Raw genomic sequence first — 72,089 nt, forward strand, 5'->3', positions numbered from 1 at the left:
AGGCCAATTATAATAGTTGAGCGACCGTGCTAGAACCACGGAATCCGGGAATGCCTAACACCTTCTCGTGGGTTAACAGAATTCCTTACCCGGATTTCTATGTTCGCGGACTGTAATACAGAGTCAATCTTTTCCTCGATTCGAAATTTTAACCGGTGACTTGGGACACCATAAAACTATCTCAAGTGGCGACTCTGAACTTGTAATAAAATAAGTCGCATTTCGATTGTCACTTTAAGTTGGAAAAAACTCCCTTATACCTCTCGGGGTGTTGTGAAAAGGGAGGTGTGACATCAATTTCAGCATTTTTACAATTTTGTTAATTTAATAAATTAAATAATTAATTATTGAATTGGCTGAGTAATTATTTATGAGTTCCAGTTACTACATACTTAAACTACAGAGACTCTACGCTGAAAGGCTCTATATTTTACTACGCTAAAAGGCTATATATTTTGCTATGCTAAAAGGCTCTATATTTTACTACGCTAAAAGGCTCTATATTCTACTACTCTAAAAGGCCACTATTACATATAAAAACAACAAACATAACATACATATGAACAACAAACTAAATAAATAATATTTATTTATTATTTAAGCAAATAAAAACATAACATTAACAATAAAAATTATTTATCAAGTTTTAACTATTTTTTGTCCCAAAGTTAATAAATCAATCCGGGTAAAAATAAGATACAAATTTAAACACAAACATAACACAAATTAACATGGAAACACATTCAACAATACAAATATGCATGTACTATACGAGTTTCTACATAAACAAAATCGAAATACCACGATTTAAGTTTTTTGAAATAGATTCAAATCGAATTTTTGAACCCGAAAGAAGGAATCTAAAGCTTGTGTTGTGTGCGGGACCTACACTCTTTGCTTTTTGGGTGACGGGTGGGGCCCAATTTTTTTTTTTAATTTGACCGGGGGGGGCAGCAGTGAGGAGGGGGGGAGTTTTTCTAATGGAGTCGTTGTCTTAGAGAAGAAGAAGATGCACTATATTTTATTAAAGGAAAACGCAGTACAATACTGCGTTTCCCTTAAACACAGTATTGTACTGCGTTTTTCTTTAATTAAATATAGTCATTTATGACAGAGTTATAAGGTGGGTCCAAGTTTAATAGGGAAACGCAGTACAATACTGCGTTTAAGGGAAACGCAGTATTGTACTGTATTTTCCTTAAAAAAATTATTTTTTTTAATAAATCGCAGTATAGTACTGCGTTTAACTTTAACGACTAACTTTCCGTTAAACTAAAACACAGTATAATACTACACTTTATGTATTTATGTAACCTTTTTTAATAGTAAAAAAATATTTTTTGTCCAAAAGGGCATTATTTAAGTTTCGGACTCGTCGCTTTATCTTATCCAACAGGACAACAAAATGGTACTTTGACTTTTCGTAGACAATGTGAACCCAATATTTTTACTTTTTGTAATCCTTATAGTTAATACATGACTTTCGGTCTAGTCAAATTAAAATTTTGCAATCGCCTTTTTCATAGGCAAAAAATGAGTTTTCTTTTTCTCTGTTTGAAATAGAATTGCAAATTGTTATGTGTTCAAGTGATATTTTCTTTTGGCTTCATACACAAATTGACACGTCAAACTTGCTTAGTTTGTGAAATCGTTTTTTCTACTAAGACTTCTTTCTTTTAACAAAGCACCTTTATATGGTAATATAAACTCATTTAATTGTTGTGTTTACGTATCGTATGGGTCAAAATCGGACTTAGGAAATCATGCGTGGAAAGGTCGTTAAGTGAGAAGACTGTGTTTTGATTTGGTAGGCAAAGTCGAGGTCGACTGAAGCCCAACAACGAGCAGTCGTTGAGCAAGCCGTTGAAGCTGAGGTCGAATAGCGAGAAGTAGGAATAACGGCTAGTGTAGTCTCGGGACTAGAGATGGGGATATTCTCTTGAATATTCCTTTTGTTGTACTTTTATAGGGTTTTTAGAGAATATCACATATAAATAGAAAAAGAGAGAGAGGAAAGAGGCACATGAGATTCATTCCGAAAAAATTATTATAAGAAGTTGACCCTAGAGAGAAAATACAAAGTTCACCTTTCCATAATGATTGATTTTATCGATTATTCTTCCTTTCCACTCACATGATCCAAGAAAGCATTGTTTATTTTCTTGTTTACTGTCATATTTCGTTGTCAGGAGGAAGAATCTTCTACATCATTTGATATTTGGGTGAATTATTCTTCCTATTTACATTTATTGTCACTTTCCATATTTATTGCTTATCATTCATTTTTCATTTATTCTCCAAAGTGCACATTTAATGATTGAATATACGACTCTGAGCATTAAGTAAACGGTATCACTTAAACTCTTAGCTAGATCTAAGAATTATTATGCTTGACTAGGATTTATCTTTTACCTCAGTTATCTTTGAATTAGTTTAACAAAGAGTACTATACTTTTTGGTCAAACAATTTGGAGTCGTCTGTGGGAACTTTCTAGTCAAAATTATAGTCTTTCTAGATCTACAAAATACACCAATAGCAAAGTACAAAATTTTCTCTACCCTACTTGCATAATCTAACATGGCAGAAAATGGAGAAGAAAGACTAAAAGCAGTGGCATGCCATACTACTAATCTCCTAAATACCATCAATGAAGCTCACGAAAAAGACGAGGAGAACGTGACATCGAGTGCCTCATCCAGGCGAAGTGATTCACCCCCCTTCATGGCAGCTTTATCGCTTCTCATGGACAGGGAGCCTCTACGTCCACTACGGAAGAAGCACCACCAGCAGAAAAGCTACTAGAAGCATGGCTGACGAGTAAACTGAATAGTATACTTGACAAACCCGCTCAGATGGCAAGCAGAGAAGGCGTGCGAGTTGATATCGCCACAACAACCAATAAGAAACACATCCAGCCTCCCTTGACGGGTATCACTCATTCTGTTAATGATGTAGGTGACGACGCCCTCGCTGCCATCCTTAGAAAAATGGAGGAGATGGAACGAGAACAAATCACTCCACGACCAAATGAGAGAGCATCAAGAAAGGGTAGATAAGATACCGGACGCCCCAAAACTCCTACCAAAGAGGGACGCCAGCCGGTTTGTGGAACAACTGTATAGTGACAAAGCCGCACCACATGCTACACCAAAAACATTCAAAATGCCACCATACTTGAAAATATATGACCGTACAACGGACCCGGAGGATCATGTGACCCACTATGTTACTGCAGTGAAAGGTAATGACCTCGTAAAAAAACAAGTATCTTCCATATTGTTGAAGAAGTTTGGAGAGACCCTAATGGCAGGGCCCTAACTTGGTACTCGTAATTACCTGCGCTCCATAGAAACATTCAAGGAAATGGTCGACAAGTTCGTCACTGCACATGCCCGGGCCAAGAAAGCGGAGGCAAGGGAGAACAACATATTCGCCATTAAACAATCACCTAGCGAAGGATTCAAGGACTTCCTCGCCCGGTTCAACCATGTAAGAATGACCCTTCCGAATGAATCTGAAGGAATAGCAGTGGCCGCTTTCCAGAATGGGCTGAGAAGAATTGGGTCGCGGGCGACCAAAAGTTGCTAAGACGACTCATGAAATACCCTCCAATCACTTGAGATGAAATACATAACGCCTAATGTTCCAAGTGTGAGCAGCTTATTTTTGACCATGTTTGAATTTATTCCTACTTTTCTCTACTCACTACCCACTTTCCCCACTTTCTCCACTCACTACCCACTTTCCCCATTTTCCCCACTCATGTTTGCCACTCTCCCCACTTTCCCCACTCATGTTCCCCACTCTCCCCAAAATATTTCCTCCACTCACACCATTCACAATCTTAAGACACCCATCAGCTCTCTCTCCTTGAAAAAGGAAGCAGAAATACCAGCTTCATTCTCTCCATTAAAAATACAACTGAAAGCAACCCCAACGGACCCCTATTTTGCACCAAAAACGAGCTCGAATCCACCCTATAAATGACCTCAAAACAGCTCCAAAAATGAGTTGAAAAACTGTCCAAAAACCAGCATTAAATTACAACCAAATCAGCCCCAGAAACGCCCCAAAATCCAGCTCCAAACTGACCCAAAACAGTCACTAAATCTGCTCAAAATAACTTCAAAACGAGCTAAAAATACTCGTCAAAATAGTTTCAAAAACAACTTGAAAAACCGGCCCAAACCCAGCTGAAATTCTGCCACCAAACAACCATGAAACGAGCTGGAGTTCACACCAAAATCCAGCTCCAAAACTTCAGCACAACAGCTTCGAAAACCAGTCCAAAAATCCATAAAAATCAGCAAATCGTCCTCACAATGTTCGTGCTATGGGTCCGTGAAAGGGTCGAGTCCGTCGAGGTCGGCGTGGAAGTTCTCTTGTCGATGGTTCTTGTTGTTTGAGTTCATTTGCTGCTCATTTTTGGTCGTTGTCTCTGTTCTGTTGAGTTGCAAACTCTCAACCTCAAATTCATTAATAAAGGTCCATTTTTATTCTTACTCTAGTTTCAAATCCTGTTTTGTTTGTTTTCTAAGATGATTAATTTTTCTTTGGTCTATTTAATTTTTAGAGATAAATTCATGTAGTATTTCTTCCACTCTTTAGTATGTTGATTCTTTGAGTTTAATTCCCAACATGTGTTTTACTTCGCGTTAGTTATTGAATGTTCTTTCCATTGTGATTGATCAAAGAAGATTTTGTTAGTTTTTTTTTAATTTGTCTGTCATTTCCAAGTTATATTCATTTGAAGGACTATTTTTCAGTTGAATTCTAGCAGAGACATGTGTTCTTTTAGAATGAATGAGCTAACATAATATTCATGTGAATAGGGAATAAGAAGCGTTGTCTTCCGCCACTGAAAGAACCTAGCTTTATTTACTCATTATGCCTTGAATTTGGTAGTAATTCATAAGTTTTATGTTAGAATTGTTTAGCTAAAATATTTCTTGAATTCTACATCAATTCCATTTCCATAATTCTGCTTCACAAATAATCTCAAAATTAGCCTAGAATATTAATTTATAAATACATCGTAACTTGCTTTAGGCGCGATTAATTAACTATCGTGACTATGGGTATGGTTCCCGTAGCATAGTCATGATACCTAATTCCCAAATTCGGGGGTGCATTTCATGTAACCCGATCATAACAACATCGAATATTAATAAAATAAAAAATATTGTGAATCGCGGGTGCATTTCATGTAGCGTGGTTTTCGATGTGTTCCAAAACGGCAAATGTACGACAATCGTAACTTGTTCATGAAATATTTCCATAAAACCTAAAAGGGGTTAAAATAATTAAAAGCAGTTATAAGGGAAAAATGCACAATAGGTTTAACACATGTAATAAATCAGATAATAGGCCAATTATAATATGTTTAAGCGACCGTGCTAGAACCACGGAACCCGGGAATGACTAACACCTTCTTCCGGGTTAACAGAGTTCCTTATTCATAATTTCTGGTTCGCAGACTTCAAAAAGGAAAGTCGAAATTTTCCTCGATTTGGGATTTAAAATAAATCGGTGACTTGGGACACCAAATAAACTATCCCAAGTGGCGACTCTGAACAAAATTGAATAAATTAATCTCATTTCGAATAATGTCACTTTAATTGGAAAAACTCTCTTGTACTACCTTCGGGTGTGTAAAAAGGAGGTGTGACAGCTCTGGCGACTCCGCTGGGGACCAAACCTAGAATCTCTGGTTCAGGGTTCAAGAATTCGAGCTTAGAATAACTGTTATAGTTGGCTTGTTTGATTTGTTTTTTACATGTTGAGCCTAATGTGCTAAATGCCGCTTTTACTGCTTTGATATTGTTTGGACTGTATATAAATTGCTACGAAACTCTCCTCTCTCTGAGTCTTCTAAATCATCTGGGAAGTGTGCACTTCGTGTGACTTCTTTTCTGTTAGAGTCTTATCCTAATTTTAGAACGAGGTTCGGACAAGTTGCAAAGACGGTGAAGCTTCTGTATTCCCAGTACGATGGCCCCCCTCGGCTCGAGCTGTCCGCTCGGGTAAACCAGGTCTAGAACAATAAACCCAGGTTTTTAAACCTAGTATAACAAGCTTCATGTCGGATCCCTAGTAGGAACGTTTGTTTGCATCACGTACATTTGACCTTGGAGACTCAACACAGGGGTTGGGTCTGTCTAGAACAGGTGTACCCAAATGAAAAAGATCATCCTGATGCATCTTACGTGCTACTTGCGCGTCTGTTTGTTTCGGCTTGCATGTTGACCGGCTTCTAGAACAGAGGAAGAAAATCAAAAAAAAATCAACAAAAAAAATCAAAAAAAAAATCAAAAAAATAATAATAATAATAATAATATAGGAGTGAGAGGTAGGTGTTTAGAAAATTCTGAAACTCTGCCGAAATTCCGAAAAAAAAGTAGTCATCTCCAAATGAGCCAAAGTTTTCAACTGTCATGTTTCCCCTGTTCTGTCAAAACTGGCGAACTACGCGGGTATGATTCTCACCGGATGTTAGATACGTAGGCAAACCTCATCGGTTCCGGCCCATAATTTTCAAAAAAAAAATCCAAAAATATTTTCCTTTATTTCCTCTCTAGAAAAGTCTTTTTTTAGACTCCAATTTTCAAAACTAATTGTTTATTTAAAAACAATATATACAAAAATATTTTCGTTTACTGCTTCTTTAGACCCTAATTTTATATATATATATATATATATATATATATATATATATATATATATATATATATATATATATATATATATACAAAAATATTTTCTTTTAATTTCTTCCAAAAATCCAAAAATATTTTCATTCTTCTTTCAAAATTGAAAAGAAAATTCAAAATTCAAAAATATTTCATTTTTTAGAAACATTTCTTTCATAAATTCAAAATAAAATTCCAAAAATATTTTTCTTTCTTCTTTAGAAGTTTTTTCTATCGAAATTCCAAAAAAAAACAATAAAAGTCTAAATTAAAAAAAAAACTTTCTTCTTTCGAAACTTCCAAAAAAAAATTGAAATAAAAAATATTTTCTTTCTTCTGGTCTTCCCGAACTACGCCAGTTTGATTCTTACCGGATGTGGGATACGTAGGCAATCCCCATCGGGTCCAACTTCATTTTTGTAAAAATAGGCCTAAAAGAACAAAAAAAATTTGTTTTGATTGTAAATAAGTAAGGTGATGTCATTCTTGTCTAAAATAGTTGAATGTCCCCAAAAGGGCGCCGGAAGGCCGTTTTTGCAAGGACAACCACCTTTAGTAGTTTTTTTTAAGGTTTTGGTTGTTTAGCAAACACAGCGTTAAAATCTTCTTCCCCGAAGTACTGAAAGGCCGTATTTGCAAAGCCGGATTTTTTATGAAAATTTTAAAAAAAATAGTGATAACCTTTTCTTGAGTCAAAATGAGTCATAACCTTTTAAATTAAATCACTCTAATAAATGTGCAGGATGAGCACAGATGAAAACGAACCTTTCGCAACTCTTGAAGAGATCCCCTTACAGCTCCACATGTGGTGGAATGAACTAGGAAAAGGTAGCCGAGGAACTGTGATAAAAGTTTTGGGTGGTCTAGTCGGACTTTTGAACATCAAGCCAAGATTGGACGTGATTGAAGCCTTGATACCTTTTTGGGATCCGACTCACAATGTGTTTCGCTTTTTTGATTTTGAGCTCACACCCACGCTAGAGGAAATTGCGGGTTACGCCGGCCTTAGCGGAAACTTTAGAAGTCGGTACCCGGTGTCACCGAGACCAGTATCTCTTCACAAGTTTCTGGATATGTTGAGTATTAGCCGGGATATTCAGGATGGGAATTTATCTAAAGGGTTTTGCACTTTCCAGTTCCTGTACCAACGCTATGGAAATCCCCAAGGTTTCGAAGCACCGAATACTGGTCTGACCCATGCCGGAAATAAAGATAAATGGGAGGCAAGGCGGGGTTTGGTTTTTATAGTATCATTCTTAGGTGTTATAATATGTCCGCGAAAAGACGGCAACATAGAATTGGGCCTCGTGGGAATGGTTGATGTCGCAATCAAGAAAGCAAATAGCACTTTGGTTCCCCCGATCTTATCTGAGATTTACCGAGCTTTGACCATCTGTCGAGAAGGGGGAAAATTCTTCCAAGGGTGCAACTTACTACTACAATTGTGGATACTGGAACATCTCTGTGACCGTGCCGGGTATATGAACTACGACATGACCGGTTTGGATTGCATCAAAGAATTTGAAAGTCGAGTGGTAGGGGTTGAATTTCCAGAGGGTACCGAAGCTTGGTTTGCACACTTGAGTTTTTTAACTTTGGATAAAATTGAGTGGACGTTCGGATGGCTCCCTGCCACTGAAGTCGTATACATGTCAGCTAAAGTGTGCTACTTTCTCCTAATAGGCATCCGGAGCATCCAGCCATATACTCCTCACAGGGTTTTGCGCCAACTGGGAAGATTTCAAACCGTCCCCCATGATGAAGATTTGAGTATACATGTCGTCGAATTGGGCCCAAAGGCTGTATTTCCAGAAGGAAGAGTTCGCCAAGTTTGGAATAAGTGCAGATTTCTCGAACCCAAGACTATGGTGCGGGATCTAGCTAGAGGTGAGGTGGACCCCAATTATATGGTTTGGTTTGGCAAAAGGTTTCAAATTCCTCGAGAGCCCGAGAGACCTACTAAGAGACCTCATGTCCAACAATTCATTAACGACTCGCAGGAACAGTGGGGCTGGTTGGCAAAAGAAGAAAGCTATAGGGCCAAGATAAGTAAATTAGAGGGACCTCAAATTTGGCCACAGTATCCAAGCTGCCGCAGATGAAGGGGAAAAGAAAAAGCTAACTCAGGAAAACGAAGCTCTCAAAGCTCAAATCCATAAAATGAGAATAGTTGCTAGAAACCTGGAAAGAAGCCGAGCAGATGAAATGCTTATAAGCGGTATGAGAAAGAAAGTACTTGAGTGTCAAGATGACCTAGAAAAATCTGAGGCTAGTCTAGCAAAAGTCCGAGCACAATTGGCAAAGAATGCAGAAGGGCGGGCAGAGTTTGTGCGACAAATGAAAAGAAAATATGAGGGGACAATCGCCAATTTAAAGAGAAAGCTAACCACCCTTGAAAATGAGGCGGACAAACAGGCCAGGAATTTTAAAGCCGATAGGGAACATTGTTATGCTCTGATGGCCCAAATGGACGAAGATATGCAACAATTGCGGAATCAAAATCATCATGACACTCAAGTGTTGGAAGCTCGGAATCAGCAAATCGGGCGTTTACTTCAGGAAAAGGGTATTGTCCGAGAGAGGGTTAGAGCCATTGCCTACTATATCGTCATGAAATGCCACGCATGTGAGGATATGACTCAGACCACTTTCTTCGCTGTTGTAATGACATTTATCCGCCAGATAATGAGTGATTTGGAGCGGCTTCAAGGGTATCTAGCACGTAGGCCCGTGAGGCCGGATGATGTCCCATGGGCCCCAGGAGTCGAAGCATTGATTTATTCATAATTTTTCATTTATTTAGTCTGTATTTTGGAAATTATTTTTGAGTCTGTTGGTAGTTTTTAAAATTCCAAGAAAATGAGTAGTTGGAAGTCTTTTGTAATAAGAAGTTTAGGAGTTTTATTAATGAAAATTTGAAAATTCCCAAAAATTGTTTCTTTATTTTTCGCATTTGTTTTTCTTGAACTACGTAATGATCTGATTCACGCGGCATCGTGATACGTAGGCAATCCTCATCGGATCCGATCACATTTTTGTAAATAACTCAAATAAGAGAGGGATGTGAAAAAGAGAACCAAAAGAAAAACGAAAAAAAAAGCAAGGAAAGAGAGGAAAGAAAAGAGTGGAAAATAGGAATAAGAGGAGAAGTACAAAAGCCAAAAGTGGAAAGAAAAAGAAAATTGGGGAAAATAAGCAGAGCCGGGATGAAACATGCAACCGTTGCGAAACATGTAGAAACACATTTAACTGTATAGGTGCATCACACCCCAATGTGCGATTACCTATGTGTTAATTGCTTCAAACTGACCAGTTTGTTGTTTACTGTTAAGTTTAGGTTCTATAGTAAGGTGGTTGGTTTTGTGGTAGTCTGGCTTCACATTCATACTTCACAAGGTCAAAAGGAAGCATTGAAATATCTTCGGAAATTCCTCTGCCAACAGTTCCTATTCCAGAGGATAGTCCGATCTCGACCATCCTAACTTCTGAGTCAGCAACTGCTGAGGAAAATAGAATTCTGCGTCTTCGCATGATGGAAATGTGGGACGCCTGGGCCAATGGAAAAGAACCACTAAGTGCGATCCCTGGATTCCCTGAGCTTTTTCCCAGGACAAGTGGGACCTCCAACATCCCCATGAGTTATCCAAATACCCCACTGGGATATCCTACCATTTCAGCCCACTTTGCTGGAACACCTTCTGAGTCTCGCCCCCAGGTGTTAGCTTCAGGTGCAGCTTCAAACATATTCACCGCTCCAGCTTGTTCAGCTATGGCACAACCTGCTTTACCCGGGCCTAACTTCGATTCATCTTCCTTCACATTTCAAGCACCATCTTTCCCACTAGAACCTACCCAGTTTACTACCAATGCTTACCCTCAGCCACCCCGGTACGAGTTTACCGCAGGGCAGGAAAAAGCCGAAAAAACACCTGAACAAGAGGAAATTACCAGAAAGATGAGAAGCATGGAGCAAAGTCTCAAAAATATACAGGGTTTGAGTGGGCAAAAGAGCGTATCTTACGCTGACCTGTGCAGGTTCCCGCACGTACATCTACCCTTGGGTTTCAAAACCCCAAAGTTTGAAAAATATGACGGGCATGGGGATCCCATTGCCCACCTCAAAAGGTATTGTAACCAGTTGCGGAGAGCGGGCGGAAAAGAAGAGTTTCTTATGGCCTACTTTGGAGAGACTTTGGTCGGCATTGCTTCTGAATGGTATATGGATCAGGATATATCTTGTTGGCATATCTGGGACGACTTGTCTCAGGATTTTGTCAGGCAGTTTCAATATAACATAGACATTGCCCCTGACAGGAATTCATTATCAAATCTAAAGAAGAAGTCCTCGGAGAGCTTTCGAGAGTATGATGTCAAATGGCGCGAACAAGCGGCCAGAGTCAAGCCTCCAATGGACGAAACAGAAATGGTCAGTGTCTTTCTTCAAGCCCAAGAGGCTGATTATTATCAAAACATGATGTATGCTATGGGAAAGTCATTTGCCGAAGCCATCAAAATCGGTGAAATGGTTGAGAATGGGTTGAAAACAGGGCGAATCTTGAGTCATTCTGCAATAAGCTCTACCTCCCAAGCAATCCAAGGTGGGTCTGGAGGAGTAGCAAACCGAAAGAAGAAGGAAGAAGCAACAATGGCAACTTCGAGTGTAAGAAAACCCCGTTCGGCCAGACTTCATTTCTCTGAAAGAACCCCACAACACTACTACCCCCATCAAGATGCGGCCTATGCTATGGATCTTCAGCCATATGCAGTAATGAATGCACAACCATACGCTAGGCCACAACAACAATTTCACCAAAACCGAGCTCAATTTCCCAGAAATCAACTTCCTCACCAAGCTCAGTATAATCCCCGACCTCCACAAAATAATTTCCCCTACAATGCCCGTGCTCGGGAGTGGCTTAGGAAGACGAACTTCACACCTATTGGTGAGTCATATTCTAGCCTTTTCCCTAAATTGGTCCAAATGGATTTGTTACAACCTGTACCCCCAAATAGGCAAAACCCAGAGTCACCCTCTTACCAACCTGGCGCCCGATGTGCCTATCATTCTGGGGTGGAAGGGCATGACACTGAGAGCTGTTGGACTTTGAAAAGGGTTGTCGAAAATCTCATAGAACAAAAGCGGATAGTGTTAAAGGATGAAGATATTCCTAATGTAACCAACAACCCGTTACCGGCTCACAACAATGGACCGGTTATTGGAATGATCTGCGAAGATAAAGAGTTTGATCCTACCTTGAAAGCCATCATTGCAATCGCTGACGTCGAGAAAAAGCCAAAGGCTGATGCAAAGCAAGAAAAAGGGGAGAAGAAGAGTAAACCCACCCCTCAAAACACAGAAAAAACAGTGGAAATCAAAACTGAGGTAGTACCCTCGAAAGATGCCATCCTTTATGTGCCCCGGGGTCCTAGGAAAGGACAAGTGACATTGAGCCCTCCAAGAAGGTTTGAGCTGAACAAAGGATCTAAAATGTATGTGCCAAAAGGGACCTATGTGGTACGGGCACCAAGGCTGAATGAGCCCGTGGTTATTGGCTGCACACCGCAGAGGCCCATGACAGATCCTACTGCCATCCCATGGAATTATAACGAGGCAGTAGTAACCTACAAAGGAAAAGAAGTCCTGGGAGAAGTAAATGAAACTAACCCGGCTGAGAAATACCTCAATCTGGAGAAAGTGAATAATGCCACGAAGAAGCGTTTCCCACTTAAGAAGTCAGTTAGTGCCGAAGAAGCAGAAGAGTTCTTCAGGAAAATGAAAACTGCGGACTACGAGATAATTGACCAACTCCGAAAGTCTCCTGCTCAGGTCTTTTTGCTGTCTCTATTAATGAATTCAACTAAACATCAGAAAGTGTTGATCAAAACCCTCAATGAAGCTTATGTTCCGATTGAAACTACTGTGGAACAACTGGAGAGGATGGCAGAAAGATTCTTCACAATCAATCAGATCTCCTTTAGCAAGAATGACCTGCCCCCATAAGGGGCCACCCACAATAAAGCCCTCCACCTAACAGTTAAATGTGAGGGGTACTATATGAAGAGAGTCATGCTGGATGGCGGTTCCGAAGTAGATATCTGCCCTCTCTCAACTCTGCAAAGAATAGAGATCGAGACTGAGAGAATCAGGCCCAACAATGTCTGTGTTCGTGCCTTTGATGGTATCAAAAGAGACACCATAGGTGAGATCGATTTGATTTTGACTATTGGACCTGTGGATTTTGAGGTGACCTTTCAAGTCCTAGACATGGATACTTCTTATAATTTCCTCTTGGGAAGGCCTTGGATTCACGCGGCAGGAGCCGTACCTTCCACTCTCCACCAGATGGTGAAATTGGAATATGAAGATCAGGAGATCATAGTCCACTGAGAGGATGAGCAATCGATCTATCGGGACCCGTCGGTCCCATGCCTCGAAGCTAGGGAAGGTAGTGAACATATAGTCTATCAAGTTTTCGAGGTTGTGGTCGCAGACCAATATGAAGAAGGAAGCCCTTGCCCTCAACCTTTTCTCTCAAAAGCGTCAGTTATGGTTGCCAAGGAAATGATCAGGCATGGTTATAAACCCGGGAAGGGGCTCGGGGCATCATTGCAAGGTATCACCAAACCTATCACCTTACTTGCCACCAAGAAGTTCTTCGGTGTGGGTTTTCACGCCACAGAAGCTGATATGACGTGGGCAAATCAATGAAAGAGCAATGGTTGGGTTTTATCTCAGCCAATTCCGCATCTCTACAGAACATTTGTCAGGCCCAAGTACAATGAAGAAGAAGAAGAAGATAGGGCCTTCACGGCCGAGGAAATTGAAGAAATCTGTGGGGCTATGAGGCAAATGTTGTATGAAACCCACATGGTTTAGCCGGGAGAAGGCTCGAGCACCGCTGAGGTGCTGTATATGGGGCCCAATGCCAAGTTGCAAAACTGGAAGGCTACTCCGTTTCCAATTAAGAGGGAATCCCGGTAGTCCAGTCCTGCCACCTTTTCTGCATCACGAGTTATTTCAGGGTGTAACTCGGATGTTTTTTTTTTAGTTTCCTGTCTTTAAATGCTAATGTAAACCCTGTTATCTTCAAAATTCAATGAAATGAAATTAATATTTCATCGTTCATCTCTCTTTATTCTTTCTGATTTTGTTACTTTTTCTTATTTCTTCTTTCAGTTCTAATAATGCGGCTTTAAATAATATGACATTCTTGCGCACTTCATGCCCAGATCCAAATATGCTGTCTAATTGTGAAATAATGAATCAAGAAATGGAATATGATAAAGAAGAGGCTTTTAAGGAAATAAATTGAGAATTGGAACAATTTGAGAATAAACCTAAGCCGAACTTAAATGAAACCGAGCCGGTTAATCTAGGTAGCTCTAAATAAGTCAAAGAAACCAAGATAAGCATTCACACAGATGAAAGAACCAGGGACGCATTGATCCAACTTTTGTTTGAATTCAAAGATGTTTTTGTTTGGTCATACGATGACATGCCAGGATTAAGTGTCGATTTAGTGGTCCATAAGTTGCCAACCTACCCCGATTATTCCCCTGTCCAGCAAAAATAGAGGAAGTTCAAAATTGATATTAGTGACAAGATTAAAGAAGAGGTCACAAAACAGTTAAAGGCGGGAGTGATCCGAGTGGTCCGATATACCACATGACTGGCTAACATAGTTCCCGTGCCAAAGAAAGATGGGAAAATTCGGGTGTGCGTTGACTACCGAGATTTGAACAAAGCAAGCCCCAAGGACAATTTCCCTCTGCCAAACATCCACATCCTTGTTGATAACTGCGCCAAACATGAAATATAGTCTTTTGTGGATTGTTATGCAGGATATCACCAGGTGTTGATGGATGAAGAAGATGCGGAAAAGACAGCTTTCACCACACCCTAGGGCACCTACTGTTACAGGGTCATGCCTTCTGGTTTGAAAAATGTCGGGGCAACTTACATGAGGGCCATGACTGCCATATTTCATGACATGATGCATCAAGAGATAGAGGTGTATGTGGATGATGTGATCATCAAATCCAGAACCCAGGACGACCATGTTCTGGACCTAAGAAAATTCTTTGAGCAGCTACGTAAATATGATTTGAAGCTAAATCCGGAGAAATGTGCATTCAGAGTTCCGTCTGGAAAACTCTTGGGATTTATAGTCAGTCGGAGAGGCATCGAGCTAGACCCAACAAAGATAAATTCTATTCGGGATTTGCCTTCTCCAAGAACCAAGAAATAGGTTATGAGCCTGCTGGGAAGGTTGAATTACATTAGCCGATTCATTGCTTAGTTGACTTCAACATGTGAACCCATCTTCAAGATGTTAAAGAAAGATGCAGCGATTAAATGGACGGATGAGTGTCAAGAAGCCTTTGACAAAATCAAAGAATATTTGTCGAACCCGCCAGTCTTGGTCCCACCTGAACCGGGAAGGCCTCTGTTCTTGTATCTGACAGTCTTGGAAAATTCCTTTGACTGCGTCCTCGGGCAACATGATGTGACCGGAAAGAGAGAGCAGGTCATCTACTATCTAAGCAAGAAGTTTACCAGCTATGAAGCCAAATACACTTTGTTGGAAAAAACTTGTTGCACTCTAACTTGGGTCGCTCAGAAGCTTAGGCATTACTTATTGGCCTATACCACTTACCTCATTACCAGGTTGGACCCTTTGAAGTACATATTCCAGAAGCTGATGCCCACAAGGAGGTTAGCAAAATGGCAGATCCTGCTCACTGAGTTTGACATAGTTTATGTCACCCGCACGGCAATAAAGGCCCAGACTTTAGCATATCACCTAGCTGAAAACCTTGTGGATGATGAATATCAACCTCTGAGTACTTACTTTCCAGATGAGGAGGTGAATTCAATTGAGATGACATCAGAAGACACCAGTGCTTGGAAAATGTTCTTCGATGGAGCTATGAACGCAAAAGGCATTGGAATTGGGGCAATCTTGATCTCACCCACTGGTCAGCACTATCCAGCCACAGCCCGACTTCGGTTTTTCTACACAAACAATACTGCCGAGTATGAAGCCTGCATTATGGGTATGAACATTGCAATCGACCAAGATGTTGAAGAATTGTTAATCATGGGATATTTAGATCTGATTATCCGACAAGCTCAGGGAGAATGGGAGACTCGAGATGTCAAACTTATTCCCTACAGGCAATATGTGGAAGATCTTAGCAGGCGATTCAAGTCAATAGAGTTCAGGTACATCCCTCGTTGTCACAATGAACTGGCCGATGCACTTGCTACTTTGGCGTCGATGCTGCCATACCCAGGAAATGCCCACATTGATCCCTTGGAAATTCAAATCCGGGAAAGTCACGGTTACTGTAATACGGCTGAGGCAGAACCAAGTATTCAGCCATGGTATCATGATATCAAAAGATTTTTGAAAACTAAAGAGTACCCCGAGCAAGCCAGTGGGGACCAAAAGAGAACCATCAGCCGGTACGCAAGTGGTTTCTTCCTGAGCGGTGATATTTTATACAAAAGGACTCCGGACCTCAACTTGTTAAGATGTGTTAATATCAAAGAAGCCGGAAGAATCATGTATGATGTACACGCAGGAGTGTGCGGACCCCACATGAACGGGTATGTTTTGACAAAGAAAATCCTGCGAGCAGGCTATTACTGGATGACTATGGAAAAGGACTGCTTCAGTTTCGTCCGAAAATGTCACCAATGTCAGGTGCACGGTGATTTGATTCATGCACCGCCTACAGAACTGCATCCCATGTCAGCACCTTGGCCTTTGTTGCCTGGGGTATGGACGTCATTGGGCCGATTGAGCCGAAAGCTTCAAATGGGCATAGATTCATATTGGTCGCTATCGACTACTTCACAAAGTGGGTTGAAGCAATTACCCTCAAATCTGTCACCAAGAAAACTGTAGTAGACTTCGTGCATTCCAACCTCATATGCCGTTTTGGTATTCCTGCAACTATCATTACGGATAATGCTCCAAATTTGAATAGTCATTTGATGAGAGAGATATGTGAACAATTCATGATAACGCATCGGAACTCTACTCCTTATCGTCCCAAAGCCAATGGTGTCGTCGAAACAACAAACAAGAACATCAAAAAGAATTTGAGAAAGATGATTCAAAGTTCCAGGCAGCATTATTGGGGTATCGCACTACTGTGCGCACATCGGTCGGAGCAACCCCGTACCTTTTGGTTTATGGCACGGAAGCCGTAATACCCGCGGAAGTTGAAATCCCTTCTCTCCGGATCATTGTTGAAGCTGAAATTGAAGACTGTGAGTGGGTCAAAACCCGTTTGGAACAGTTAACCCTGATCGATGAAAAGCGAATGGTTGTAGTCTGTCACGGGCAGTTGTATCAATAAAGAATGGCTCATGCCTACAACAAGAAAGTGCGGCCTAGAAACTTTGAAGTGGGGCAACTCGTCTTAAGGCATATTCTCCCCCATCATCAAGAAGCCAAAGGAAAATTTGCTCCTAACTGGAAAGGCCCATACATCATCAGAAAATTGTTGCCAAAAGGGGCATTGTATCTGGGAGACATTGAAGGAAATGACTCTGAAACAGCTGTAAATGCAGATGCGGTCAAAAGGTACTATGTCTAATCCTTCTGCAGCAATAACATTATCCGATTGGGATGACAAAGGCTTTCATTCTCGCTACCCCAAACACTTCAATCCTTTGCTAACCCTTTGATCTGTTTACCTTTCTTTCATTACCCTTTTTGGAACCTGAAAGTGTCATTAAAAAAAAAGAAGAGAAAACAAAACAAAATAGAAAAACAAAAGAAAAATCAAAAACAAAGTTTCCTGAACTACGTTCGACTTGATTCCGAAAGGATACGTAGGCAGCCTCTCCCTGGGGTTCAGTCACACCAAAACAAAAATCCAAATTTCCCCAAAGGTGAAACTGGGGCAGACGTTATAATAATTCGGCGATGATCCCGCCCGAACGGTTCCAAATTTGTAATTCGATCCAAGTTCTTTTTACCCAAACCTGTTTCAAGTCTTTTCGATCAATCGGCAAAAGGTTTTTCAAAATCAAAGAACCCAGTTGCTTGGATCTGATGCAATCAAGATGAGAGAAATAAAATGAGAGAGTCTTATTGGTGAAAACCTACGGGCACCATAAGGCAATGGCGAGTAGAGAAATCGAAAATGAGAGAGTGTTGTTAGTGAAAACTCGTAACGAGCACTATAAGGCGATGGTAAGAAGAGAAATGAGAGAGAGCGATTGGTGAAAACCCACAAAGGGCGTCATCGATCGAAAAGAAGAACCCCTCACCACCATTTGTATTGAAAGAGTCCTGGTAAGGTTTCTCGGTTTTGAAACACGGGTCGCAATGGGTTTATGAGAAGATAGGATATTTGTGCGGATCGGTTGTCTAGTCCAAGAAGTATGTCATGTCTATTTGAAGTCTGCATGCACCTCAGATAAGTCCGTCCTTCCTCCCCGAAAGGGATGCTTCTCTTTTAAATTCATTTTCTTGTCCTTTGTTTACTTTTCCTTGAACCTCTTTCGGTCTAACTCTGTTCCGTAACTAATACAAAGAAAAAGTGGCAAGATTGGTTTTACAGAGTTCTGCTTGATAAAAACCAAGTCCAAAGAAAAGTACCCCAGCCTCAGCGGGTGCATCAAGTCGATCCCGACTGGCCATAATAGCCGATGCTCTAAAACCAGAGTTATTGAAAATGGAAAGAAATTCGAAGTCAAAGCCCTAGAGGTGGATTAAAGTGAAAGGGCCAAAGCCCCGTACGGTTGAACCGCCGTTTGGAAAGTTTGAAAAGTTGAGTTCCTCGGTTTTAGGAGAGAGATCAATCTTCAGCAAGCAGCAGAGGTTCTCACCAAAAGAGCTAGGCCGAGATTAAGTGATCAAAAACAATGAAGGCCATAAAACCGATCACCATTTCAAACTAACAGTTGTTCTTTGTTTAAAAAATTGAAACAGATGCAATCCAAAGCAACCATGCAAAAAGCAGGTGCAACCAAAAGGAAATGCGCAAGGGTTAGAAATAGCTATGCTGCAATAATCAACCCAAAAGGGAAGTCTCCTCCCAATTCTTTCCTGCATTTTTTACTCATTTTCTTAAACTCAAAAATAAATAAAAAATAAAAATAAAATGAAGATTGATAAAAAATAAAAATAAAAAGAAGAAGAAGAAGAAGAGAAATTCAAAATCATGGTAGCATAGGGTCTCCAATCTCTAGCTACGTCCTTTCCAACATAGGATACCATTCCTTAGTCGATGCCAGCATAACCTGGTAATCTTTTCCCACCTAAGGTCTCATTCCCTAGTCACTGCCAGCATAACCTAGTAGTCTCTTTTAGTATTGAGTTCCACTCTCTAGTTGATCTCCGGCATAACCCGAGGACCTTTTCCTTTCTCCGGCATAACCCAATGACTTTCCCGACATAACCCGTGGATCTCCCCGGCATAACTCGAGGACCCTTTTTCTTTTCTGGCATAACCCGAGGAACTTTTCCGGTATAACCCGTGGACCTCCCCGGCATAACCCGAGGACCTTATTCTTTTCCGGCATAACCAAATGACTCTCCCGGCATAACCTGTGGACCTCCCTGGCATAACCCAAGGACCTTTTTCTTTTCCTCCCGGCATAACCCGTAGACTTCCCTAGCATAACCCAGGGACCTTTTTCTTTTTCTCCCGGCATAACCCGTGGACCTCCTTGGCATCATCCAGGGACCTTTTTTTTCTCTTTTCTCCCGGCATAACTCGTGGACCTCCCCGGCATAACCCGAGGACCTTTTTCTTTTCCAGCATAACCCGATAAATTTTCCGGCATAACCCGAGGACCTTTCCTTTTTCCGGCATAACCCGATGAATTTTCCGGCATAAACCGTGGACCTCCCCGGCATAACCTGAGGACCTTTTTTATTTCCGGCATAATCCGATGGTTTTCCCGGCATAACTCGATGACTTTCCCGGCATAACCCGTGGTCTTCCCCGGCATAACCCGAGGACCTTTTTCTTTTCCGGTATAACCCGAGGACCTTTCCAGCATAACCCGATCATTTTTCCAGCATAACCTGGTAATCTTTCCAACTTGGGGCCTCCGATCCCCATTTGATTTCATTTTAGATATAGGGTCTCCATTCCCTAATCTCTTTTTCTCTAGGATACATAATCCCGATTTTATTGCTTTCAATAAAGAAATAATTTAGATTTTGTTGCAATAACTCACAAAATTTTCCTAGTAAAAACTGGGGCAGAAAAATTTCGTTCGTTTGTTTGTTTTGGTGCCTAAGCAGGTTTTTACCTTGAGGGACAAGTTTCGAGGCGACCAAAAGAAGAAGTCTCTTTTCAAATAAAAGAAAAGAAAAACAAGAAAAAAGAAGTGAGCTCTAAAGTGCAGAAGCGGAGAAAAGATGCGGACTGCTCAAGATGGGATTGAAGTCAAAGCTTCGCATGTCCTGCCTTGATCCAAAAGCTGAAGAATAAACCAGCGATTGCAGCTAACGAGCATCAAGATTCAGATCGAAGTCCAACAGCAAGAACCATCTAAGACTCAAGATCAAGCTTCAAGAGACTTATAGATGGGAATCTTGTAACTCATAGTTGATAGGCTTAGCTAGTTTAGCTTTTTATTTTTTTATTTTTTTTTGTGTGTAATAAGGAGATCAGCAAGCAGAAACAACAGCAAAAGCAGTGAAACCACAGTTTCCCGGTAATCCCAGCTACCAAAACTTTCAGAACTACACCGACCTGATTCCTTTATAGCCAAGGATATGTAGGCAACCTCCGAAGCAAGGTTCGGTCAAACTTTTTCAAAATGCTTCCAAATGGAGTTTCAAACGGGCAAAAATTGCTTGTAGTTGCTCACTTTATCTTTGCCCGAAAACTATTCATGTTTTCGAGCAAAGAGGGGCAGCTGTGAGCAGCTTATTTTTGACCATGTTTGAATTTATTCCTACTTTTATCTACTCACTACCCACTTTCCCCACTTTCTCCACTCACTACCCACTTTCCCCATTTTCCCCACTCATGTTCCCCACTCTCCCCACTCATGTTCCCCACTCTCCCCAAAATATTTCCTCCACTCACACCATTCACAACCTTAAGACACCCATCATCTCTCTCTCCTTGAAAAAGGAAGCAGAAATACCAGCTCCATTCTCTCCATTAAAAACACAACTGAAAGCAGCCCCAACGGACCCCTATTTTGCACCAAAAACGAGCTCGAATCTACCCTAGAAATGAACTCAAAACAACTCCAAAAATGAGTTGAAAAACTGTCCAAAAACCAGCATTAAACTACAACCAAATCAGCCCCAGAAATGCCCCAAAATCCAGCTCCAAACTGACCCGAAACAGACACTAAATCTGCTCAAAATAACTTCAAAACGAGCTAAAAATACTCCTCAAAATAGTTTCAAAAACAACCTGAAAAACCGGCCCAAACCCAGCTAAAATTCTGCCACCAAACAACCATGAAACGAGTTGGAGTTCACACCAAAATCCAGCCCCAAAACTTCAGCACAACGGCTTCAAAAACCAGTCCAAAAATCCATAAAAAACCAGCAAATCGTCCTCACAATGTTCGTGCTATGGGTCCGTGAAAGGGTCGAGTCCGTCGAGGTCGGCATGGAAGTTCTCTGGTCGATGGTTCCTGTTGTTTGAGTTCATTTGCTGCTCATTTTTGGTCGATGTCTCTGTTCTGTTGAGTTGCAAACTCTCAACCTCAAATTCATTAATAAAGGTCCATTTTTATTCTTACTCTAGTTTCTAATCCTGCTTTGTTTGTTTTCTAAGATGGTTAATTTTGCTTTGGTCTATTTAATTTTTAGAGATAAATTCATGTAGTATTTCTTCCACTCTTTAGTATGTTGATTCTTTGAGTTTAATTCCCAACATGTGTTTTACTTCGCGTTAGTTATTGAATGTTCTTTCCTTTGTGATTGATCAAAGAAGATTTTGTTAGCTTTTTTTTTTTAATTTCTCTGTCATTTCCAAGTTATATGCATTTGAAGGACTATTTTTCAGTTGAATTCTAGCAGATACATGTGTTCTTTTAGAATGAATGAGCTAACATAATATTCATGTGAATAGGGAATAAGAAGCGTTGTTTTCCGCCACTGAAAGAACCTAGCTTTATTTACTCATTATGCCTTGAATTTGGTAGTAATTCATAAGTTTTATGTTAGAATTGTTTAGCTAAAATATTTCTTGAATTCTACATCAATTCCATTTCCATAATTCTGCTTCACAAATAATCTCAAAGTTAGCCTAGAATATTAATTTATAAATACATCGTAACTTGCTTTAGGCGCGATTAATTAACTAACGTGACTATGGGTACGGTTCCCGTAGCATAGTCATGATACCTAATTCCCAAATTTGGGGGTGTATTTCATGTAAGTCGATCATAACAACTTCGAATATTAATAAAATAAAAAATATTGTGAATCGCGGGTGCATTTCATGTAGCGTGGTTTTCGATGTGTTCCAAAACGGTAAGTGTACGACAATCGTAACTTGTTCAAGAAATAATTCCATAAAACCTAAAAGGGGTTAAAATAATTAAAAGCAGTTATAAGGGAAAAATGCACAATAGGTTTAACACATGTAATAAATCAGATAATAGGTCAATTATAATATGTTTAAGTGACCATGCTAGAACCACTGAACCCGGGAATGCCTAACACCTTATTCCGGGTTAACAGAGTTCCTTATTCAGAATTTCTGGTTCACAGACTTCAAAAAGGAAAGTCGAAATTTTCCTCGATTTAGGATTTAAAATAAATCGGTGACTTGGGACACCAAATAAACTATCCCAAGTGGCGACTCTGAACAAAATTGAATAAATTAATCCCATTTCGAATAATGTCACTTTAATTGGAAAAACTCCCTTGTACTACCTTCGCGTGTGTAAAAAGGAGGTGTGACACCAAGGTAAGAGCTGATAAGGATGATCTCAACGGACCTACTCAACGTCTGACCTCGGTCCAAATGGAGTCTAGAAAAGATCGAAGAAATGAAAGTGTCACGACCCAAACCGATGGGCCGCAACAGGCACCCGGTACCTTACCTAACCGAGTACCAACGTAAGGTAACTTTAATATAATTCTATCATAGGTAAAAGAACCGAAGTAAAGCATAATGGAAAACGAACTTATACATAGGCATACCGGCCTATAAGATCAAAATGATCACTCGTACACTGAACATAGGCCGACAAGGCCGTACAATCTTTCGCGTACAGGACATATGTCTACAAGCCTCTAGGAATACATAAATATCATAAAGGTCGAGACAGGGCCCCGCCGTACCAATCAATACATGACCAAATCATACTAACTAAATAAGCAACTCTGGAGCAAATGGAGCGCATCAACACCTTCCGTTGAGCTGATAGCCTACTTGGATGACTCTCGACCTGTCTATCGGGACCTGCAGGCATGAAACGCAGCGTCTCCGAGCAAAAGGGATGTCAATACAAATAAAGCACCGAGTATGTCAGGAATGAACATCAGTAAATAAAAGTCATGATAGAAACATGGAGTAAAGGACTCGACATGTAAGTTAGAATAGCTCTGTGAATCATTTAATATTTAAAATATCATGCATATGTGTATAAATGCCATACAATGCATGGGTATATGCGTTCATAACATCATCAAGCCTCTGAGGGCATCCCATCATATCATCTCGGCCACTGTGGGCAAATCATCAACGTATACCAGCTGATCAGGTGGTGGTGCGTATATAACGCCATAACCTTTTCCCATATCCCATATACATATATATACATATATACGCGTATATAACGTCATCTGGTCATGGGTCAATGTACATGTATAAATGAATGCAATGCATGAGAAGTACGACAATAAAATCTTTCGGAATGACATAGGACCATTATGTCGTTGATTAATATCATAAAGTAAACTTTATCACCTTACGTATTTTCTGAGACCCTTGAACAGGTGATAGAATAGTAGGACACATGGGAAATCAAGAACATAAGCATCTCTAGCACTTCTATGAATAGAGTCATTTATAGAAGTTGTGCATTTGCTCGCTTTGTTTGTGTCGTATAGATCATGCCAAAAAGAAAGAAGGGATAACCTTTACATACTTGAGCCGATTCTCTTGACAATCCCTCTAACACACGTCAATTGCGACAAATCACATAATGGCGGATCGAAGTAGGGGAAATTCGTATGATATTCTTGATAAAGATTGCACCGTGCTCCCTTAGAATTTGTAATTCACGTTGCAATAGCTTTGTAAAGGTTCACATGAATTCTTTGTAAAGCTTTGTAATTCACGTTGCAATAGCTCTCTTTGGAGTCATCACCTTAATGCAAACATTTCCATTCTCTTTAATTATGTAGGGAGTTATTTTGCTTAATTAGAAAAGTCGTATACCTTAGTGGGTGTAGGCCCCAGTAAGGTGATGACTTAGCCTCCAAATAACACACCTTATCAAATGAAATTAAGAGTCATTACTTTGATCAAGGTGTGTGCCACGTGGGTCATCAACCCTTATCCAAACATCTGAATTAATTATTCACCAATCTCTTGATTAACTTGTTAATCTTTTATTAACCAATAATTAACCAAATATCCACATAATTAAGAATTATCTCAAATTACTTAAATACTACTCACTTTTAACACACTTTATACATCCTATTATCATGGTCATGTAGTACCTTGTATGATACTAGTCCATAAATTTGGTCAAGCTTTAAAAAACTGCTTCTAAGTGTATTTTTCTCAAAAGTACCTCTCAAAAAAGTGCTTTTGGAGAGAAGCTACTTTTTTCTGCTTCTAAAAAACTGCGTATGCTTCTCCTCAAAAGCACTTTTTTTCTTTCCAAAAGCTTGGCCAAACACCTCAATTTTTGGCCAAAATCACTTTTGGCCAAAAACAACACTTTTGGCCAAAAGAAGCTTGGCCAAACAGGCTATACATGTCCTTAACTTTTGAACTTAACTTCAGGACTACATGTCCTTAACTTTTGAACTTATAACTGTAAGTTCAGGACCAAGTGTCTTTAACTTTTGAGCTCGTTAGTCTAAGTTCAGGACCTATTGTCCTTAACTTTTGGGCTTCTTAGCCTAAGTTCAGGACCTATTGTCCTTAACTTTTGAACTTGTAACTGTAAGTTCCAGACCTATTGTCCTTAACTTTTGGGCTTCTTAGCCTAATTTCAGGACCAATTGTCCTTAACTTTTGAGCTTGTTAGTCTAAGTTCAGAACTTCAGGACCTATTGTCCTTAACTTTTGAACTTGTAACTGTAAGTTCATGACCTATTGTCCTTAACTTTTGAGCTTGTTAGTCTAACTTCAAGACCAAGTGTCCTTAACTTTTGAACTTGTAATTCTAAGTTCTGGACCAAGTGTTATTAACTTTTGAACTTGGAACTCGAAGTTCAGAACCAAGTATCCTTAACTTTTGAACTTGTAACTTTTGAAATTGTTGAAAAATCCTCTTTTAGTAACCACGTGTGAATACTTAACCTCTGCTCTAAATCTCTTCCTTTTCCTATAGTAAGTCTTAAATATACACTCACTCTCTCATCTTATCCGGAGATCTTGAAACTCCAGCTGAGGCACGTAAGCCGGAGACACATTCACATTAGCAAAAAATTTAACGGTTGATACAAATCCTAATTGAGAAAAAGTGACGAAGTAATTGCTCGTCAAATGGAGAGGAGAATTAGGGATGAAACAGAGAAATTCGATGAATTTCGAGGAAGTAGAAAATAAGATGCATTTGGAGGAAAGCTCCGACGACCGAACTGGTCGTCCTGTTGATAATAGAAGAGCGAATATATGCCATGCTTTTCGTGGTTAATGGATGTTGTTGATCCAGGCCCAGGTACTATTGTATTTCCGTTTGGGAAGGAAAGGGTAACAATGTCCTTTCATATTAATTTTAAAAAACTAGTAGCTACTTTTGCTCAGTATTAAAAATGCTGGATAAAAAGTAAATACCACTTTAAATAGTGGTTGCCCTATAAATTTTTTTACGTAGTTTGTTATGTATTAGTTATGCATATGATAATATCAAATAGGTTGAGAAATATTTCCAAATAAGGAATTAATAATACCAAGTTAATACATATATTATACATACACACTATGTATAAAAGAAATACTGAATTCATTCAAACCCATTGCTAAAAAGACCATCCGCCATTTTGGCTTTGTGGGGGTGCAATGGCCTCGGGTGTAACTAGTACAATAACAATACACATGTAGTGTATTCTCACAATACGGAATCTAGTTGAGGTATAACTAGTGACTAATAAAAAAAGATGATAATATGAAATGAAACCTGGTATATTACATTTCTTCTTTGTTAATTAACAAATTTTATTAAAGGTCCCGTCCGGTACATAAAGTATCCCGTATTTATGCAGGAATCGGAAAAGAGTCGCAATCCAAGGGATGGGATATAAACAGTCTACCCCGATACAAGTATTAGTGATTGCTTTAATGGCTCTAACTCGTGACCTATATGTTTGACTCAAAAGATCTCGAACTCTTTTTGAACAAATCAATCAAAGATGAAGGAGTAAATCTTAGTTAAAGATAATTAACTCTAGATCTGAGATGAATAATATGAATAGAAAAACATAGTAGAGTATAAGTATTGGCCGTGATTATGGCCAGATTTAACAGCATAGAGAAAGATGCATTAAGTAACATTGAATGACAATAAAATGTAGATAAAGGAGAAGATTCACCAAATCTTGAGTAGAGCGGATCCTCTTTTATTTGATAAAGACGAATGATAATAGATACAAGAACCTTAAGACCCTTTTTGGATCTGATGAAGGTCTGGGATCACAGATTCTCTAATCTCTTTAAAGAGGTATGTTTATATATTTTCTAAAGAAAGAGACAGGGAGAGAAAGCACGCCCTTTGGGAATTTCCTTTTGCTTGTATATGTAGTCGAAATAACCCTCTTACCCCTGCCACGACTTGACGTGTTTGGGTAAGTGGGGTTTCCTTGTCGTGGGAAGGCATTGCCCTCGTTGCTCGACTATGTTTTTCTATTCATATTATTCATCTCAGATTTAACAACATAGAGAAAGATGCATTAAGTAACATTGAATGACAATAAAATGTAGATAAAGGAGAAGATTCACCAAATCTTGAGTAGAGAGGATCCTCTTTTATTTGATAAAGACGAATGATAATAGATATAAGAACCTTAAGACCCTTTTTGGATTTGATGAAGGTCTGGGATCACAGATCCTCTAATCTCTTTAAAAAGGTATGTTTACATATTTTCTAGAGAAAGGAAAAGGGAGAGAAAGCCCGCCCTTTGGGAATTTCCTTTTGCTTGTATATGTAGTCGAAATAACCCTCTTACTCCTGCCACGACTTGACGTGTTTGGGTAAGTGGGGTTTCTTTGTCGTGTGAAGGCATTACCCTCGTTGTTGTGTCAAATGCCTTAAAGGAAGGATGAGGTTAACTCTATTGACCTCTTCTATCCGGTGGCAAAAATGGGGTCGTGAACCAATAACTATAGGTCTCACAATGATAAAAATATATACAAATATAACTAATGCCACATCTTCAATTAGTCAATTTCTATTTTTTGCCGTCTTTTTTATTTAATCAAATAGTATGAGAATAAGGACAGACGTAATACAAGGCATGGTGGAGTAATGAACAAATATCTTCGAATTTATTTTGTAAATTCGAAAAAAAGAGAGGACTAATTAGGAGTAGTAGATTGACAGGTACAACATCACGGCGTTGATTGATGAGCGATTGCCATTGCAGTGACGGCAACTACAACAATCCTTAATAGTATATTAAATTAAATTAAATATTTTAAATTAAATAAAAGAAAAGGTAGAAGAAGTAGGTAGGGGACCATCCTCGTATAATTGGACACATGTTAATAGGTCAGCCCCACAATTCCCCCTACTATGAATAGCCAAAAAGCAGCTCCTCCTCCTGCCCCATTGCTGCCGCGTGTGATTACTATTTTTTTAAAAATAAATTATTATTATTATTATTATTATTGTTCATCTTGTATTTTTGATACGCGAAATAAAATTATCTAAAAAGGGTTATATATACCCATGTACTATCAAAAAAGATTTACATATATCCCTTATTATACTTTGAGTCAATATGTACCTTATTTGAACTAATAGTATTATGGGTGGGATATATTTGGACCTAAAATATACAAAGGGTATACTTAAAAAAAATTTTTTCATAGTACATGGGTATATTTGACCATTTATCGTAAAATTATACTCCCCCGTTCCAAATAACACACTTTCCTTTTTTGACGGTCCTAAAAATAATACTTCTTTCGTTTTAAAAACATTATATTAGTTTGACTTAACACAAATTTTAATAAAGAAAGGAAGATAGCATTTGTATAAAAAATTTAAAATTTGTGGTTTGAAATCTGTTATAGCATTTGTGTGACTAAATATACTTCTCATTAAGTAAATATTGAAAGGTGCTAATTTTTTTTGGAACAGACTAATAAAGAAATAATGACAATCTTTTTTAAAGAGAGGAAATACCACATTTGCTTATTTGAAATAATATATTTTTAAAAGCACTTTGGTCGACGATATGATGAATATATTTTAAGCTAACTTTATACTTTTATTCTTAATGAATTGATTTATAGTCATACATTATCTGTAGTTTATTATAATTCATAAGTTTTATAAGTTTTTATTTCTTTTTTAAACTACGTGTCGAGTTTCAATACTGCCAAATAATTTGAGACGAAATTTTTCGTCCTAATGTTTATTCCATTTACAAAATTTTAATTTTTTTAATATAAAGTATATGTTCAAATATAATTTTAACTTCTAAAAACTATTTTTTGACACCCCATCAAATGTTCAAAAAACATTTCTTCAAAGTTTCAATTAATTTATTCAAATGGTTGCTAAAAATCAAAAGTTTCGTTGTTGCGATAGGGTGGGCCAAAACGGATCTTTTGCCTGGCTGTTTCGGACTTGGTTATATGCATTACGGCGCGTGCTCCCGACATTGGTCCCAAAAAAATTTAAGAGGAGGGCGCGACGCGTGGGAAACAGTACGGAATTTTAAGACCACTGACTCTCTCTATTATGCATATCTCTGTTTCTGGCAACAGCAAAAGTCTATTCCCTACTCCTACGCCTGTCCCTACTCTTCTTTTCATTTTCTGCTGTTTTTCGCGCGCGCTCTTTTTCTACTCCTACTGCTACTATTACTAATACTACTTCCTTTTATCCTGTTTTCTCGTTCCATAATAATTTCTTTACGGCGCTGTGTTTGGAAACCTCTATCTTTAACGAAAGAATGAGCTTTATAGTCCCTTGTAATCTTGAAATTAAGAAACTGTAGAAAAGTGTGAAAGTATAGAATTAAGATTGTGGGTTGATAGGTAATCGAGAGTTTCTCCTTGTCCTACTATATTATTAGCACTAGTCTTGTACTTTTCTATTCCTAGTTCATTGTTGCTACCGGTGCATCGTCACTATTATCAGTAGTTGACACTAGTCTTGTATTCTCGTAGTCTATGTTCGTGTTATTACAAGTTTTGCCGTTTGCTTCTTGTTGTTGCTATTAATTGGTTATTGCTTCCTTTCATTGTTCTTGAGCCGAGAGTCTATCGGAAACACTTTCTTCACCTTCATAAGGTAAAGGTAAGGTCTGCGTACACATTACCTTCTCCAAAACTGACTTGTGAGATTACGCTAGATTTTTGTTGTTGTTGTTGTTGTTATATGTAAAAGTAAATCTTCTATGTATAAAATAAATAAATAAAAAAGAAAGATAGGGTCATAATTTTATTTTTTATTTTTTCATCTTGAATTTGAGACCCCTAATTAGTTGTGGAAGGATACTATTCATCCAACTAAAGTTCTTGAGGATGACTATATGCAATTAGTCTTTTCGTTCCATTTAATGTGATATGATTAATAATAGAGGGTCAACCTGACTAATTTTGTTGTGATATAGAATTTTTTAAAAAAAAATCAATAAAAAATTATATATTTAGAGATTATGTAAATAATTCTATACGTTATAACAATTAGCAACTCAAAATATTTATTCTTAACCTGGTCAAGAAAATTTTTATTTGACTATCTAAATATTAACTATGTCGTAAAAAGTGAAATAGAGGGAGTACAAAACTCTGTCTATTTCACATAACATAATTACAATTTAATTTCTGTATAGGTCGAAATCTGACCACAGTAACCGACCTCGTTAGAACCCCGCTTAAGGAGCGGGGTAGCAAGGACCACCACGACTTACGTCGGTCTAAGTATCCACATCGTAAAGGCAGACCGACCGGAGAAGGTGGTCATGATCTCAGAACTATATATAGGGTATGAATTCCCCAAATGAAGAGGGGGCTTTTAGATTCTCTCCTTCTATTTTCTTCCTTAAGAAAGATGTAAAATCGATGACCTCTGGGGCATCATGAAAGAGGAAACAACAATTTATGAATGAATGGCTTGCTCTTATTCCATTTTGTTCATTATTTTCCGATTCATTTCTAGATCTGGAGTTTATTATGTTTGACTAAGATTGACCTCATCATTATTATTAATTATTTTAATCCGAAAGGTTTTGACATCTTTTAGTCAAATAATTTGGCGCTGTCTGTGGAGATTTCTTAGTGAAATTTCCTAGTCTTTTCTAGATCAAAAACCGAAAATATGATCACCCACTAAAAAGAGCAGTAAGTAAACCTACTCGCTAATTTAGATCATGATGCTATGTACAAGCAGAAGTTACAACCAACATCCTCCCCCGTACATCGGGCGTTCCGCGAACCAGCTAAGGCAAGCCCAACCCACGCAAGGCAAAAGCACAACATAGAAGGGGAAATAGAGTTGAATACGGCCACCGAATTTGGAAACCACCGCCCCATCATCCATTGAAACGCTAGGCAAAGCGAGCAACGGTATAAATCCACACTCATTCACCGACTCGTCGGATGGGGGTAAAGAAAATATCATTTTGGCTCACCTTCAGTTGTTTGCTCAAACAGGAACAAAAGTGTCGTGCCGGAGAATGGGAAACTACTACAAAACCACCGAAATATCGCCCACCTGACAATCCAACTTCTAGAAAATGACGCCCCTTAACCTGCACTCGCTCTCCCTCACCTAGGGGTTGTCCCAATAGGGTTTTCCTGAGGTCTTAGGGATCGAGTCAACGAGGGAGACATCCCCAAGTTCAAAATATAATTCATCGTCTCACCAACCAAGGACATATCCAGACCAGAGAGCAAAAAGGTTAGACAAGGAAACTCCAATGTGTGCACGAAATGAACGTGACCAAAACAACAATGTTTCATGCTCTCCGGCACTACACTCTCTAATGCAAACAAAGTCAAGAGAACTGGGGCTCACTTAGGAAGCGCAAAGGTTGAGCAGAACTGGGACTCCCCCAGAAGATACCCGACTCTCCAAAAACTAGGACCAACGATGGGTTAATATATCGACAAAAGTTCGAAATAACACCCTTAAGGCCAAGAGCCTTCACCAAAGGGAAGAGTTCGACCTCGATAGAACAACGGCGGGTTAATATTTCGATGAAAGTTCTAAAGAATACCCTCAAGGCCAAGAGCCTTCGTCAAAGGGAAGAATTCGATCTCGATCGAACAATGACGGGTTAATATTCGACGAAAGTTCGAAATAACACCCTCATGGCCAAGGGAAGAGTTCGACCTCGATCGAAAAATGACAGGTTAATATTTCGATGAAAAGTTCAAAATAACACCCTCAAGGCCAAGAGCCTTCGCTAAAGAGAAGAGTTCAACCTCGATTGAACAATGACGGGTTAATATTTTGACGAAAGTTCGAAATAACACCCTCAAGGCGAAGGGCCTTTGCCAAAGGGAAGAGTTCGACCTCGATCGAACAGTAATGGGTTAATATTTCGACGAAAGTTCAAAATAACACTCTCAAGGCCAAGGGCCTTCGCCAAAGGGAAGAGTTCGACCTAGATCGAACAACGACGGGTTAATATTTTGACAAAAGTTCGAAATAACACCCTCAAGGGCCTTCGCCAAATAGAAGAGTTCGACCTCGATTGAATAACGACGGGTTAATATTTCGACAAAAAATCGAAATAACACCCTTAAGGCCAAGAGCCATCGCCAAAGGGAAGAGTTCGACCTCGATCGAACAACGACGAGTTAATATTTCGATGAAAGTTCGAAATAACACCCTGAAGGCTAAGAGCCTTCTCCAAAAAAAAAGAGTTCGACATTGATCGAACAATGACGGGTTAATATTTCCATGAAAGTTCAAAATAACACCCTTAAGGCCAAGAGCCTTCGCCAAAGAGAAGAGTTCTACCTCGATCGAACCACGACGGGCTAATATTTCGATGAAAGTTCGAAATAACACCCTTAAGGCTAAAGGCCATCACCAACGGTAGTTTGATCCAACCCGGACGACCCAAGTTATGATTGGCTTCGTCCGAAAAAACGGTTATGTTACAAAATCCCGTTTCAGGTCAAGAGCGGATCCGCTCAAAGCAAATAGTCACCTGTTGACCTCGCCCAAATAGGCAGTTCAACGACTCCATTCAGACTTACACGACAAAGTCTAATTCAGCTCGGCTGAGATCAAACTCCTTGAAAATCAGGAATAAACCATACAAAAATCCGAAATTTCATGCCAAAATTATGCAAAGGAAAAGAAAGGGAAGCGCAAAAGACATACACCAATGAAAACTTCTTTTTATTCAAAGCAGTTGCGCAAATAGTCACCACTTACATATGGCTAAAAGCCAGGCAAGTCAAAAAAAAAAAGCAACACAAAGACAACAAACAAAAAGAATAGCACAAAGATAAACCATTCTTTTACTTGGCGTCATCACTGCCGCCTTCCTCACCACCGTCTCCAGGAAGTATCTCTTCATCATCAGCATCCTCATCGGCCCCCAGCGTCGCATGATCATATCTGTAGTTAACACAAGCCTCTCGTGCCTTTGCTCATACTTCTTCATATGTAGCCTCAGAAATATCGCCCGCTTCCCACAAACCCTTATATATGTCCCGCTGGGCCTCAGCATGTACCCAAATCTCATGTATATGACGGGGAATGGTGGCGGAGACAGACTCGACTTGGGCCAACAATTGCGCTTTCTTGACTTCAAGAGCAGCAACCCAGTCCCCCAAAGCCGACGTTTCCTGGTCAATGTCACCAATACGCTCTTCAAGCCTCGACTCCTTAAGCATCGTCGTCACCCTCTCGGATTACTGCTCGGATTGAAAAACACAGATAGTGTCCTCTAAAGCCGCCACCCTCGCTGAAGCCACGCCCAAGCACTCTCAATATTCTCCAGCCCGGAAACCTTTCTCTTCAGTTCAGCTAACTTTCCCACCCACTCCGCACTCATCACCTCGATCCTTATGGCATTCTGATCCATCTCGGACCGCACCTTTGCATGAAGATGCTCACACTTAGCGGCAACCCCTTTGCCCAACTCAAGTTCTTCGTCCTTTGCACGAAATTGCTCCTCGAGCACATTGCTCCTGCGAATAGCCTACATCAATTCCTGATACCTCTTCTCCAGTTTTTCACCAAGGGACCGATCACCGGTATTCTCCTTCAGCCGCTCGTGCATCTCACGACATTTGTTGCGGTAGCATCGATATTTCTCCAACATCATTAGGAAAATATTAGCCCGAGTGTCGGCCCTACGAGCACTTTCAATCTCCACCATGTACTTCTGAAAAATGAGAAGATGGGTTAAGGCCATGTTGCCAAAAATGAAGAGCATAAAAGAAAACAGAAACTTACCCTCAGGACCATAGCGGCCACTTCATGCATCAAATCAATATCACGAACGTCCCATAGAGCCTCACTCTCGTCGGTGGAGCACAAAAGGTCAAACTGCGGCACCAGGTCTTCCGTATCTTCCAGGAGGTTAATCTCCGATGGGATTTCAAGTATACGGGAAGGCCTCCCGCATGAACCACCAAACGGGTAAGGCCCTCTTCAAACATCCTGATGTCATAAGGATCAAGATCAGACTCAGATTTATAGTCATCAACCACGACGCATTTTCCCCTCTTTGCGGCCGAAGTAGGAGCATGACCCAGTCTAGAAGATGAAGGACCACCCAAGTAACAGTAGCTGCCTCAGGACTCCAACTCTTCGTCGCAGTAGTCTGTTGGTCATTCATAATAGCCGAAATCTCTATCAACGGGTTGATCACATTGATCGACTCCACCTCTATAGATGGGTTAGCATCATTCCCGCTCTTTGACTCCATTAAGGGGGGCGTCCTCTAAGCATATCATGGTTGACGGAGCCGTTTCGGACTTCACTCGTCGTCTCTTTGATAACCCCTAGCCATGCTCAGCACGGGAAGGCTCCCCCGTTGGGCAGCTAGCAGAAGTGGTGGTCCAGAGTAAGGAACAATTTCTGCATACACAGCCACGGCCGCAAACTCAACTTGAGCAGCCCTTGCCGTAGGTCGGGCAGCAGGCCTCGAAACTGGCCGAGCAGAGGATGTCGGCTGACGAAATGCAAGTGAAGGAGCCCTTACCCTTCGTACTCTACCTGCTAGAGATAGAATGCCATATAAATAATAAAGCCAAATTGCAAAACGGAAAAAGATATTGCGGTAAAACTACTTACCAATAAGGGATTTACACTCATATTTCTCGAAGAAGGACGACCACGCGCGAACTCCCACCGTATGAGGAAGAATGGCGTTCACCCAGTCGTGAATGTCGTTGACAGGAGCATGGGGTAGTCTTATAGCTGCAAAAGTAAAAACAATTCAAATACCACCTAAAGAGAAGCGGTCGACTATCATTCCGACCGAAAAATATGAAAACTTACGTGCAAAGTTCCATCTCTCAGTGAATCCTACAGGATCCGCCACAAGGTGCTCGGTTCGCACATAAAAATAATTCTCGTAAAAGCGACGGTTGGCCCTATCGTCCATCTTCACCACCAAGCTCTTCGTCCCTCGATGGCGCATGTGGATCATTGTGCCTCGAATGAGTTGAGGGGCAAAGATATTAAGTATGTGTCTCAAAGTGATCTCCCGGCCAGCAAGTTCCGCGAACTTGAGCAGCATGAGGTTTATACAAGTACGGTGAAAGTTGAGCCGAACATACCTCGTAGAAACGACAAAAATCTACCACCGGGGGGAGGGGAAGGGGAGGGGAGGGAGGAAACGTATACCCGACGATGAAGGGGTAAGCATAAAACACATAATATCCGGGGTGATTGAAATGTATGATATCGTCTCCCACCGCTGGCAACATTTCAACATGGCGAGGGATCCCCCATTTCGCCCTCATCTCCGCAATATCTACCTCAGTCATAACCGAGGGAGCGAGTTATGGCTCTTCTCCGGCAGGACTGTGGATATCATTCCACAGTTTTTCGGGGCGAGGCAATATTTTGGTCGTCGTCGGAATCCCCTCCTCCTCTATCACTTCCACTCCTTTGGGAGTAGAGACATCATTTTCCGATACCGGAATTGCGACAGGATTATCAGCGAGGGAAGAACTACCAGCCATGTATATCGACTTAATGGAATAAAGGGCTTAAGAAGAAGAAGAGATGGGGGTGAAAATTTCCGGCTAACCAAAGAAGATCGAAGATCTCAAAGTATCTGAGAAGAGGAAGACCTATAATGTTCTCTCAACAAAAGCTAGAAAGTGTACCAATTGAATAGTATCTTTCCTATATTTATAGGGACATAAATTCCCCAAACGGAAAACCCAAGAGTCGCCAATCGAAATTGATAAGGGCACAAAACGATTCAATCACCAGGAAACGTGTGTCATAATGACGGTAGCCATGAACGACGTTTCAAATTGAACAAACGCTTTGATTTCGAACGGTTGTGGCAGTCCCAAGGGCACCGATGTAGCGCCGCCCCATCGCCTCAATCCAAAGACTACGTCCAAGGCACGAACAGTCAGATTTCTCCTAAGTGTGCAAAATCATAATCCGCCCGCTGGGCCCACCGATAAACGACCCCGACGGACGGAGGGACTAACTGTATAGGTCAAAATCTGACCACAGTAGCCGACCCAGTTAGAACCCCGCCTAAGGGGCTGGGTAGCGAGGACCACCACGACTTACGTCAGTCTAAGTACCCATAGTATACAGTGGGTCAAAAGACAATACTTAACGATGAAAAGGCCACAACGTAAGGGCAGACCGATCGGAGAAGGTGGTCATGATCTCAGAACTATATATAGGGTATGAATTCCCCGAATGAATAGGGGGCTTTTTAGATTCTCTCTCTCTAGATTCTCTCCTTCTATTTTCTTCTAAAGAAAGATGTAAAATCGATGACCTCTGGCATCATGAAAGAGGAAACAACAATTTATGAATGAAGATGGCTTGCTCTTATTTCGTTTTGTTCATTATTTTCCGATTCATTGTGGGGTTTATTATGTTTGACTAAGATTGACCACATCATTATTATTAATTGTTTTAATCCGAAAGATTTTGACATCTTTTGGCCAAACAATTCCATGTTATTATTTGGTTACACAAATGTAAATATTGTAAATACCTCATGCTTTATGATAATAAATCAAAGCTCCGTAATTGGAATATAATTTTATTCTGTACTTATAATAGAAGCATACAATTAGGAGAAAAGAAATTTAAAATTCCAAATGCAAAAGTAAATGGGGACCAATTAAGATATTGATGGAGTAGGGACAAGATAGCTCTGGAATAAGTTTGACATATGAATAGGTGCAATCTTCGATTATAAAATGCATATGACAATCTCAAATTGTACAAGAAGAACAAGGAAAAAGATATACATATTGACAATTAAAATACCTATGACTCCATATTGGGGCCTTATTTTTGAGAGTATGATAGTTTTAGTATAATGATTTATTAATTCAAAAATATACTTCCAACAAATTGGGGTAGTTGATATATTTCATACCGTGTCAAACGGCACATGCTAGTTTGGGTTGCTCTAGTGGTGAGCACCATCTACTTTCAACCAAGAGGTCGAGTCACCCCAAGAGCAAGATGGAGAATTCTTGGAGGGAGGAATGCCGAAAGTTTATCGAAAACAATATTTCTATCACAGAGCATGGGTAAGATCTGCATACAACAGTACATATTGCCTTCCCCAAACTACAATTGAACTTTTGAATTGTGTTAAAGTAATTCTGTCGTAGGATTATTTTTTTCAAAAATTTTCTTAACATGATAAAAATTCAAACGATAACGCTAAATAATCTTATTTGTGCAAGTCGCCCTTCATAGAGAGTAAGCATATCATTTACATGTTTCAAAGGATGTATCTAATAGCAAATTTAATTTAATTTTCCAAATTCTTTTTAAATAATATCAAAGGGGATACAATAACTAACACTTTTACGTGACTTTCTAGATTGACGAGTATTTATTAGAAATATATCTATGTTCAATTGTCTACTAAAATTATAAGCCACAATATTAAACTCTTTTTTCAAGTTTTAACTAAATATCAAGTAAGTGAGAACGCTAGTATGAATTTTCATGTATATGTTATGTTTACTCTTGTCTGACAAGAAGGTGTCACTGAAACTCAAAGGTAAATTTTACAGAGCGGTGGTTAGACCGGCTATATTGTATGGGGTTAAGTGTCAGCCAGTAAAGAATGCACATATTCAAAAGATGAAAGTAGCCGAAATGAGGATGTTGAGATGGAGTGCGGGCATACTAAACTAGATAAGATAAGGAATGAAGATATTCGGGAGAGGGTGCGCGTTGCTCCCGTGGACGACAAGATGCGGCAAACGAGGCTTAGCTGGTTCAGGCACGTGCAGATGATAACCATAAATGCCCCGGTTAGGAGGTGCAAGCGGTTGGCTTTGGTAGGTACGAAAAGAGGTAGATGGCGGTCTAAGAAGTATTGGGGCGAGGTGATCAGGCAGAACATGGCACGACTTCAGATTCCCGAGGATATGGCTCTTGATAAGAACATGTGGAGGTCGAACATTAGGGTTGTAGGTTAGGGAGTAGTCGAAAGTTTTTCCCTCTTTGTACCGGGTAGTCTGATAGAGTTTTGTCTAAGTTTGTTAGCGGTCTATGCTTTGTCCATATTATTTTGTTGTTTTGCATAGTATTGTGTTATTGCCCTTTCAATTATTTGTTGTCTCTTACGATGTTGTTATTATCTTTCTGGCTTCTTTTGCTGTGATATACCTTTTCTTTTGTTTCTTTTATGATATTATTGTCTCTTCTGCTGAACCGAGGGTCTCTCGTAAATAGCCTCTCTACCTTTTCGGTGTAGAGGTAAAGTCTGCGTACATTCTACCCTCCCCAGACCCCACTAGTGGGATTTACCTGGGTATGTTATTGTTGTTGTTGTTGTTGTTGTTTTTGTGGTTGTATGTTATATTTACCCTTAAAACAGATAACAGTTGAATTTATACGCGGTTTTAAGGATATGTAGATTGATTCAATACAAATAATCAAGAATGTTTGATAAACGAGTTAAATATAGAATGAATAACCAAATCAATTGTGAAATTATAGTCGGGCACGGACTTGGGTTGAACAGTAGTTTCGCCCTCGATCGGACCTTGGTTCGAAGCCAAATGTATATGACGAACAACTATGAAATAAGAACTTTTCAATAGCTAGAAAGCAGAGAAATGAAATTGTATTGTCTAGATATGCGTGTTACAATGTGTCTTATCACAGAAAAAACTTACCCTGTATATAGTAGGAGAGTTTCACCCTTAGTACAAGTCTAAAAAAGGTAAAAATCCTCCTCTCTCGTCAAGTACTGATCAATAACCGCCATCGAGCGAGATCCGCGTCGTGATATCCGATTGGTTTCGAAATCTCATGTGCTTCTCGAAGTCTCAGAACTCATCCCGGGTCCGGGATACGTCGTTTTATCAAGTTTGATAGCGAGCATTTCGTTCGAACCTTGGTACAAGAAGTTCTCAGCTTCGGTTTCGATCTCGTGTATTCATACCTTTACTTCGTTTATCCCACCGAATCCCGTGTATTCATACCTTTACTTCGTTTATCCCACCGAAAAATCAGGATGTGTGTTAGCCCCGATTTCACCTATATACATGTTCATCTTCCTTTATCTCATTTTAAAAGGACAAAATATCTTTTAGTAGGAGAAATTGATTACGACTCTCAAAAATATATTTCAAAAATATCTTTATCTAGTGAATATTGTGATTATAATATATTACTCCTATATTATATTTAAGATTTTAATATGTGGAGTATATATAATATATGTACACAACCACTGTTTATAGTAAACGCTGTTGTTTTTTTCCTCTCCTACTTTTCATACTTCCCTCTTTCTTCCTTCTTCTCTCTTTCTCTGTACCAGTTGAAAATGAACACAGAACTTTAAACACACACTATACACTACAACTCCTCTATAGTAGCCATATTAGCCATGGCGTTTCAGGACCATTTTTCTCAAGAAATGGCTACTCTTCATCAACAACAACAAAACGCTGCCGTTTTACGTTCCATGTTACCTGAAGATCATCAATCTCCTCGAAAATCCCCTCCTACTTGGCTCAACACTTCTCTTCTCCGTCAACATAGCTCCGCCGCCACCGTCGCCGCCGCCGGAGTTACCGGCAACAACTTCCTACACCTCCAAACTTCCAACTCCGACTCTTCCAACTCTAACAACCAGTGGCTTTCTCCTACCGCCGCTGCATCCGCTGGCGGTGGAGGAGGAGGAGGAGAAGAGCATAACGATGTGAACACAAATAATAATAGCAATAGTAATAATAATAATGAGGAAGGTGAGAACTCGTGGGAGAGAGAGAAGTGTAAAGCGGATATATTGAATCATCCTTTATACGATCAGTTACTGTCGGCACACGTGTCTTGCCTGAGAATCGCGACGCCGGTGGATCAACTGCCGCGGATTGACGCGCAGTTAGCTCAGTCACAGAACGTGGTGGCTAAGTACTCTGTTCTCGGCCAAGGTCAACCGCCTCTAGATGATAAAGACCTCGATCAATTTATGGTAACTTTTTTTTTCTTTTCATTTCTTCATATCTTTTAAGCTTTCTTACATGAATTAATCTATATGCTCATATCTGTGTGTTTGAATTTTCACGTTTAATTCCCATAAAGTTATATAAACATAGAAATTTGTTAATTTTGTGTTGAGTTTCAATTCTAAGTAGCAATTTACAAATTATTCGGCAATATTATTTGGAAGATTACATAGATTTATTTGGCTACAATTTTTTTTCATTTTGTAGTTGAAGGTTTAAGTTCTGTGCACTATCAGTGTTAAAACAATAGGTAAGTATTCATAGCAAGCCTGATATAGGAACCTGGAAAGTAGAGTAATACTTAGTCAATGTATATAACTGAAATCCTATAGTTTCTAGTACTAGTATTTTTATGTAATTTGTAAATGCTCAATTTTTTTTAAAAAAATGTTTAAGGAGTTAATATATGAGTTTACACGAAAAAATTGGAATTCATATGCTTGAAAGCTGAGCTCAGCCGGCACATATTTTTGGCTGTATTTGATGATTTGTAGCTTACGCCATAGAACTTGGAAGCCATCGACCAATGTTTATGTGGAATGGAGAATGAATGGATTGTCTTTGATGTCATTGTGGTGAGGTGGATCTTGAGGAAATACAATTTAAATTGTTGGGTTTTCATTTTTTCTTTTTGGGCTTTATTTGTATTTTGCCTATGCTGATGATTGGCGGTGTACATAGATATGTGTTTCTGTCTGAAGATTGCTTTTGAACTTACCAAACTTGAACTTTTCAATATGAATTAGTCTGTTGATTGTGTTACTTCCTGTCTGAAAAGGAAGCTTTAGCTTGAGAATTATGTTGTAGGTATATGGGTGGTTTTATCATTAAAGTATAAATACGTGACTATTACAAGTGGCAGAGTGATCTTGATGTCACGATGTACTAAGTTTAATCCTTTTTTGCTTGTATCATGGAAAAAGTCATTTCAACTCCATATAAATCTGTACAATGAGTAGAGTTAATTCGGTCTAGGTGAAAATATGGTTGTGAGCTGACCCCTTGATTGTTACACTAGTTTGTCTGTTCTTTGTGACGAGCATTCTGGTTTTTCAGGTCGTCGCATGAACTCGTAAACCTTTTAAGAAATTTGATTCCTTGATCAAGTTCTCTGCATCAATGGATTCTGTCCATCTATTTTTTTTTGAGGATTTCAGCTGTGCTTCTATCTTGAGCATATTTCTAGAGGATATTTCTGAGAGTTCTAACTATTATGATCTTAATAGAAATATCTAGATGTCACATCAATAAAGGAATCTTTTTATCCTATAGGCAGTAGGCTAATAATTGACCCCTAATGTTAGGGGGAGTGCTTTGGAGAATCTCCTTGACATGATTTTCACCTCTAGGGCTTCATGTGCAATGGTTTCTGCCTTATTGTTATCTGTTGATCTCTCAGTAATAATGGTGAGCTAGCTGATTTAACTAAGAATAGTTTCTTTCAATGGACTGAATATTTACCTTGGTGAATTTTTAAAAGAATTCATCTGCTGCTCAATAATATAAAAAAGCCAACTTGAGATTGATTAAAGAAAAAGGAAGGAAAAAAAAACAATTTTGTATATGAATATGATTTTTGAAAGATGCTCTTGCTATTTAACTGTCTTATAAGTATAAGAAGTTGAAAAGGAAATAGAACAAGTTTGTATATGATATTTGAAAACTGCTATTGCTATTTAAATCTGTCTTATAAGTATGTAATGAATCTGCAGTTCTATGCTTCTTTTTGTTTCTAACTTTTAAAAGCAGTATATATTTATCCATAGACACGAACAATTATGGAATACTTAAGCATGGGGGAATGTTTAGTCCCCTCTAGTTTTCATTCTTTAGTTCAATGTTAATTTTATGGAAACTATGAACCACAGGTGCTGGTCTCAGTTTAAAACATGTTCATGCAAACATTTCTGCGTTTTTCTCCTTTTATTAATCTTAATAGCAGATTCTATAATCAGAATTTTAATCAGTTTATATACATTAAGAGATCCGACATATTATCTCATATTTCATGTAATATTTACCTCGGCTGATTAATCTTTGTTTCTTCTGATGTAGACACATTACGTTCTGTTGCTCTCTTCATTTAAAGAACAACTGCAACAACATGTTCGTGTCCATGCAATGGAAGCAGTCATGGCTTGTTGGGAGCTAGAACAATCTCTGCAAAGTTTAACAGGTGACATAGTTTTCTACTGTCTTTTTCTTAGTTTTTTTTTTCCAATTTATCCTGTCTCTCACTTTTTCCTTCCCATTGGTATTTTCATCCTCATACCTTTATTGTTAATATTACGGTCATTGCCATGCCAAGATACCATACACCATGACCTATGTTGCTCGTACTCTCCGAAAATATCGTCGAGCGTGTGTCGGATCCTCCAAAAGTAGTGCATTTCGGGAAGATCCGACTCCGCACAACATAGACCACAATCACCGTGTGCCGTTCTCATTATTGACTTATTATAAGAGTTGTGCATCTTTTTTAATGGATAGAGTGCTAGCCTCATTCCTCTAATTCACATGATTTTCTTAGTGATGGTTTTTATGTAGTGTTTGATCACTAAATAAGTGAATTATACTCTTTGCTGAAAAGAGAAGAAAGGAATCTCTACTCCAGCTTTTCTGCCGTTATATATGCATGTAGGCCAAAATTGCACTGCTGACATATAGTTACGGATTATCTGTCAACCAACAGGAGTAGCACCAGGGGAAGGTACAGGAGCAACCATGTCTGATGATGATGATGACCAGGCAGATAGTGACACTAACTTTTTGGATGGAGGTTTTGATGGATCAGATAGCATGGGCTTTGGTCCTCTTGTACCTACTGAAAGTGAAAGGTCCTTAATGGAGCGTGTTAGGCAAGAACTCAAGCATGAGCTCAAACAGGTAAAAGTAACATAACTTTTGGCTGGTCTGATAATTTTGAAATTATAATTTAGTAAAGAAGATTGTTAAGAGTCACCAAGGGCGGATTTAGAGGCGGAAGGGGATTCCTTCGCCGGGAAATTACATTGTACATATAAGGCAAAATCTGTTTCATATCTCTATATATTATATTTTGAATCTCCTTGACACAGCTCAAAAGCATACCTTAGCGGCCAAGGGGGTTCAAAATCTTTGTGAGGTTAATGGTTCAATTCCTATTGGCCACAATCTCTTTTAATTTTTTAAACTTTTTCGTGTCTTCAACCCCTTAGCGGAAATCTTGTCTTCGCCGCCACTGGTGGTCACACCATTCTGTATGTTTCAAAATAGAAGAGATCCTTGGTTCACGTCTCATTGTCACTCATTGTTAAAGAGATGTGAGGGGTCGTGATGAGAACATAATTAAGCAAATAAAAGTGTATCTTCTCTAATAACTTAAACTTTTAGATGAAGCGGCCATACAATTTAACTTATGCTTTAGGTTTTCTTTTTCCTCTAGCTAATGTGTTTCTTGATTTTGTTTTCATTAAAGGGTTACAAGGAGAAGATTGTTGACATTAGAGAAGAAATTTTACGAAAAAGAAGAGCAGGAAAGCTGCCTGGTGACACTACATCTGTATTGAAAGCTTGGTGGCAATCACATTCTAAGTGGCCTTATCCAACTGTTAGTACCAAAATAAAGTTCCTACTATATATTCAAGAACCTATTTGCTACTATATCTCTCACTTTATGTGAATAAAATCTATGTTAGGAGGAAGATAAAGCGCGATTAGTGCAAGAAACAGGTCTGCAGCTAAAGCAGATTAACAATTGGTTTATTAACCAAAGGAAAAGGAACTGGCATAGCAATCCATCGACGTCTACTTCTCAAAAAAGCAAACGCAAGAGGTAGGGCGATTACCATCCCTTTTTCGCTAATCATGTTTTAGGATTTTTTATTTATGCTAACCGCGATATTCAAATAAAGTAGTGCAGGTGAAATCAAGCAGTGAAAGACTGATGAAGTCTGAGAATATGAAGTTTTTTATGTTGTAGCAGAAAGTCAGTGTAAAGCTGATTAGCAAACAAAACATGAATGGCTAGAATTGGGAACTGAACTACTAAGTTTTTGGCAGATGAATTGAAGTTCCCAACTGACTTGGTTGACTAAAATATGCTTTAGAAAGAGTATAGATATTTGTGAGAGTAATAGCACTTATTTATGATGTTTTCATGTCAAAGCCTTTTTAGTACAACAGGTTCCAGTTTATATAATTTTGTTTCTACACTTATTGGAAGCTATGTAATTCTGAATGCTAGTGTTGCTCATTTTTGTGAATAGAAGTTGTAGAATATAATTAGATTATCCAAACTCCACTGAGATATGGAGAAAAAATCTAGTATTCAATTGGTTGGTCTAGCTAGTTTATGTGGGAAACTAAAAGCATTTGAGATGTTAATTATTGTTCTAGTCGTTGGTAGGAATCAAACATTTTCAATAATAAATATTGTGATTTTTATTGTACATTTTATTAGATGTCTAAGTATGTAAAATATTATTCTACGAACATAGTTTTAATATGGATTTTTTTCTGCAATTGCAGCCAAGGCTTTTCCTTGTGTATAGGTTGTGCTTTAATTTTTTCTGGGGTCTTTTAATAAGATATTCTTCACTAAAGTATTAGTTGGTGGGTAGGTGTTGAGTTTGTAGTATTTACATTTTAGTGGCCGGTAGTATCATTTACACTGTTAGAAGTATTCAAGTATGTAGAAGATTTACGGGTTTCTGGAAATCGGATCTACAACTTAAGTACTCTTCGTTGATGAACTCCGTTATTTGACTCAAGGAACATTCTCTGTATAGCTAACCTTGCCCGTCTCTGGTTTTTTACTAGAAAGTTAAGGAAAACCTTATTTTTGTTATAAATAGAATTATATTTATGGTGAATGTCTATATTTAGAGAGATTTTAGGGTTCATTACTTGGTGGCTAAGTCAGTCTCTCCCTATAATTAGAGTGTTTTATTCCATTGTAATTAATCCCAATATCAATAAGAATTCTCTCTCTACTTTGCTCTGCAATACTCTTCTTCTTCTTTTATTGTTTCATAACACGTTATCAGCATGAGACTCTAATCAATTGAGTAGAAGCTTTGTGATTGAGCATAATGATTGTCAATTGTTCCATGAACTTCCTTCATGATTAAATTCAGGATTTAAGGTAAGTATTTTACTTTTCTCTTTCAAATTCTTGACATTCTATAATTTGATTTTAAATACAAGCAAAGACGATAAATTGTGATTGTAACTCTGGTAGAGTTTGAAAGAAATTATAACCACCCAAAGTGGTAAAATTTTTATGCCTTGCCATGATCAAATTCATGTATGATTGTGGGCAAAGAATTGCAAACTCGTCTCATTGAATTTGCTCCATTCTCATTCCCTTTAGAAAATGTGATAGCAGTATGTGATAAGTCTGAAAGAAGACAAAATTACTACTATGAATGTATCAATGGATGTGGACGTGGCAATAGACGAATAAATTATAATCGTCATCATTGAGTAATGAGAATAATAAGGATTCTCAAAATAATCCTTCACTCTGTGAAAGTAATGTTTGTCATCGATTTGACATGAGATTTTATAAAGCACATATAGATGATTATGGTCCATTCATGATGTGAATATGACAACATCTTATTTATGAATACATATTCATTCTTGGAAGAATATGAACGTGCTAGTGGTAGTGAATATACTCTACTCACCTCTAGAAGGAGGTTTGAGATGATATAAGAAAATAATGTCATTATTATGGCATGAATGGTCATTGGTCACGTACCTATTGTACGCCAAAATATTTTGGCAATGTGATTATATAAAGACAACAATAATGCAAGAAACATATCTTGCATATAATTTTGACCATGACCATAATGGTATAACTTTCTCCTGGAAAGAGATATATGACCATATGAATGTTGATGAATATGTGGTAGTACAAAATTAATTGAGAGCTCTAGAAGAGTCAATTATACTATTTTGGAGAAACACAATTGATTACCAATAAGGTATTGTGTTGTAGTAAGTCTCAAAGAAACTTATTCAGTTTCTAAAGTATTCGCGAAAGCGGTTGGTTATATTGAGACTATAAATAAAGGACGATTTAATATCTTCTATTACTACAACTTGTAGCGGGATAATATTTATGTGAAAAGTTACCCGTTTTATTCTCCAGTTTGTACTACACAAATAAAAGAATGCCACAATAAAGTAGAACTTTGTTGATATAAAACCCATATCATAATAAATTTGGAGTTTATTGATATCCAGTTGTCATAGCTAGTTTAGCCATATCAATTTAAGTATGATGTGCAAAAATAATAGAGAATTCACATGAGTAAATATTAAAGAACTAAAAAGTTCTTTACGAATTCTCTTATATTGCTTATTCTCATTAATTAATTGACCAACTAAAGTTGGTATTGAATCCCATGAATTCTGGAAATATCAAAGGTGAATATGGGCTCATTCACCTGCCATGTATACCACATAAGATGCATTTATGAGATGATTACATGTGCAATTATTATTAACTCACAACATGGTGTTTTACGAGGTAACTTGCTCAATAGTTTAATTTCGAGCATAATTTTCAGATTTTCTATTCAAGAAGTTCATCTTGATAAGTTGGTTTACATCATAGCTGGTTTAGCAAAATAATTTATTGAGCATCTCCACTTAATAGCTAAATTGTTGCTGATAAGAACAAAGTTATCTATATCAGTTTGATATAGGTCATATACGAAAGTATATTACATTCTCCCCTCACAAGTGGTTCGGGGTCAGGAACCAAATAATTTCATCTTGTTATTATTGATGTGCGGTGTATATATTGATTAAGACCATAATGCACAAAGATGGTTTCCCAAAATTGAGGAAGCAAGTTAGTTTTTCTAACATAAGGGGGAGACATGATAAACAATTGAGAAAAAGTTACGTGGAATGAATTATTATTTGTACATTTAGATCCTCGAATAAGATAACATGAACTTGAAGTTCATAAAAGGATAATTCATTTGCAATATATTGCAAAGCATGCCTGACGCATTTGCTTACCCAAAGAAAGTAACTATATTCTCATTGGAATTGCTTATATTAAGTCCTAGAAGGACAAAGTCTATGGTACGCTTAAAGCATATAGAATCGGTTTCAAATAGCTTCTTGATAAAGAAGATGAGCAAATGATCAAAGTGATCATAATAAGGAGGCAAGTGATCTAGAAGATCACATGACATAACACTTCATAAAATCTCATGAGAGATTCAGGTACCTGAATATATGAATGAAGAGATCTCTATGTTATGTCTTTATGAAAAAATATTGGAACCGATATAAAATGTTCGTCGACGACATCTATGATAGCGCTACATATAGAATTGGTTTCATATGAAAGACATATAATTTTGTCTATGTTGTTCAAACGCTTGAAAGTATAAAGTCAATGATATGTGCAATCAGTTTTCGATATCTTATATGTCTAGCATGACATGAAAACTTGATATGCATCTAAAGTCTCTTTAGATGGCTTATATGACTTAACTTATATGACAATCCATGAAGGATTTAAGTTGCTTGAAGCACATACAATTCTTAATCTTAAAGTACCACTTCCTTAGTGCAATTTGTGCACAAATGTATCTTACTATAACTATAAGCATGATAATGTGATAACAAGAATACCTCTGTAGAGATATTGAAGAGTCATTCCACGATATTTGTGAAGACATTATATATCTATTACGAATGATGATTTCAAGGTGCAAAATATTCATTCAAGTTAATATGGCTGATTTATTTATCAAATCTCTACCAACGATCTCTTGAAGATGGTGTACAAGATTGAGATGCGAAGGCTCAAGAATGTGAATTGATGCTCTCATCAGGGGGAGTTAATGCGCGTTGCACTCTTTTTTCCTTACAAGGTTTTGTCCCATTGGTTTTTCCTTGCAAGGTTTTTAACGAGGTAACCAAAAGGCGTATTTCTAAACATGTGTACTCTTTTTCCTTTTCTAGGATTTTTTTCCCATTGAATTTTATTTTAGTTAAGGTTTTAACGAGACACATTATCTGTTGAATAGACATTCAAGGGGGAGTGTTATAAATAGAATTATATTTATGGTGAATGTCTATATTTAGAGAGATTCTATGGTTCATTACTTGGTGGCTAAGTCACCCTCTCCCTATAAATAGAGGGTTTTATTCCATTGTAATTCATCCTAATATCAATAAAAATTCTCTCTCTACTTTGCTATGCAATACTCTTCTTCTTCTTTTATTGTTTCATAACAATTTTCTTATATTCGTAATGATGTATTTATAGGCAATCGATTAGGATTTAAGTAGAAGGATAACTAGTAGGTTAAGGAGCTAATTAGCATCAAACACCTGTTAATACTCAAAGATATAGATTTAGACATGATTTTTTTAAGACAACTACTATGCCTCAGCCCAAATAAATTGGGGTTGCTATATGATCTTATATGCCACATGATCTTATAGCTATTTAAAAAAAAAAAAAACTACGACTTTTGGTTTATGTGACAAGGAAAATGAGTGAAGTAAGATATTCAATACAAAAACCATAACTAATAATCAGAGGTGGATCCAGGATTTGAAGTTTATGGTTCAGGGTTCCTAAATTTCAAGTTATATATACAATAATAACTGGGTTCTTACTTACATATTTATAGATATTTAGTGAATTTCTTAATACAAATACGAGGTTTGAGCAAGAGTTACTGAATTCAGAAGAACCCATAACGTTAAAGCTGGATTCGCCCCTGCTAATAATATATAGAATCACTCAATTTTCCATAAATTCGTTAGGGTGTACTTAACCATCCGATGATATTATATATTTTTTATATCCTCATATATTATAATATAATTTTAGGGTTTACACGTGAAATATGCGAGCTAATGTAGTTTCTAAAAAAATTGACTTTATTGTCATTTGAATGAATTCGCGTATCTAGCTAGTCTAATTTATTAAGGCAATATCAAGTGGTAAAAGATTATAATAATTCCCTCTGAATTTTATTCAAACTTATTTTATATAGTTAATTTACATTCAAATTTATGAGTGTTACACTTCTCTCAACATCCAATTATACTTTCATGTAGTAAAATTACATAAAAATTTATGATTATTACACACTTCTCTTGACATTTTTCTCTCGGCTATACTCTCCTTCACGGTGTAGAATTTTACAAATTTTCATGTTTTTCACTGACTTTTTACCTACAAATAAATATTTTCACTTGCACGAATACAACATAGGAAAAAATTACACGACACATCAAATATATAAATTGTGTTCATCATTCGTAGCTATATTTGAATTTATAGCAAATCCACATGTAGTAGTGAAACAAGAGTTCAATTGTTTTAACTGAAACAAGAGAGCAATAAGTTCTTGTAGCTCAGTTGGTTAGAATACTCATTTAATAAGCGGAGGTTTTGAACTCGACTCGCAACGAGAGTATTTTATTATTCTATATTTTTGTATTTTGCCTTGGTTGTACAGTCAATACAGATTGTATCCTATGTACACATCCCTCTATTTCGTTTTGGTTGTATTCGTTGCGCGAACGAATGCAGTTGACATATGTTGTATCATTTACGCGTACTAATACAAGTGATACAAACTGATAATAATTAAACAGTAACTACGAATGATAATTAGGTAAATTATAGCTACACATAATAATAAGACTCTAAACTGTAGTACTTTATTAAATTCATCAACAAAATAACATATTTCCCATTGTGTCTCCCACTCCCCCACCCTAACACTTAATCCCTCCTTGTCCAATTACAATGGGCTGGGTACGAACCGATAAATGGTGATAAAAAGTATTAGGTTTTTATAACTTTTAGTCAGTGCCAAAAACTAGTTACATTCTGTAGTCGAAAAAGTATATAGAATTTATATAATTTTTATATATAACATACAAAATGTATATATCTATACAAAAAATATATATTATTTTCGCTATTATTTAATGAGCGGCTATACAATGTCATTTTTCCAAAAAACATTCAACTATGAGCCCGTAGTTTAGTTCAAATCAAAATTTATGGGCTGGCCCAAAGAGATTAAAATGTTGACAGGTCAATTATTATAAGATTGGAAAATGACAATGTACATCAGTTCTCAAATAATAGCCGAAAAATATATATTTTTCTACACACACATTCAAGTATATATACAAAAATTAAATAGATTTTATACACTTTTTTTTGCTATCAAATCTAAATAGTTTCTTGCGCGGGCTAAAAGTGATAATACCCCTGTAAGATTTTACTCCCACAGTAGCCCACAACAAAAAAACTAACCCTATTCTTTACTTATCCAGTATAATGATGGTATAATCGGTATATGATCAGTATATATACAATTTACACCGATTATACATTCTTATAAACCGAGCGTTCATCGGCAGGGATACAAATAGTTACAACTAGGCGGGTGAAAATATTTTTAACTGTCTGGCTAAAAGTGTTATGATCCCTTAATATGGTATTTGATAGGATAATTTCTGTTTGTTTCAATATATCGACTCAAAGTTTATGTGAGGAAGCCATAAATTTAGTTTAAAGGTGTGTTTGATCCAAGAAAACGCATATTCCATCATTTAAGTATGATTGATTTTATATTAATGTATTTGCTAATTATAGAATGTGGGATATGGGCGTTTGACAAATTTAGAGCTTATTTGGCGGAAACTAAAGTTATCGTCTACACTTACCATGCTGCCATCATGTATTTATTTGAGAAACATAATGCTAAATCAAGACTAATTTGATGTGGAGATCGGAGACCGAAAGAGGACCAAAAATCAAATGGGCAATTACATGCTAAAGCATCCTCATAATACTAATCGTAGCTATATTTGAATTTTACATAAAAGATCAATTTTTTTTGTATTGAAACCAGAAAGCAGCAAGCTCTCATAGCTTAGTTGCTTACGACATCTCCAACCTTCACTCCAAATTTTTACTCCAAAATGGAGTAAGCTAACTCCAACCATTACTTCATTTTTTACTCCAAAAAAGAATAATCCTTTTTATATTATTTTTTCTCTTCTATATTATAGTATTCTTTTATTTAAATTTTATTTTCTTATTTCTATTAAACAAATCCTATCTTTTTTTATTAGATATTCATCCCATATGATTCATATTTCTTTCTTAATAACCATTTAAGATAAAATTATTTTATACCATAAGTTTTTAAATAATATAATTTGTACGCAAATATTATATATTATATTATTAATGGATATCTATCGGAACAACCTCTCTATTTCTCCAGGTAGGGGTAAGATCTGCGTACACACTATCCTTCCCGGACCCCACTTGTGAGATTATACTAGGTATATTATTGTTGTACTATTAATGGATAATTCAAATAAAAGTGAAATAATTGAGATACAGATATTCAATACATATTACATGTAGTTTAAAATTTAGTTTAAATACTTCTTAAATATTCAAGTTCCACCTCTAGTATGGTCCCATATACAATTATAACTTATAATAAAATTAACTTATAGTTTTACATAAAAATAATATATGCACGAAAATTAATATCAAAATTATACGTCAAAATTAAGATGTAAAACTAATATTGTAAAGATATTACATAAACATAATTAGGTATATATAACATGATAAATTAAAAGGGTTAAATAATAAAAAAATAAAAAAATAGATAATAGTGATGGAGTGGATGAATAGTGTGTCACGCCCCGAACCTGGGCCTGGACGTAACACGGCACTCGGTGCCTGACTACATGTGACCGACCGAACCAACTGGCTCACTGAATCAACATGTGATATCATAACATACTAAATGTGGAAGATAAACTAACACATGTTGATATACTGAAAGTTTGAATGATAAATATCAAAGTGTGAAAATACTAATACAATTTTGAAATATATTTGTAGTCAACATAGCTTAATATGAAAAGTCTGCGACTCTGTCTAGTTGTTACTCTAGTCCATGAAGCCTCTATTGGAGTACTGAAAACACTGACTGTTCTGTAAATACTGAAAGACTGTAAAGTAATGATAATGCCCTGAAAGAACTGGGGATCACCAAATAACTGGTATGAGAATCCTAACGCTCTGAATCGTCAACCTGTAAATCAGTACCTGCATCGTGAGATGTAGGCCTCAGGCAAAAAGGGACATCGGTACATTTGAATTGCACTGGTATGTAAAGCAACTGAAAGAAAGACTTATAAATGCTGAAACTAATACTGAGCTGATAACTGATAATTGATAATTGATAACTGAAATGATAACTATTGAAACTTAAATTGAAATGATAACTGATAACTGATAACTGGACTAATAATTGATAACTGAACTGATAACTAGTAACTAAAATGATAACTGATAACTGAAATGATAGCTGATAACTGAACTGAACAAAGGAAGTAAGGATATGAATACTCCCTCTTCTGAATGATGAACAACCTGTTTATCTATGGCCTCGGGCACAATATATATGTGCACAAGCTACGGCCTCAGGCCCAAGTATACGTATACATAACTACGGCCTCAGGCCCAAAAATGCATAAAGCATAAACTACGGCCTCAAGCCCAAACATGCATAAAGCATAAACTACGGTCTCAGGCCCAAGTATGCATAAATCATATAAATTACGACCTTAGGCCCAAATACAAGTGTTCAACATTCAGGAACTGAGAATCATATTGAAATACATGATGCTAAAATATTGAACCATACTGAGTTACATAATACTTGAATGCTGAATTGAGCTAGATTGAGACATGTATTCATGAACTGATTATGAAAAACTGAAACTTCAACTGTTTATGACATGATGAATAATCTAAACTGAGACTCATGGGCATCAAACTCAAGTCTATACTGATTATGCACTGATTTCACAACGTTTAGAACGAAAGTCATGAATGAGTTACGAAACTATAGAATTGAAGTTCTACGACTATTCATGGAACTAAGACATAATTACTTTATGAAGAAACTAGTAATAGTCATAATGAATCGGACGTAGGGAGAATCATAGACATTCCCAAACGTAAAGAGAGTTAGCCTCACATACCTCAATTTCGCCCCTTAGTGATACTACAATGATCCACAATACTAAGAACCTTTAATCTACAATAGCAACATTCAATAGAACCCAATATTAGTAATAAATTCCATAACTTAAGCCATTTAGGCATATTATCAAACACCTTGTAGGCATAAATCTCTACATCTCATCACCATATAATTAGTTCATCTAACTACCACAATTCATCAACAATGTATCCCACCATCATGATTAACCAATTTATAACTTTCAAAATCACATATATGACCATTCATCCACACCCAACCAACAAAATTCCATTAAATAAATATCTTTCAATCTCTATAATAGTTATGTAATTAAATAGGGAACTTATGGTTTCCAATCACCATACCAAGAGTTTCAATATTTATTCATACTCATATTCCCTTAATAAATCCATACATATAAGTCTAAGGGTGTAGGATTACCTTTTTGGAAGAAATCTTGCAAAACCCTCTTTTGAGTTCTTGAAGGAATCCCTTGAAGATCTAAGTATTTTATGTGTAGATTTCAGCAATACTAGAGTATAAATGATGGAATTCACACCAAGATAATGGGGATTGCTTACCTTGAAGATGGGAGGTCCTGAGAGAGTGGAGGAAAACCCTAAAATTCGTCCAAATAAATTAGGAAAAATAACCCCTGAAGGTTTTATATCAAAATAGGATCGGGTTGAAAAAAAACCAAGATTTGCACAGTCGAGGCGCGTGGGGCGGTGCGGTAATGAAATATTTGTCTAGAAACGAAATTTGGAGGTGCACTATTAATCTACACAGCTGCGCCGCATGGGGCGGCGCGGTAGTGTAAAATTCTGCCAGCTTTTGGTAATTTGGTCATAACTTCTGGTAGGAGTGTCCAAATGATGAACGGTTTGAAGTGTTAGAAACTAGACTCAATGATATTTCATTTGATAGGTTGTGCATCATATAAAACCTTATATATATGTAGGTATGCTCGTCCAAAATATGGTCTTGTGAGTACTAATTTGGAATTTTAGTCTATCATGTAATTTTCCAAATTGGCTTAGACTTAGGTCTCTCATTGTACCCCAAATCACTTATGGTATGCCTCGTACACTTATTATCATATCCAGTTGATAACCATCACATTAATACTCATTTAATGCATCCACAACTGATTCAAATTTACGGGATGTTACATAGTGTTACTCCATTGACACTGTTCACCCTCTAAATTGAAGGCAAATTTGCAACTCGTTGGAGTAAAATTCCTCCATTTTTGACTCCAAATTGGAGTTTGGACGTAAATATGGAGGTGGGTTGGAGATGACTTTAGAGCACCTGCTTTTCAAGTGGAGGTCTTGAGTTCGACTTTCAACAAGAATATTTTATTTTGCGTATTTTGCCTTGATTGTATTCGTTGCGCGAGTGAATGCAGCCGATACAGGTTGTATCATTTGTATACACCCTTATATTTCACATTGGTTGTATTCGTTGCGTGAAAGAATACGGTTGATACATGTTATATTCGTTACGTGAATGAATACTGTCGACACAAGTATTCATTGCGCATTTGAATACAAGTGATGCAAGCTGATAACAATTGAACAGTAACTACAAATAGTAATTAAACAAATTATAGTTATATATGATAATTACGCTCCAAACTATAGTGCTTTATGAAAATTTCTCACAAAACAAAGGAAAAGGAAAGTTGATTGGGCTTTCCTATGCACACTAGCGTTCAAATTATGTAAAAATAGCACGGGCTAGCCAGTTTTCGGATTGGTTATTGAAAAATAGTGAGTGTTTGCAAAGTCGCAATAAAATAGCCACTATTTTATTGCAACACAGAAAATTCCAGCATAATATACTGGAGATCGGTGCACCTGTATATGAACTTTCACTATATTATGATGGAACTCCAACACGCGGAAAGTTCAAGCATAATATACTGGAGATTGGATCTCCTCTGTATGAACTTCCAGCATATTATGCTGGACCGGTATATTATACTGGAACTCTAGTATATTATACTGGAGTATTTCTGGATTTTGAACAGTGTTTTCGTTCAGATTTATCTTTACATAAAAAGTGGCTAAATTTCATTTACTTTTGAAACTGTTGCTATTTTTAAATGATCACTTGTAAATCTGGCTAGTTTTGAATTTCTCCCTCAAATTATTCAATATAAGAAGATCTAACAATGTTTTATCACTTTGGAAACAATATTCAGGCATTGTTTTTTTTTTCTTCAATTTTTCATAACGTGAAAGATAGGCGAAAAAGAGAAGAAAAGAAACAATAAAAATTAAACACATACCAATTACATAATAAATTGTAATCGCTATTACTAAACTATAAAGGGCCGTTTGGTACGAGGGATGAACAAAATAATTCAGAAATAAAAATTTATTACCGCTTTATCTCTTCTTTCATTACTAATCATGAGATAAGTTATCACAAGATTAAAAATATTGCCGGAATAATTTATTCCTATCAGAGGATGGAATAGTAATCCATAGTAAAATTGACAATCCCCGAATTAATATAACATACCAAACAATCAACAAAAAATAATATCACAATAACTAATCCTAATATAACTAATCTAATTATAATTTATCGTCAAACCAAACGATCCCTTAAGTCTTACACTATGATTCATGTGATTTATTTTAGGATCAATGAATCTCCCAAAAAATCTCTAAAACGTTGCCAAGTTCGTTTTTTTGGTCAATTTTCAAAATATTTCAAAGAATAGAAGTTTCTTCACATCGTGGGCTGAAGACAGCTTGTCTATAAAGGCGGCTGCTATTTTTATTCTGAGCCGTCTTTGGCCGGCTTTTGTTTTTAAATTTTTATAATTTTTTATTTTTTTTTATTTTCCCTTTTTGATTTATTCAGCCAAACCAGCTCAGTGGTCAAACTTTATCTTATCCTATCATTATTAATATAAGAATAGTTTTTATTTTATTTTATATTTGCATATATAGTCACCAAAGAATGAAGTGTAATTTTCTTTTACTTTACTTTTACAATAAGTAATTCAGTAGTTTACTTTAACATGAAAGGTTTTGTTCTAGATTCCTTTCCTTCGCTAAAGGGATCATGAACTTGACTTTTTTTAGTCTCTCTGTTCGGTCTCTGTCTTGGAGATCGACTAAATTTAGATTCGCGCTAAAAAAAATCACATTGAAAGGTAAAATACTCCCTAACAAAAGCGATCTCTGATTAAGAATAAAGTAGTACTTACCGCTCTACCACAACTCTGGTTGAACTTTAACTTATAGCCTTTTGTACTTACATTTCATCTAACATCAACAAGTTTCACCATACAAGCATAATTGCACATTATAACTTGAAAGTGCAAATTGGGTGGGTTTCTTATTTCAATAATGGAACAAATTAGTAGAACTTTTGCATTTTTTTTTATAAAAAAAATTTGAACTATAAACACACCTCAGGTGGTTTAGGTATTATACAACAAGACTATGATTAAAAGAAAAATTACCAAGAGGAATAAGACTGAAGTAGCTAGAGAATAAAATTATTTTTGTGTAATTTATATGCCACAGGTTCAAGCCGTGAAATCAGTCACTGATATTTGCCTCAGCGTAAACTGCCTACATTATACCCTCTTAGAGTGCGGCCCTTAACGCGAATGCTTTGCACATCGTACTGCTTTTTTTAAATAAGACTGAAGTAGAAGTTGGCAACAGGTAATTGTACAAGAATAGGATTATCACATGATAACATCTTACTTACAATAGGAAAAAGTTTTCTTTTCTGATTTTAAATCCTAGCCAAAATACATTTATGCCTTAACTAAACATGAGATAAAATATGGCTTAATGTCACATCATCTCGAAACTAATAACTACTATGATATTTCTTTTCACCAATTTTCTTACTAAGATAATTCAATACCTTTAATTAAGGGCAAGAGGCTAATGTTAATTTTAGAATTTAGAATTGAGGCATCCAAAATAATAAATAAATATCAAAGCATGTTAATCTAATAACAACATGAATTAAACTCTTAACAATGAAAAAAAATTAATTTTACCTCTATATAACAAATACAAGAAATATATATAAAACCAATCTCATACACTATTTATGCCATGTTAATTTTAGAATCGAGGCATCCAAAATAATAAATAAATATCAAAAGAATTTTACAACTATATATAACAAATAAATGTAATATATATAAAACCAATCTCATACACCATTTTCTCCCCTCTAATTACACATAAATCATAAATCACACACATCTTAATTTTTTCTTTTTCTTCCAATAATAATAATTATCATAATCCAGCATTTCTCTGTGTATTATTATTATTATTATTATTATTAACAACAGAAAAGGGAGCAGGAGCTGCAAACCGAGTTGAGAAATTACGCAAAAGCCCATCATCATTTTCTTCAACTCCCTCATCAAAATTCATTGCATAACTATCAGAATCATACTGAAACTGCTGTCCCTTAGATTTCTTGGAATTACAATATTTCCCCATTTTTCTAACAAAATTCTTCCATTTTGGTCCAGCTACAAGTTCTGAATATTCCTTTAATTCCTTCATCTTTGTCACCATCCATGAGTCTCTGTCTTCACCCTGCTGTTGTAACAGTGAATTTGCTTCACCTTCTTTTGATTGAAAACAGGGGAATCTGAAACACCCACAAAAAAGTGAAGGTTCTTCTTGGTAAAAATAGTTTTCTGTTCCTTCTTGGGTATTTTCTCTAATTGGTGAATAATTGTTGTTCATCATCTTTTGTTTAATTTTCTTGAAAATTCAGCAAAAACTTGAGCTTGGTGTCTGTGTTTTTGGGTTTTGGTTGCTTTGGGGGTGGGGTGGTGGTGGTGGTTGGGGGGGGAAGGGTATTGGTAAGTATATATGTGTATATTGGTGTGTGTATATGTTTAGTTTTCTTGAAAATTCAGCAAAAAAATTGATCTTGGTGTGTGTTTTTGGGGTTTTGGGGTGGTGGGGGTGGAGGAGTGGGGGTGGGGTGGGGATGGGGGGAGAGGAAGAAAGATTAGTGGTGGAAGATGAAGGAAAAGAGTGGGTATATATATATATATATATATGTATGTTGGTGTATGTATATGTTTAATTTTCTTGAAAATTCAGCAAAAATTTGATCTTGGTGTGTATTTTTGGGGTTTTGGATTGTGGGGTTTTAGGATTGGGGGTGGGGGTGAGGGGTTGAAGGAAGAAAGATTAATGGTGGAAGGAGGAGAAAGATGATGGGTATATATATTGTATATTGGTGTATATGTAATATATATGGGTCCGTGTGTGGTGTGTGTGTGGGGTGTGGGCAGAGAAAGAACAAAGAAAGGACAGAGAAATGGGGTAATTGATGATTTTTCTTTTGACTAGTAAAGGTTGATTATTTTCAGCAATTATATGTTTTTTCTAGTCAATTCTAGAGTTTAACATTATTGTTATTTTATGAGGATACTTAAGGGGTTGTATTTGATATTTTCTTTTATGATAAATGTTTGTTATATTTCTAGAGATTAAGGGAAAGTATTTTTTTTTAGAGCATAGGTGGTCTCAAATAATAGGGGGAAGTACACAAATCGCCATTTTTTAGGACTGCTATACAGGGATTAGCCAATACTTATTTTGTTCTGAAAATTTGAACTAAATTTTTTAAATTTCAGGACTTTGTGTGCTGAAATATTGAATTAAAAACAAAAATACAAAGCACATTAACTAATTTCTAAATAGTAGCCCGATATAACAAAGTGGTATCATTTCTACCAAATAATATATGAAGAAAGCTGGAATAGTAGCAGCAGTGCGAAACTAAGATTTATATTAAGGAAAGCCAAAATATAAGAAAGTAAATGCATAAAAAAGTTAAAGAAATCAATATATATATATATATATATATATATATATATATATATATATATATATAACCTATATGCATCCTGTAAATTTTCGATAAAAGAGTGTCAACTAATTCATATGATCAAGGGTAGCTCCGCGAAAAAATGAGGAAAGTTTTTCTCCCTGTATATTTTTGTAAAAATTGCACGGGGCGTCCTATTTGGTCGCCCCCATTTAATCTATACCCATTTTTTAAAAAACTTTTAACTTGTACTCAATTTTTAAATAACTTCAACCCCCTTTCTCCTCCTCCTTCTCCTCTTTCGTTTTCTTCTTCTTCTTCTGGTGCAGTTGTTGGTGCTGCTATGAAACTTCAGTTATTAAAATTTTGTGTAGACATATCTGGTTCAATGATAAAACGAAAATTTTCCTACACCACTGTATTCCAGTCAAGAAATACGAATGGATCTGCAAGTGGTCATTGTTTGGTACCATGTTCTTTTTCACCCTTAACTTCAGGTTGAAGTGAAAGCAATTCACCACAAATTTAGCATCTTGCCCATGACAAGAAAACACAAAGTTACTTGTATAGTTGTATGCAATAAGAAATAAAATGTCCATTGCTTATATAGTGCCGAAGTTTTTACAAATGAACTAAATAACTTCGCCAGTTACAAAACAAAAACTTCGCCAGTTACAAAACAAAAACTTCAATTCTAGAGCTGAAGTTACAAAAACTTCAGCTCTAGAGCTGAAGTTCGCCAGTTACAAAAATAAAAACTTCAACTCTAGAGCTGAAGTTTGTCAGTTACAAAATAAAAACTTCAGCTCTAGAGCTGAAGTTCGCTAGTCACAAAAACAATAACATCAGCAATGCAAATAGAGAACAAAACTTCAGCTACTATGATTAAGTTCAGCAATTACAAACAAAAACTTCAGCACACTTGCTACTTCAGGCCCGTCTACTAGAATGCTGAAGTTTTGTGTGATTGCCTTTGCTACTTAAGCCCCATATGTTGAAGTTATGCGAAAAAGCGGGTACGTTTGCAATTTTTTTTGCAAAGCAGACACAAGTTAAAACGTGACACAAAAAACGGGTATAGATGTAAATCCCCTTATTTTTTTATCAGGACAGGGCCCACCACAAGAATAATGTGCAAAAAAAACAACCTAATTATGATGATTATTCTGAATAATGAATATTGGACCAGTATGGAATATTAGTAAAGTCAATTACAATTTATTTGAGATTAGTAAGTAAACAACCTAATTATGATGATTACAATGTTTGAGATTACAATGGAGATTACAATTGGATGAGCATTGAAAGGAAAGTACCTCGAAAACTTTTTAGGCTCGAAAATGCAAACGAAATTAATTTTGGTCTTTCGGAACATCTATATTAAAAAAAAAAAAAAACAGCCCGGTGCACTAAGCTCCCGCTATGCGCGGGATCCAGAAAAGGGCCGGACCACAGGGGTCTATTGTATGTCGTCTTACCCTGCATTTCTGCAAGAGACTCTTCCATCTTAATTGTATAGTATATATATATATACACACACACATTTTACATATATGTACATTTCTATATATGATATACAAAACATATACATATTTTATATACTTTTGCGGCTGCCAAATATAAATAGTTTCGAGCGCGAGTTAAAATTGATCTTTGCCCTCGTATTAATTAAGGAAAACTTGCTAATAGTTTATAGAGTTTTAAGTCATCTAAGAGACACTTGGATAAAACCTTAATCGTTTGGTACGCGGACTAAATTATCCCGGGATTATGATCCTAGGACTAATTTATACCACATAAGATATATGATAAAATAATCCCATATTTGATGGAATAAGGTGGGATAAGATAGGATATCCTGGATTAAGTCTGGGATTAAATTTATACCTTGTTTGGTTCGAGGTATAAATTTATCCCGAGATAAATTAATATCGCCCAAACGGAATATAAATTTAATCCTACATCTTATCCCATCTTATATCTCATGCCAAACGACCCCTAACCAAATGTCGGAGATTACAATTCAAAATCGAGTATTTCAGTGACTTTTATTCATTTCAACCAATTAGTTCGTAAATTATCTTTCTACCATCCAACTAAATTAGTGAATTATAGTATTTAAAACCTGTTAGGAAAGTTGTAAGCGAGAAAAGACATCAATCCTTAAACTCTCAGTAACAATTAAAATTAAAATTGCTTCAAACGAAAAAAAAAACGGACTTATCACAACGGTAATCTAAATATTATATTAGTAAGTCTAATATTATAATCACAATATGAGCATTCAAGAAATATATAAATTAGTGAGGGGCTGCAGGGTAGAGAAGTCTTCAAAGTAGTAAATAAAAGAAGAAAAGGGAAGACAGCAGTGTTAGTTCGCGTTCACACCGCGTGGAAGGATATATAGCATATCATCATTTTGGATATGACTTTTTCTTTTGGATAAACATAATTATTTATATCAAGAACATACATTCTTTATTCTTACTCAATGCATTATATTTCAGGATCATACTCTTTCAACAATAAGTATTGATTTTTGGCAGTGGCGGATCCAGAATTTTTAAATTATGAATACTTAATTATTTTTAATCTGAAAATTACTACTGAGATTGGGTGCTTAATTAATATATTTGTATAATTTACTAGTTTTTTCCATGTAACTATAAAGTTTGGTTCCAAAAGCAATGGATGCTCAAGCACCCATAATCCATAATGTACATCCGTCACTGATTTTTGATAATTTATATCAATCATACCATCTTCATGACCCTTGATAGACAGGTGTGGAGGACGAGAATTAAGTTAGAAGACTAATAGATAGTTGGTCGTCTCTCCTTTCATTCCAATAGTAGTAACGTTATTCTAGTATTTTCTTATTCTTAGAATTCTATTACTACCTAATGTTACTTGTGTTTTGGTTATTATACCATTTTGTTGTTGTTATTGCTTCGCTAACTTTTACACTATTGTATTTTCTTCTCTATATTGTTATGATTTTGCATGTTTACTTGGAGTCGAAAGTGTACCGAGAACCGCCTTTCTACCTGCAAAAGGTAGGGATAAGAATGCGTCCTCATTACCCTTCTCAGATCTCATTTGTGGGATTATACTAAGTTTGTTGTTGTTGCTGATATCATTCATACCATCTCCCTCCGGTCCACAATAAATGACCAATTTGCTTTTTTATTTTGGTCCAAAATAAGTGTCCATTTATATAACCAAAAAAAATTCAATTTATTTTTTCAAAATTACCCTTATGTACGTATCCCTAAAAAGTCTTTTACTCCTCACACTAACTATGCTGCAACATTTAATTAAGGGTAGTTTAGTCATACTAGCTATTTTTGTCTAGAATTTAGCATTTTTCTAATGAATGTGTTTAAGGTAAATTGGTCACTTATTATGAACTGAAGGAAGTAATTAATTAGCTGGTTTCATTATTGATCCAAAACAAGATCATTAAAAAAATAAGTTAAATAAGTAGTACTCCCAAGTCCCAACTCCTAAAAAGATAAGAGATCCGTTAGGTACTGGGGCCGGAGGGTAGGAAAGTCTTAAAAGTAAAGAAGAATATGAACATAATTAATTACCTAGGTACTGGGGCCGGAGGGTAGGATCTGTGTTAATTAACTAACACAGAATTAATTACATTAATTAACCACCTACAATCATTTCTTTAACTTAAAAAGCATAATGTTAATTAGACAAAATTAGTTGATGGTATGAAATAATGAAATTGTAGTAGGTGTAAAGGGCCCATCCACGACCACCTTTACAAGCTAACTCAATGAAATTGTAATATTTGAGATCATATTAATATTAATGTATGAAGATGTTCCTAGCCACGAGACGAGGGGTAAGTCGTCTTCAACTCTTCTTCTTTTTTTTTGGCGTTGTTAAGGGCTTTTTTTCCCGAACGACCACATTGATTCTAAATTTCTTTTTTTATTCTCAAATCATTTTTTCGTTCGGTTAAGAAAAAAAACAACTCATTTCCTTTACCGTAAGCAGAGTCAATCCCAAAAAGAAAGTGAATCATATGCCGAATACAATTCTATTGATTTCTTTTGGTTGAAAAATGAGTTAATCCAATTTAAGTGACACAATTTTCGACTATGATTAATGAAAAGTGCGTACACAGGCAAGAAAGATGACCTTTTTTCTCTTCATGTTTGTTTTCCAGTTAAGTTTGACAAACTAAACCGTGTAATTTTCTCCCTCATTTTTCCCTTCTTTTGAATAGTAGCCAAACTTTCGAACAGTTGACTTTTTCATTAACTTGGCTTTACTAAATACTGGAAGATTCAGCTATGATAGGCTTCACAATTTCATAATCTTCCAAGTAACCACAAGAAAATCCCAATTTCCAAAATCCTAGTACAATCCAACTTTTCTATAACGGTCTCGTTTGTTTCGATATTTTTTGGCTGCTATAGTAAAGTGTTGGTATAGAGGACACACATTACAATTTACAACATAACATAAAAATCAGTTCCGAAAAAAACTTGATTCTTATAATGAATTGCTATTGCTTATATAGAGATGTTATAGAGAGCTCTGATGGTAGTTTTATAGCCAACACAAAAATTCAACCCTTTTCGCTATATTTAGTTAGCATGTTTAAGTCCAGTGTTGGACTCGGATTATCTGCATCTTTGCATCCCCCCTCCCCCCAACAGAGCTAATTCAAGAAAAGAAAAAAAAAGAAGAAAATAAACAATGAACCAAGAGAGTAAAAAGAAGAGGAATCATATGTCAATTCACAAAACTGATGGAATATATATCACAGCGGAAGCAATAACAGAATCTTATTCACGTGTAATCTAAACAACTAGCATGTATGGAGATTTTAGGATTACCTCTTGAAGCGTAAACACAACAAATCTAGGTCGTTCTCCAGTTCCTCAGTTGAAAACACACTAGCAGATTTCCACAGTCTTCTACTGTGTTACCCAAACAATAACCAAAAAAAAGAATTTTGGGTGGGCAAAATTCTAGTAGAAACCGCAGTCAGAATCATGTCAAAAACGTCCAGCCCTTATATCCATATATATAGCTGCGTTTTTAGGTCAAAACCGTTTTCAAAACCTGTTAGGTTTCCTTCTCCCACTAAGGGACGGTTTCCACATTTTCTTTCCCACTAAGTAACAGTTTCCACTATTTTCTATTATTTAGGCACAGTAGGGACCACAGAATTTAATTAACAAGGCTTCCTATTATGATATTAATTTCGAAATTCTGAAACTAATTTCCATCATAATAAATTACGAATTATTCCACTAAAAATTCGTAATTGCACTCCTTAGTTCAATTTCGAAATTCTTCCATAAAACCTTATTTAACTCCCCATGTTAAGATTCAGATACTAATCAATCAAATTAAATTACTGACTATTTAATTTATTGATTACTTCCTTTAGACTTACACTTAACTTATTTCATGTGTCGGATACAAAATCCACCGGCCGGGTTTACACATGAAAACTTATAAGCTTTCATAAAGGAGTATCATCAATCTCAAAATTGAGACATGGATTCCATCAACTAATTATTACTTCGCCAATGTATATCATTGTCATCCAATTTACCAGGCTTATTGACTCGCGAAAGAATCTCGCCTTTTAATAAATCAAAACAACAAGTGACATACACAGCTAATAATAATTATATCAGGATTAAGAGTATAAGTACATTAAATGGACTAGAGAAATTATTTTATAAAGTCAGTATAAAATACTCATCTCTACTTGATCCGTTCAATACATACAAAATGTACTAGCACAAGAAGTTGGAATTAAACCATTCCCATAATCAAGATAAATTATATTTAATCTTGTGCTACAATCATTCCGATGATTTGTCCAATTCCATCATTAGATTGTGAACATTAACTTTTATGTCTTACAAGAACCGATGATTTAATCTTCCGTGTATAAGCTAAACTCTATACACTAAATCATCTACTATGTAAGCAATGGACGCACAAACCAACACATGATCTATTTAAAATGAAACTTTATTGAATTTAAACAAGTAAATAAATAATTGTTCATAAAGAATACTATAACAATACGCATGGCTTATAGTATATTCTAACAAAAACAATATGTGCATCAGAGTGTTTATATATCAATCAATCAACTATGCCTCAGATCCCAGGGGCGACGAACCATTGTCAGTGTTGGTTCAACTGAACCTATAATTTTTGGCACGAATCATAAATCTACGTAAAACTTAACTAAAATTATGATAAATAATAGACATGAACTCATAACTTAAAAACTATAACGGGTTTAATGATAAAAATTTTAAAAATTGAACCCATAATATTTAAACCTTGAATCCGCTCCTGCTTGATCCCAACCTAGTTCATCAGAATGCCTATATTAAAAGAAATACAACAACAACAGACCCAGTAGTTTCCCACAAGTGCAGACTAGGGAGAGTAAGATGTACGCAGTCTTAACCCCTAGAAGAGCAGAGAGGTTGTTTCCGATAGACCCTCGACTAGAGGACAACTGAAAAAGAAAAATAATTGCAACAAGTAAGAATAATAGCAAGAAGAAATAAGATCAAATCCAAAAATGGAGTCAAACTCTAGGTAGTAATAGCCATCTATGGATAAAAGATATCATACCAACACTATTGCTAGCGAACTGAGTAAGACTATATTAAAAGAAATGAAACGAAAAAAGAAATTAAGTTTCTTACGCTTATACGTCAATTTGGTCAAGTATATAACGTTAGATTGCAGTAGAATGCTAAATTAATCCAATAATAAAATGGAATGGGATGTAAATCTAAGTACCAGAAAACAAAAGTAAGATACCACTATAATTTTTGTTACATTTATAAGCTAAATCTATATACCAACTTCAGCTTCCACATGTCAATCATGGTAGGAAAAATCTATAACAGACAAATGTAGAACATCAACTTTTAGCTTGGTTGGTATTTGCTGAAGGAGGTGATTGTTGGTTTTGTCCTTTGGGAGGGAGCTTAGATTGCATCACTCTCAGATCATTGGCAATCTCAGTAAAGCTAGGCCTTTCCGACGGTTCAGCTGACCAACACCTCTCCATGAGTATCCTCCAATCCGCATCACAGGATTCCGGCACAGGCGGCCGCAATGTATTACTCACGATACCACCTGCATTGGATTCAGTCGTCAATACTTACACCGGTTTGATGCCTTAGCAACCGTTTGCACAATATTTGCAGTTGAAGTTGAAGAAGAGTATCTGGAAGTTAAGAGGGAAGGAAAGATATTGTGACTGCAGCAACATTACCAATGATAGCTCCATAGTGCAACTCGGCATATGGTTCTTCTCCCGTAAGAAGTTCCCACATCACAATTCCAAAGGAAAATACATCAACCTACAAAAACAAGCGGCAAAGAATGAGTTAAACGTTCTCTTCTACGCCTTCTGGAAATTAATACTTCTCAAAGTAATAAATTAAGCACTTCTCAATACCTTCTCAGAGACAAGACTACTGCTCCCATTTAGAAGTTCTGGTGCCATCCAGGGGAGAGTTCCGCGTACACCGCCTGATATTAGTGTTTGACACTTCACTTTGGATAGCCCCAAATCACCAACCTAAAACGAGAAGGATAGATTTCCAATCATACCAAAGTGAAACAGACGATAGTATGACAGGGAGCTTTTATGATTGGCAATGGACTGCTTTTGTGTTTAAATGGTTAAGCACAAGATAAGAGAGAATTCTGAAATTTAAGAGTGTATACTACTTGCTGCAATTCCCTTTTTGAAGAATACAGTGGGTACTGCTATTCTTTATCACAGGAAAAGTGAAAGGAAAAAAGATAACAAGGCTAAAGAAATTATAAATGAAGCATGGTCCATTTATCAGCATTGGTGCACTAAGCTCCCACTATGCGGGGGGGGGGGGGGGTCCGGGGAAGGGCCGGACCACATGGTCTATTGTACGCAGCCTTACCCTGCATTTCTGCAAGAGGATGTTTCCATGGCTCGACCCGTGACCTCTTGATTACATGGCAACAACTTTACCCGTTACGTCAAGTCTCCCCTTCTCTATTTATCAGCACTAGTAAGGCAAAAGGATGACAAAACAATCACGATAAAACTAAGGATGACAACAATGATGCCCATGATGATAATGATAACATGATGATTATACAACCAATGCCATAGATGGTAGTGGTGATACATGCAAGTGACGCAAGCCATGGATCAATGTTATCAAGGGCGAAAAGTGTAGTAAGCACCAACCAAGGCGTTTCTTTTCCTTTTTTTCTTCTTATTTTTGACAAGTTAGAAAAGCACCAAGGCTTTCCAAGAGATTCAAATGCAAAGCTGAAACTCATGGGTACATGTAAAAAACTTAAACTCATGGGTACACCAGGATTCAAAAAAAAAAAAAAAAAAAAAAAAAGATCCTCTAATTTTTACCAAACAATTCTGCCTACCATAAAAAATATAACCAACTGCAGATATTATCAGATGATGTTTTACCGAAATATGTCTAACAATTAACCATCAGCTATCTTCTACCCTGTGGATCTAACTGTGCATAAAAGTTGAATTAGTCTCTATGTGATGTCAACATGTAATAGAATTTGCTAGACAAGGATTAGCACCCCTTCCCCTTGTTGAGATAATTGGCTACTAAATCTTTAACATTTCTGCACAGTTTTTTCATCAACTGACAAATAAAACCGTCTCTTGGCTATGACTAACCTTGCATATTGGACGGTGGGGATCACGGAGATTAACCAACAGATTGTCACTTTTCAAGTCAAAGTGCACTATATTCTTCCCATGCAAATACTCCATTCCAAATGCAACATCCATCGCGATAACGAGGCGTTTCCGCTTATCCAGATTCCTGAAAACAGTATGCCATGCGTTTACTCATCCCATTTTTTTATGTTAACACCACTAATAGTATAAAACTTTAATGTATAAGAGGACTCCAAGTGCTCAAGCTGAAGACATCAAAACCAAACAGACGGCTTTCTGATCTCGCAAAGATCAGGAGAATATCATGAAAGTGACCTACTCATCCACAAACTAAGTACAAGAAAACCACTCTATTACCACATGGTTTGCTGGAAAAACCTTGCTTAAAATCAGTTGGCCTTTAACCGACAATAGCCTAAAAATGCAAAGACAGGAATTTATACCACCATGTTTTTAATCCCTGAAACCATAGTAGAGGTCAAACCTATCAACTTTTAACCCAAAATTCAGTGGAAGTAAGAATCGCCAATAAACAAATACTCCGTTTAATCCATGGAAGTCAAGCGGATTACAAATGAAAGATTACCTCTCATTCTTCTGTAAAGCATTTCTCAAGGACCCGTTAACCATATATTCTGTAACAGTTGCCACTGAGCCACCTGGACCATCTAGCACAACACCATAGAATGCAACAACGTTCGGATGGTGCAAATCTGCGAGTTTGATGGCCTCATTCCAGAAATCATCCCTCTAATAAAAAGATAAGCACAGCAAAAAAAAATGTACATCAACAAATGATGCAAAGATCTTCAATAAATTGGTTAAATTATCAGGTGCAGGGAGAAAGAAAAAAGACAAAGAAATAGACAAGTAGCGGTAAACAGAAGGAAAGAGAAAAGATACCAACCATGCGCTCTTGTTCTGAAGCTTTCCCAGCAAAACACCTATCATTAATCCTTTTAATTGCAACATCAGTACCCCTCCACTTTCCATGATAAACAGTGCCAAATGTACCAGAACCCAATTCTCGCATCTCCTCGAGGTCACTATTCTTTATAATCTATTCACATGAATGCACTTATTAAGAACAAAAGTGGGGTGAAAATTAAAAACACTGCAAAGTGGTAGAGACAGTAAAAGATCATTTCATTTTTTCAGTTAAGGCTAACAAATTATGGAAATTGCATTGGACAAGAGATGTCGAACCTGCAAGCGTCCAATGCCATCTGAAACAGGAAATCCAAAATTTGCTCTCTCTGGAAATTGAGTCTTAGTTTCCTGAATAGAGATTGCTAGTGGATTAGCAATACAGGCAAAGATAAGATACAAGACACCGATTATGAACAACTTGCATAGCAGCACGTGTAATTGTGTGAGAGAATTTAAGACCTCAAATTTATCTTTGGTGTCCTTTCCGGCATCAGCACTTTCAAATTCAGCATTCAGTTGAGTAGAAGATATGGAAAGGTCAGCATTAGATGGAGTTGATGACTGAAGAACAGAAGCGGCGACACCCTCGGCAACAGCCTGAAGTTCTCGCTTGATCATTTCCTCTGCTGAGCCTTCGACAGCAAAGAGGAAAAGAAAAAGTTAGGACTGCAAAAACATAAGACGACCTAGAAATCCAGAAATTGAGGCTTCTCACCTTTCTTGGACCGTGATTGATCTGAACTGAAATCTGTATTACCTGAAGGCAGGCAAGCTCCATCTTCCAACCGAATTTGTGTTTGTAATCCCCCCTTAGTAACAGTTGGCAACTCAATGTTATTGCCAAAACGATTCTCGCCAGAGTAATCCTTGGTGCCAGCAGCTTCCTTTTTTAGCTGAAGTTTACTAGGTTTAGGAGGAGGGAAATGGGCATCATGTTGCAAACTCCAAGGATCCTGGTTGCTATATAAAGAATTTGAGCTTTCCTGTACAAATGGTGGGGTACCATCGAGTACAGCCATTTCTGTAGTTGTAGGACTCAACATTTGCTGGAAATGCTGGGCCCCATCTTTCCATTCACCAATAGCTGGAGTTCTTTCTGTTGCATTGGCAGTTACATGGGAAGAGACTTCATATCCTTCTGCGGCGCGAATGTTATGTATGAAAGGAGCGTCATTTGAAGAAGCTGGTATTTCATTTGGATTCACGTAACTTGTAACCAAACCTGGATATCCTTCCCTCCCACCAAACTGTTGAACTCTGTTATTCAACATGTCTTCCCTTCTAAAGTTATCAACAGTTGGCTTACTCTGCTCATTAGGTGCTAACACTTCAGCGGGGTTTATCAGGAGATTTTCCATTCTTCCTTCAATTTGTCTCAAGTGGTTGTAAGCCGTTAAGGACTCTACATCATCTTCTTTTGGAGGCATGGCAGGAGTGTTTCCACCATAGTTTTTGGGAGATTCGCCACATAAGTTATCCACTATTTGACCAGGCACAACTCCAACTTTAAGGAAATCATTATTGACTGGTTTGTTCGCAGCAACTTCTTGTTTAATCTGATACTGTGGTGAAACCATAAGCTGCTCAGTGGCATTAACATGGTACGGTTGAGGAACAGCACCAACAAAAACTCCATAAGGTGATTGCATCGTACCCGTTAACCCTATCATACCTTGGGGAACTGACACCTTTGGGTGCTCTGGCACAAACTCAGGCTTTTGGAGGTTCCTATCATATTCATACTGTTTATCAACATTTTGTGAGACTCCAACTGCCTCAGCTTGACCCCCAATTCTTTGCCCAACAGAAGCTCCTTGTTGTTCAACAGCCCCCTCACCTAACGTTCCGGTTGTAACAGCTCGGTGAATAGGCCGACCCCTTTCATCCAATCTAAGGCTATGATACACTGAATTAAAATCAGATGTTATGCTTGCAGGACTCTCCCTTTGTTCCACTGCTACTGTATCTGAGTGTGCATGAGGCAGCGATTTTTGACACATTAGACAGTCATCAAACCGAGATAACGCCTCAGAACCAGTAACCAGTGGTGGAGGCACCTGGCCTTCAGAAAGCGGTGCCTGCTGAGACTGCGGAATCTGGTGCCATCCGTAAGCTGCAGGAGGGACCTGATGCTGATAAGCACTATATCCTTGGTCAACGGGGAAATGCACAACTCTCGGCCCCAATGTGCCTTCTGCAGGATAATTTTCAAACCTAACATGTTGGGGCTGAATCAGTGAAGGAACCATATTAGGATTCATACTGACATGAGCGGAAGGAGTCATTGTCATGTGAAGAGCAGGGACAAACTGCTGAGTCGGAGCACCAGCAATTATATGCTGCTGATTGATTACTGGCCCAACAGTTCCCAAAAGCTGCCTCGGGAATCCCATCTGGGAAGGTATTTGAACATAATCTGCACGGTTTAGGTTCTCCCTTTGAGGATCCACATAAGTCGGGACATATGGTGTAGTTCCTGGATAAGTCACTCCTGTTTGCTGCATATCATAACCCATCTGTCGCTGCTGTGCAGCAGCGACAGGCACAGATTTCTCTAACGCATTCTCCGGCTGAGCAGATAAGCTTGGCACTGGCCCGGGAACGACTAATGGAATGGTCATTGGAGTGACAGGAGCATCGGCATGAGTTGCAGGATTTGCATCTGTATACACCAATCGATAAGCAGGTTCTTGAGAGGTAGCAGAAGTCCCACTAGGTGATAGTGCGTCAACAGCAGGTATGCCTCTAAGCTCCCCTTGACCATTGGCTAAGCTATCAACAGCTTCAGAGCCACTAAATTCTGAATTCTGGGTGGAACCAGCACTAGCGGTACTCCCTTTCCTAGTAATACCAATACCACTAAACCCATCACCAATCCCATTCACTGCCTCGACATACCTCTGTCCACTATCTTGCAGATCTCTTAATTGCACCACACCGGACGATTCTAGCTCTGAAGCCGAAAACAGGAACACCCTCAATTTAGCAGACCCATCTGAAGCTCTTTCAACCAACTTTTCGTACTCATCCATCATATTTTCAAGATCTTCCGGACAAGAAACAGACACTAACGCGTCAAGATCCTCATCAGGCAACTGGTACTTAATCACCACATCCTGCCCATAAGTATCTACTATTTTGTGAACCAGTTCAGCAAAACTCACCTCCCTCCTAACACTAATAATCCTAGTCTGTCCACCCACATATCTCAATGCGCCATCACTCGGCCTCGGCATTATCCTCCCCCCAAAACTACACAAAAACTTAACTTTCCTCCCCGACACCGAATCATCACCACCATCATCACTAGCACGATCAGACGCATTACTACTAACACGTGCCCCAAAATGCAGATTCTTCGATGACCCACTTCCCGAATTCATAACGCCAACACTAACAACACCAGGAGGCTGAGAAGGCACAACCTGTGGGACCCAACCGGTCGCTCCTGGGCCGGCATTGGTAAACCCTAATCCTACAAACCCAGCATCCGCTACAGTGGTAGGGTAATAAACCCCAGGTATAGTTCCAGGACTACCTCCAACATCCCGGGTTGGGTTACCATAAAACCCCTCAACGGGTCTACCAGATGTGGTCACAGAAGCAATGCCAGAGTCTTCTGGCACTGTCCTAACAATGTTCAACGGGCGCAAATCTTTAGGAATTGAATTCTGATCAAAAGCCATAACCCACTACTTACATATATTTCTATCTTTACAAATAAAAATTCAATCTTTTTACCAAAAACCCAAATCTTGCTTCAACCCAAAAACCTAAAATTGCTGTTCTGG

The 72,089-nt window shown here is 37.4% G+C and overlaps 5 protein-coding genes across 8 annotated transcripts in view; 3 read left to right on the plus strand and 2 right to left on the minus strand.

The window, feature by feature from the left end:
- The first annotated feature begins 10,861 nt into the window (after positions 1-10,861).
- On the plus strand, positions 10,862-12,691 carry LOC138880754 (uncharacterized). Its single transcript, XM_070160928.1, has one exon. It carries the CDS (start codon positions 10,862-10,864, stop codon positions 12,689-12,691), a length of 1,830 nt encoding a protein of 609 aa, XP_070017029.1.
- A 54-nt stretch (positions 12,692-12,745) lies between these two features.
- On the plus strand, positions 12,746-13,078 carry LOC138880755 (uncharacterized). Its single transcript, XM_070160929.1, has one exon. It carries the CDS (start codon positions 12,746-12,748, stop codon positions 13,076-13,078), a length of 333 nt encoding a protein of 110 aa, XP_070017030.1.
- A 25,842-nt stretch (positions 13,079-38,920) lies between these two features.
- Positions 38,921-44,150, plus strand: LOC104221131 (homeobox protein knotted-1-like LET12). Of its 2 annotated transcripts, none has more exons than XM_009772123.2 (6): positions 38,921-39,686; positions 41,776-41,896; positions 42,413-42,606; positions 43,178-43,309; positions 43,398-43,534; positions 43,617-44,150. In XM_009772123.2, exons 1-6 carry the CDS (start codon positions 39,099-39,101, stop codon positions 43,636-43,638), a joined length of 1,194 nt encoding a protein of 397 aa, XP_009770425.1. In that variant the 5' UTR covers positions 38,921-39,098; the 3' UTR covers positions 43,639-44,150. The 2 variants fall into 2 exon arrangements, with proteins under 2 accessions (XP_009770425.1, XP_009770424.1); XM_009772122.2 differs by having other exon boundaries at positions 38,949-39,686; positions 43,614-43,991.
- Positions 44,151-57,082: 12,932 nt separating this feature from the next.
- Positions 57,083-57,547, minus strand: LOC104221130 (uncharacterized). Its single transcript, XM_009772121.2, has one exon. The coding sequence runs from the start codon at positions 57,545-57,547 to the stop codon at positions 57,083-57,085; it is 465 nt and encodes a 154-aa protein (XP_009770423.1).
- Positions 57,548-65,383: 7,836 nt separating this feature from the next.
- LOC104219541 (RAF-like serine/threonine-protein kinase PRAF) overlaps positions 65,384-72,089 on the minus strand; it is a 7,391-nt gene continuing 685 nt past the window's right edge. Inside the window, exons 1-9 of one of the 3 annotated variants that reach the window (XM_070162438.1) lie at positions 69,056-72,089; positions 68,758-68,930; positions 68,575-68,646; positions 68,276-68,428; positions 67,955-68,118; positions 67,366-67,513; positions 66,121-66,243; positions 65,935-66,022; positions 65,384-65,795 (exon numbers count right to left, since the gene is read on the minus strand). The exon at positions 69,056-72,089 is cut by the window's right edge and continues 682 nt beyond it. In XM_070162438.1, the coding sequence (XP_070018539.1) occupies positions 65,578-65,795; positions 65,935-66,022; positions 66,121-66,243; positions 67,366-67,513; positions 67,955-68,118; positions 68,276-68,428; positions 68,575-68,646; positions 68,758-68,930; positions 69,056-71,984 (4,068 nt within the window). In that variant the 5' untranslated portion in view covers positions 71,985-72,089 and the 3' untranslated portion in view covers positions 65,384-65,577. Of the gene's footprint in view, positions 65,796-65,934; positions 66,023-66,120; positions 66,244-66,604; positions 66,713-67,365; positions 67,514-67,954; positions 68,119-68,275; positions 68,429-68,574; positions 68,647-68,757; positions 68,931-69,013 lie in introns of those variants that run through there. The other 2 variants (XM_070162437.1, XR_011403561.1) reach the window with 2 other exon arrangements.

This window comes from Nicotiana sylvestris, chromosome 11, assembly GCF_000393655.2.
Source record: "Nicotiana sylvestris chromosome 11, ASM39365v2, whole genome shotgun sequence".
Classification (NCBI taxonomy): Eukaryota; Viridiplantae; Streptophyta; class Magnoliopsida; order Solanales; family Solanaceae; genus Nicotiana; species Nicotiana sylvestris.

What these genes read in the sequence shown, in the direction of transcription:
- LOC138880754 (XM_070160928.1), top strand. Translation starts at nt 10,862, where the DNA reads ATGGCCTACTTTGGAGAGACTTTGGTCGGCATTGCTTCTGAATGGTAT.
- LOC138880755 (XM_070160929.1), top strand. Translation starts at nt 12,746, where the DNA reads ATGAAGAGAGTCATGCTGGATGGCGGTTCCGAAGTAGATATCTGCCCT.
- LOC104221131 (XM_009772122.2), top strand. Translation starts at nt 39,099, where the DNA reads ATGGCGTTTCAGGACCATTTTTCTCAAGAAATGGCTACTCTTCATCAA. An exon ending in CTAAGTGGCCTTATCCAACT is followed by an intron (nt 43,310 to 43,397) that starts GTTAGTACCAAA and finishes AATCTATGTTAG; the next exon opens with GAGGAAGATAAAGCGCGATT. An exon ending in CAAAAAAGCAAACGCAAGAG is followed by an intron (nt 43,535 to 43,613) that starts GTAGGGCGATTA and finishes ATTCAAATAAAG; the next exon opens with TAGTGCAGGTGAAATCAAGC.
- LOC104221130 (XM_009772121.2), bottom strand. Translation starts at nt 57,547, where the DNA reads ATGATGAACAACAATTATTCACCAATTAGAGAAAATACCCAAGAAGGA.